At 35.1% G+C, this 72,089-nt stretch overlaps 1 protein-coding gene across 2 annotated transcripts; it reads right to left on the bottom strand.

Moving 5' to 3' along the window:
- Positions 1–2,095: 2,095 nt before the first annotated feature.
- LOC138698346 (glucose dehydrogenase [FAD, quinone]-like) lies at positions 2,096–47,821 on the bottom strand. Of its 2 annotated transcripts, none has more exons than XM_069824202.1 (2): positions 47,711–47,810; positions 2,096–6,016 (listed from the first exon to the last, which is right to left on the bottom strand). In XM_069824202.1, exons 1-2 carry the CDS (start codon positions 47,760–47,762, stop codon positions 4,692–4,694), a joined length of 1,377 nt encoding a protein of 458 aa, XP_069680303.1. In that variant the 5' UTR covers positions 47,763–47,810; the 3' UTR covers positions 2,096–4,691. The 2 variants fall into 2 exon arrangements, 1 of the variants encoding a protein (XP_069680303.1); XR_011331845.1 differs by lacking the exon at positions 2,096–6,016 and adding an exon at positions 37,626–38,001 and having other exon boundaries at positions 47,711–47,821.
- Positions 47,822–72,089: the final 24,268 nt, after the last annotated feature.

Consider the following 72,089-nt stretch of genomic DNA (forward strand, 5'->3'; position numbering starts at 1 on the left):
CAAGTTATATGAAAAGTTAGAACATGTTAAAGATTTAATATGTGAATTGTATTCATTGTATTTGTTTTGTTTAGGAATTTACCAACCCTTGAGTGCTAATAAAATACATTGTAAATGATTATGCATGATTGATTTCATTAGGTTAAACATACTCTATAATTAGAACACAATCTGAAGAAAAGCAATATTCAGTATAATATTTCGTTATCATGAAATGTGATAGACGTTCATTATGTAAATATATTCATAGACAATTAATATAATTGCGCTTTTTATGTACCTATCGCTAAAGAGTTCAGCTTCATTCAATCCATCGTATTTAGATAAGAATCTCTCTAAGAACAGCACGTCGGCCGACCGCGAAGGCGGAGTTGCCAAGTCTAAAGCCTCAGCTTTTACTAGAGATAGCCTTGGTTTAAGCCACTTCTTGCCAGCTGTTGCAGTGTGAGAATGGAGTGTATTTTTTATTCTATTTGTCTCTTGGAAATTATGCACTGTGAGTTTCAGAACCTTCGGGGCAAGAGCCATACCTACATCAACTAATCTGTGGATCCTCTGACTAAGCTATAACTCTTGATCAGCAGATGAAGCAGCTTCACTCCCTGTAATTTTCTGTCGATTACCAGAAATTAAATGATTTTTCGATGTCCTCCTGGGAATACCGAAGATGACCGCAGCATTTAAAACTAACATCTTATGCACTAAAAAGCTGTCCTATGCCTTTGTGAGGTCATCATGCGCCCAAGTTTCCCCTATTACCCATCCCATGGTGCCCTAAGTGGCCATATGAATAGTGATCTGGTTTCTAAGGTGGCCCACCATGGCTAGCTTGGGAACGTAACGAACAGACGCATATTCTGTAAGTGTTATCATATTTTATTTGAAACCTAAAGCACATTCGTAATTTTATTTACACCCATAAGTCAAGTATGAAATATGCTTTAGAAAAATATATAACACGGCACATTATCTTTAAAATTAGATAAGTTAATAATCTATTTCTACTCACCTTGAATTTCTTAACCATGCTCGACTACAACAGAACTTCACAAACAGTGACTCACCAAAATGACTTCTTTCCGTCTACACGGTTGAGTTATCGTTTTCTAAACAAGGTTTTGAAACAATTCAATGTGCTTGCAAAATCGAGCGCCTAATGACAGTGTCAATATCTAAAACTAGCTCCGGGCCACCTTTGGTTCATCTACCTTATTCCTCCGAATTCATTACTTATCAATATCCTAAGATCCACATTAAGAATCTTGTCAACATTGTGAAATCTAATAAACATCCATAATAAAGTGGGACCGGCAGTAAATTTGCGGATCAAAATCACAAACTCAGATTATATATAACTTAATTCATATTTCAAAAAATATACATTTTTCATAAACATATACCAAAGACAAATCGACGGGCCAGTCCGAAAGGGAAACAACTCAAAATTTAAGAATTTGAAAAACCTGCATTTTAAAGCTTCATGTTGCTGGAAAAAATCCAAGGTTCATTGAAATTAGGCCTACTTCAAAATTTGTTAATGATGTTTCGGATACACTACAAGTTTCAAATTAGAGTGTGTTAATTGGATTTTTCAAAGCAACATGAAGCTTTAAAATACAGAGTTCTCAAAACTTTAAATTTTGAATTGTTTTCCTTCTGAATTGGCCCTTTGAAATATTTTAGTCACTTTCCAACAAACAACAACTTTTTATTAATACAGAAGCTTGAATGTACAGCTCTGGAAAAAATATTTTTATTTTCTATAGTCTATATGTTAAAAATGTTACTTTTAACGTTATGGGAAACATAATATTTCTACTCCCATTAGCAAATAATATTAATTTTAATGAAATAATATTTCCTCTAATGGATCCCTCTTTTCTCCTGAAACAAAAATATTAAAATAGTCTTCTGCAACGTAAGGAAAATGTACTGTACATATCAGCTTATGCTATTACGCCACACATACATAAGTTGTAATATATAATAATAATAATAATAATAATAATAATAATAATAATAATAATAATAAAAATAATAAATATTATTATTGTTATTATTATTATTATTATTATTATTATTATTATTATTATTATTATTATACGTATATAGACTCGAATTTTAATGTGACAAATCTTCCGATAGCCCTGTTTCATTCTTCTCTGTTGTTCAGTTGCTCTTCATCGAAATTTGATCTCCTCATCGCTATTTGCATATCATTTCTCCAGGTTGATGCAGACCTTCCTCTCTTGCGTTGCCCTGGTGGTATCCATTCCAGCACATTTTGTGGTATTCTGTTATCGGCACATGTCCACACCATTTCAACTGTTTCGTTATATTGTCCAAAATTGTACTGTTCACTCCCATAATTTCTCTAATTTTTCTATTTCTGGTTTTTTTCTTTTCTTGACATTTGGGCTACTCGACGACAAACACCCATTTCAGTCACCAATAATTTTGATTCAGTTCTTTTCTTGTTTGACCAGATATCTGCATTATAAGTTATTACAATGCTATTGTACTTCTACCCATATATTTTTGTTCTTTTACTTATGGTTTTGTGTCACAGATTTCCGTTGAAAATAGATATATAGGATACTTTCCTTTGTTATTTGTGTGTTTTATTCCTTCCTCAAAGTCCCCTTATTATTTTACTTCTTGGTATTCAAACTCATTGTATATTTTAATAGTCTCTCCTAAAATATCTTGTTCTAGCCTACATGTCCAATAAGTAAATATTTTAGTATTCTTGTGTAAATGTTTAATCTCCATTTTAATATAGTAATAATAATAATAATAATAATAATAATAATAATAATAATAATAATAATAATAATTACAGGTTTCCCACTAAAGAACTTTTCCGTTTCGAACACATGTACGGTAATTTATGTTTAATAAAACTGAGATGCATGAAACTGGTACCAATAGAAAGAGAAACTGAAAAAGGTTTAGTACATTGCCTCAGAGGTGTTCAGTGTAATCCTGGTAATACGGCACACATGAAGCCTGTAGTCGAGCTCATCTCAGCTAAACCCTATCATGATAGATTGATGCGACGTGTCTTGCGATGCGTACTCGTAGATCAAGCATGTTCTATGGAAGAGTAGTATTTAGACTCTATCTTTAACATATCCCCATATGAGAAAACGCGAAAGATATCAGGTCTAGAGAACGTGGAGGCCAAGAAGGAAGTTCACGATCGTTACGACCAACCCAATCCACCTGATAATCGGTTGCTCAGATCTTCTCTGACACAGTCGACTTCGATATTTGGAACTCCCTACTGGCTCTGATTGTAGATTTTTGAGGACCTCTTAAGAAACTTTCACGGATACGCTCAACTGTTTCCTCGGTTACTGATAGGTATCCGGTTGATTTCCTCTTAAAAATGAATCCTCTTGCTTTAAAATCGAAGTATCACTTGCGAATTATAGGCCCATTGGGTTGTTCTGAATCGAACCTTGTTCGGAAATGTCGTTGGACACTAATAACTGACTGCTTAACATGAAACTCAAGGATACAAACAGCTTTTCTATTCTCAATAGTAGCCATTTGGTGTCAACAATGAAGAAATGTTATTACGCAGCAGTCTTACCATATTTATGATATTTTAAAATTAAACTTTCTGAGTTTCTCTTTCTATCGAATTGAATTTTATTTGTGGTCCATTAAACATAAGGTCAAGGCCGGCCTTAGGAATTGCGGGGCCCAGTTCGAAAAATTATTTGGGGAGCCCCAAATTCACAGGCAAGATCTGTAGAATCTATACTGGTAAACATAGTTTATTACAGACATGTATTTATTGTACAAAGAAAAATATATTAAGATATGCATTTAGTAAGTGTATGCGATTTACGCCTAATACAAAGTAAGCGTAAAGAAACAAAATAATTATGTCGATTAGGTCTACCTATAGATTTTTTTTACTAATTTCGGTACTGTAGCCTGATGATTTATTGTACCTAGACTCACAACTCCGCTGAATACACGCACACGCTACAGGACTCCCCTATTTACTGGGTCAGGGTACCCGGGAGCCACTGCAAGACACCACACACACTTGGACAGTGGACAGACAACCAATCCCCGTGGATAGATCCGAATTAAATCCCCCTGACTTCACAACCAGGAATCGAACCCGGGCCACTTTGATCAGGAGTCCAGCACGCTACCTCAAGACCAAGGAGGGGGCTTATCTGTAGACAGTCCGAAGAGCTAGAAAATTGTATATTGTATTGGCTATGCTATTATTTACGTTGCTACCTACTGTAATTGCATGCACCACTTCGTCTATCCGCGGGCTAAATTAAAGTCACCTAGTTGATGTTAGCTACTCTTGGAATAAGAGTTTTAAGAATGATCAAACTGGTGGTGAAATAGCCGCGCGCACTCAACTTCATGGTGAAATAATTTATGTACTACCGGAATTTAAAATTGTTTGTGTTATCTCTAAACAAATATATTATTATATAAGATGTAGATTGCAATAATATCTTAAGTAATTTTGTGTATTTGATAGGATTGAAGTGGATTATCCTAGTGTGGGCCCCCGTTAGAATTAAAGCCTAATGTTTTCGAAACCGGAAAGGTCTTTTTTTGGAAGCTCTGTATAATGAACATCCTACTGTATAATAATGTAGAATAATAAGTGCATATTTTATTTATACTGTCATTTCGACATTATCTTTTTATTTGTATGTTTCTTTAATAAGATCCGAGACTTTCTCCCCTATCATTATACAAGTAGCTGTTGGATTACCGCTAACTATCCTCGGCATAATTGAAGCATCAGCGACCCTCAAACCTCTCACCCCGTGTACTTTCAGTTCCGGACTCACAACGGCAGACGAATCTGTTTCAGGGCCCATTTTATTAGTGCCTACGTGATGATTTGATGTAAACAGAAACTCTTCATCCAACACTCTCCGTGGAGTAAATGTACCATTTTCCATATCTTCCTTTGTAATAATATATGTAGTGTTTATCATGAAACCTGCCTTGCTAAATGCTGTTGTTTCTGCAAGAGTTTTTCCAATGTCATAGCTGTCGATTAATATATCAATATCATCTGTATTTGATAAATAATTGCTATGAATAAGAGGAGAAACAAAGGGATCGGTGGTATTTATAGTCAAGAAGTTCTTAGTTTTCGGTTGGAGAAGAATTGAGTACATTCTAATTGAATCATAGTAACAGACGGGATATGCTTTATGAGTACAGCTTAAGAATGGAAGGAACATAATTAACAAATCCGGGTAATCATTATTTTTGTTTGCATACTCTGACTTAACATTTGCATAAGTCTGGGCCACTCCGAATCCTGACCATGGACTGTTTATTCTATTCTGACAGTATAAAAATCCATCTTCTAATATATTCATATCATGAGGAAGAAATTGAGATTCCTTTTTCAGATTAAAAAATATTCCTGGAAGTAATATATGATCTTGAAGATTGTATCCGACCTCGAGATTCTGAATAGGTTGAATCTTCAAGGCTTTTAAAGTTTCCCTCGGGCCTACGCCAGACAGTAAAAGAAGATGTGGAGAATTGAAAACTCCTGCACTGAGGATGACTTCCTTTTTGGCGAAAACCTCTCCCATAATCGTTCTATTATTCTCTATAGCGTATGCAACTCCGTATGCTAGTTTAGTGTCCGGGTGAATAAGGACTTTAGTGACCCTTACATTGGTAACAACTTTTAGATTTTCTCTTTGTCTTACAGGTGTTATAAAAGCTGCGTTTGTGCTTTGACGCGCACCCTGTGACTGCATAAACTGGCCACGCATCACTCCTGTCACATTTTCTGAGTTTATGTCCACTATAGAATATCCAATCTCTTGAAATGCTTCTAAAATGACGGGGACGTTTTTATCTTGATAAGGAAATCGTTCAACATCAAGGTATCCTCCTCTACTATGATGCCTGGTGTCCTTGTAGATGTCTGGATCTCTGTTGTTTTCAGATTTCTTGAAGTATGGAAGCACATCTTCGTAACTCCACCCCGCGTTACCTGTTTGAAATACATTGATTTGTAGATAATGTTTGTTGGATGAATGTATACTGAGTTTGTCGCATTTTCCTACTCTACTTCTAAAAATGTGACAAACTTGGAATATAAATTTGCAAAAATGCGACAAACACATTTTATTTGAGAAAACTTAAAAAAAAAAATGCAGATGATTACGGAGAATATGAAATCAGAGATGTGTATGAACTATGTAGTTCTGGAAAACTTGTAAATTTAAATGAAATGTTAATGCGATAGCAATGTTCAAGAAGAATATATTAAAACACCAGGTGGTTATGTGTACAAATGTGGAACTCTGAACAAGATTTACTTAATGTTCCAGTGTAACAGACGAAGCAGCAAAGGGCAAAGGTTAAATGAATTTCCACATTTCTTGAAGTATTTTGTCTCTATCTAGTTGATGACATTGACAACTGTTAGTATGCTATTGATAGGAGCATATCGATGGTGTTTGAGTAAAGAGAGGTAAGTCATAAAAATGACTTTTGAAATAAATCAAAATTAAACCGCGAACCCTTACTGCAAATAATTTTCTACACAAATGAAACACATCAAATGCTAGTATTATTTTTTTGTACTTGTATAATTATTTAACTTACGCATTCAAATGTGGAACAAAATGACTTAATCCTCTTTACCAGAACACCATCGAAAAGTTCTGGATATTTTATATAGGACCAATTGAACAGGATCAAATCTCTCACCGCAGATTATGTTAAGGACCAAATATCCAGGACTTTTAGACGGGACCAAATGTCCTGGAATGAGACACACTGCTGGCGTTTTTGAGATAAGAGTAGAACCAAGAAATTGTGCCTTCTATTATAAATTGGAACAACTAATTTGTCAATAAGTCTATGTTTACGAGAGTAAAATGCTTTGTTCAGGTGCAATAGTGTCAGCATTGTAATTTACAGAGTTTTATACTAATGATCAGTTACTGATCTTTTCCTATAGTATAATGCGTATCGGTTTATTTATACACCGTGTTCCGCTTAGACGGATAGAGAAATAAATGCTCACCATTTAAAATCAGATAAAGATATTGTTTTGATTTACATCCGACAAGATGCAGAAACTATCCAAGTTTATGCACTAATGGTTAAAAAATAGTTGCATGTTGATGCGCATGCGCACTAACGTTTATCATGGAAACAAGCCTGGCGCCATTCAGCAGAATATTCTGTCATTGGACCATTCTCCTTTATCGAGACTACAATCAAAGGGAATATGTATCTGGACATGTGCAGAACTTTTGTTGTTGATCAACTCCCCCAGGATCGGTTTTTCAGCAACAAGGAGGACCCTTGCCTGGCCATCTAGGTCACCCGACTTGACGCCCATTGACCTCTTTCTGGGGATTTATGACGAATGTTGTGTACCAACGTGGTACAGTTGACACTCTGGAAAAACTGAGACAACACATTATAAATGGAGCTGCGCTAATCATTCCACAAATATTATGGAACACATGGCAGAAGGTTGAGTATCTCTTGGATGTCTTCAGGGTAGCTCGAGGCGCACACATCGAGTTGCACTGACCATTCTCCGAAACTCGGAGAATTTTTACATCAAGTTATACAAAAAGTTATGTTATAAAACCATTATTTATACTTTAAATTAGCACTTATTTCTCGATCCCTCTAAACGGGACACGGTGTAGCTATATTTGTTGAGTTGCTTATTGATTAATCTATGATGATAGTTTTTATGGACACAGAATTATGTTATGTTTATTAGGTATTTATTTGTTTATTTACTAACTTATTTAAATTTATTAATTAAATAAATATATGTATATTCAGGTATGGACAGTTCAGAAACCATACAGAAATAAGAACAGAATTATTATTTTACTTCAGTAATATCTTCCATAAAACATCGTGCCATTTATATTTTGTGATGTATCATCCACATACATAGGTACATGAATTTTCCATTGAGTATATGAAATGTCATATTTCTGACTTACAGTGATTGGATTTTGTACATACAATATATCAACAAAACATAAGTAAGGTATTGTGTAGTGAAATTAGCAAGAAAATATTTTCAACTTTTATCAACTTGTACTTTTCGAACGTATACGTCACTTGAAGTCAATGTAAGCTATTATTGCTTCAATTCTATACCGAAACTCGTAACTATTTTACTCACCTGTTAGCTATAACGGATCCTGATGCACCAGCTCCAACCACGATGAAGTCGAAGTGTTGTTTATTGATGAGTCTTTGGGTTTGAGACACATCTACATCAACTTTGGTATTGATAATTGCAGTCACTAAACTTAGCAATGTCTGCAGCGAGGTGGAAGCAGGACAGCTATTCTCGATAGCTGCCATTCTGCATAAGAAATATCAAATGCTACGTTAAATAACCTTTTTGTGGATTTACGAAAATATTTGCTTTTTATTTTAGCCGTAATTGGCGTCATAACACACACTGAAGTCTAGTTTGCAATTAACACTTTCGCATAGTCAGTAAATTATGTTACAAAAATATCTGCAATTTAAACCTTTCTTTTTGTCGTTTATTTAGTTTGTGACAATCCTTTCCTTCCTTTCGTACTTTGTTTTTTCCATGTCTGTATTTTCAACTTCCTGTTCCGACTAACTGTTTTTCCTCTCTTTGTCCTTTTTTTAATTTTATGTATTTTTACTTCATATTTGTCTGTCGTTCTATCTTATATCTCTTATATTTTCCCACGTTTATTTCTGCTCATATAAATTCGCTATTTCTTCTTTTTATAGTCCTGTCATTTTTTATCCTTTTTCCTAATTTTTAAATTCCTCCATATGTTTTCCTCATCTGGATATTACTGAAAACTTTTGCTTTTTTTGTTTTTAATCTCATGAATCATTGTCCTCGATGCATTACTGATTTCATCACTAAATATGCAATTCTATCTGAAGGCATATTGTGTTAACGTTTATGAAACAAAACAAGTAAAGACTTATGAATACTACTGACTGGCAAACGTCGTAGCTTTATTTAAGTGAATTTCTTAGGTATTTCATTTTCCCGCTGTGGCTCCAATGATAAATGTAAGTTCTCCTCTTACATGTTGCGTTTTGTGCGTTGTAGCCCCAACGATAACTAAACACAAAATTCACCTATTACGAGTTTTATTTCCACACTGTGACTCCAGTTATAAGCAAACATAAATTCACATCTTACATTTTTCTGCTTTAGTTCGAATGACAAACAAATTATATATATATATATATATATATATATAGACACACACACACACACACGTGAGGTCTCGCCGTCCTCAATGAATAATCAAGACTACCTAAATGTAGTCAACATGTAGATACCTATTATCGGAGAAAAATTCGTTCCGGCAGCGGAAATCGAACCCAATATCTCTCAGCTTTGCGCGCTGAGTGCTCTTTCCAACTGAGCTATGCCGAGACCCGATTTACGGCGCCGGTCGAACCTTCCTCTTTTGTAAATGTAGGTAGCAGGCCATTGATGATACATATTTTAATGTATTATTTGCTTTGGTGTTTTCCGTTTGTTTTCTCTGTATGTAGTATTACAAAAGCTTGAAATGTCCTAACAACAAATTTCTTTGATACCTGTATATATAAACGTTAGCAGGAAGTTAATGTTTGGGGTTCTTCTGATCTTATACTTGTGTCCGTGCCTGTACATAGAACTCTAAATTGTACATATTCTGATAAACGTACGAATGTCAAATGCAAACAGTAAGTGGTTTTTTAAAGTGCATTCACGGAACACTAGATATATTTAGCTGAAACGCCTGTAGGAGTATCGTCGAGCTTTGTCGTGGTTCTGGCTGATGAGGACAGTACACTGCACTGTCATACGTGCTGCTCATAGTCGATGTTGCAGTTAACCTTACGGTTTACGAACTCCAAATGCGCTCTCTAATTACCACTAGAATCCTGCGTTTGGTTACATTGAATACAAGTTAGGTGTACATCGATCATACTAGCTTTACTTGGTACAGGGAACAAGTTACGAGTCAACGGTGCAGTTCAGCAATCTTCCCGCACGCTCCGGTACTGTGTTTACATCTGTTTATTCGTGTACCTGTGTGTATAAGTCGGTGAACAACAGGAATAATATTCGTGTACAAAATACCACTTGGATTTAATAACAACAATAAGAATTTTTTTATTCAAAAGCAGCTTACATGAGCCTATATGCAATAAAATATAATTTTTACTACGGAGAGACAAAATTAAAACAAATTCAGGAGCCAGACTCTTTCGTCTCAGAAGCCAGCACATTTTTTTCCAAACACGTAACGAGAAAACCATTCGAGCTAAGATAAATTTACTTAAATATATTGAACAATATTAAATACCTATTCAATGCAAACATACAGTCTCAAGCTATGTAGGATAATATTTTGAGATGCGCAACAAATTTAACAATATTAATTTAGATACAATTTCGAATTCCTTCCTGCAACCGCTTTTGTTAAGAAATCGAAGATTTAAACAATTTGGAACTCAATAAACAATTCAGGCGCCACATAAAACTTTTTAGTCGCCATGGGTACCTGATGCCCGGAATTTGTCTACCTCTGAGCGTAAATGCATTTAGTACTTTAGATCTAATTAATCTTTGAACTTCGGAAAACGTATTATGTGTTAAATATTATGTTAACAAGGTAACATATAATTTAACACGTGAAAGACACATAATATGTTTTTCGAAGTGATATAGTGTTAAAAGTTGTTAATCAAGATGTATAATGTTTGAAATTAACAAATGAAAAAAGCATTTAATGTCAGCGCATACTTGCAATAAAATAAAATTACGAGTACGAGCTTTACGTGCTACTCACTGCAATAAATGACAGTAAGCAGTTTTAAGTATTTCAAATGAAATATTTTCTTTCTGTCTGATGAAATACACTTTCTTCTTTCCTAATGACGTACTCACTACCAAATTCTTCTATTGGAACACTCATTTCTAACCGCCTAGCTTTGTTTTGTTTTCGTATATTCACTGAACAGCAGTGCTGAAGTAAGTAGCGTTGGATGCTGCCGATCTGTACTCCATACATACCTACACTGTTACAGATTGCATATATACCTACACTGTTACGGGTTGCTTGGAGGCTTTAGGTAATAAAATGAAGGACTCTAGTTTTCACATTTTTCACATGCTGGTTAGTCTAGTATGTTGTGTTTATGTTTCTTGGTTTCTGTAGGCATGGTGTCGTTAATCACCATATACGATGTTCCTAACCATACTCTTGGTATGTACAGAAAATGTAGTTTCCCCCCCCCCCCCACATTCTTGAACAGGGTCGATTTGGGAATTTGTCTTCCATTCATGCTGCTCCGCAATACTTTGCATGTGTTTGCAGAAATGAGCGGAGTATATGGCTTGAAATTCTTTTAAGCCTTTAAAATCATATCAGTATGCTCTTGAAGCACTCCCTTTAGCTGTTTTGAACGTTCCATTGAATATCCACGATGTCTCTATAACCTTCCAGAGACAGCACTATCTGTCGTATCAAAAGAGATCGGCCCTTACTTGCTACATTAAACAGGTTTTGCCCGCCTTCGCGCTTTTTATTGCGAAGCTGAGATCTACTGATCCGATAAACATGACCTGATCAAATAAAGTAACGAGCAGATTTTTGTCACTAATTGTGAAAGCTTTGTAGGCATTGGCAATATGAAAGCTGCATTCCAGATTTTGGATAAGACAAAAATATTAAAATGCAAATCATCCGAAATAAGTTAAGGTAGCCTATATGTACACCCACAAAACGCAAAAAATGATGAAAAATTAGAATTTTCAAAATAGAAAAGTTTCTCCTCTTTAATTTGATATAAGAATTTTCGATTTATGCGCACCGACTTCGTTGGGTTTGGAATGAAATAACAGTTGATTTAGTTGGATTTGGAAAACACCGTCAATTTTGACATTTAAAATCGACATGTCTCAGTTGGATTTGACTTATATTCTGTTATTAGAATTGTGTAACATGTATAGGAGAACACACTAAGCAGCATAGCTAAAAATCACCAAAAATTGACATAGTTGGTTTTGGAATCCATCTCTTCAATAAATTGTGAATCGGCTTTATACTTTATACTTCAGTAATACTGTAGTATCAATGTTATAAATCTATAAATAATGGATATTCTTAATATAATTTTAAAATTGTCAGATTGGTAGCACTTATAACTAATATCTTCATATCATTGCCATCGGAACACAACTATCACACTCCGACCCAATGTGGCAAACTAAGGAACTTCTACGTTACCTAATATCAAAAAGTTGCGTTATTCATTTTAAGTCTTGTATTTACTGATCTGGAAATATGGAAGTATTATCCATCTAGAACCCGCACACTGCACAGAGTGAACCTTAACTAATGTCATTTTTTCTGATGCATGATTCCATTAGTAAAGAGCATAAAAAAGAGTCAGATATCATTTTGCTATATTTTGAATAATTTTCCAGAAAACGTACATTTTAAAAGACATGAATTATGAGATCGTGGAACGTTGTAATAGTACGGAATACACATTAGGTTGTGTTGCTCTGAGCAACACCTTCATCTACTTCTTTTGATTAAGAAAGTGAGGGTGGGGAGTCATTGCCATGTACATTCTTTTAAACTCGTAAGAAAAAATACAGATGATATACTTTTTAATTTTTGTGTTTGAACTGTATTAGAGAACGGAGAATGTATAATGCTCATTTCACGTTAAACTAAATCTTCAGAAAAAAAAGTCGGCTTTGTTGGCGCAGTTGGTATAGCGCTGGTCTTCTATGCCCGAGGTTGCGGGTTCGATCCCGGGCCAGGTCGATGGCATTTAAGTGTGCTCGGCGGTTGCGAGAGTCGTTAAATAAAAGCATAACATAACAATTAAACAAATTAACTCTGCATTTCTACAACCTAATTTTAATTAAATGTTCAGAGAACATAGACAATAAGATACACTTGTTTCATATTAAATTTAAAAGATTTATTTTTTTGTATTTATATGTGCTATCTGTTAGGATGGAAGAGAAGGCCTTATGGCCTTAATTCTATCACATTAAATAAATAAAATAAAATAAATAAATAAATTAATTAATTCTTTTACACTCTTATTCAATTCAATATTCCAGAGAATGTAAACAGTATTGATGCTTATTTAACATTATAAAAACGAAATTTTAAAGCATTTAACTACGGAAAGTCATAGAAATAATATATTCTTCTTTTGCGTTAAACGAACGAAAATAAAAATATTATTTTAATCTCTTCCATTTTATTTTAATTAAATATTCGGTGAACACAGGAAATATAAAGCTTACTTTACGTTATACATACGTACTTAATGATTTTAAAAATTTCCTGAGCCCTCTTTAAAAGCAATTTTGTATGTTAAGTTTACATTTCTAGTTATCTTACCCGTCGTCTCGAACACGCCAACAGTTCAGGATACCTAGCCCTCGTATGTCTGCCTCTATTCAGGTAATAACCTTTATAGGTTGTCAGAGTGCATAACATTTTAAAATTACTTTATAGAACAAAAACTTACATTTGTTTGTATCATTTTTCTGCACATTTGAAGAACAAAAATAAAATTCTTTCAGTCATTAATACTGATTTCTTAAATTGACTAAGCATATTGGGAATTAATTGAATAGCTTTCCTAAAATACGCTATGAAATGTTTCACATAAAATAATTTTTATCTCGAAAAGGGAGTAAAACCGAACAAAATTATATTAAACTTTTAGTTTGAAATGTCTCAAAGACTAACCTCCGGAAATTAACGCCATTACTTACAGTTTACTCTGTTTATTAATTTTGTTTACCTCTTAAATTAATTAAAAATGTAATTCGCAGTTAGAATTCAGTAAGATTAGAACGTAATTATATTTAAATAGGTACTTTTCTTTCATAATATGAAACACTATGTTACCTTGTGTAGACTTCTAGACGACAACTACTGTAATATTACTGCAAGACGTTGTGTAGTATCGGTAGGCTGTGGTCTCAAAGGTACTGATTTCTACATTCCTTCTTATTTATAACATGTCAAGTGAAGTTATGTGACGAACATTTTTGCTACAAAAAATACGGTTTTCAGATATGTCTATACTTCAATCGTATATTATTGTACTGTGATAAACATAATTTATTGTCACTTGTTCTCAGAAAACTTCGTCTTGTTTTGAAGAACTGCTGTTGCATTAGTGAAGCGTGGTGAGTCAGTGAAGTTATGGTTTTACAGTGCAGTGAATAGTTCAGATCAATGATAATTTATAGTGTCAATGAAATGTGTTCTGTAGTGTCAGTGAAATGTGTTATAGAGTGTCAGTGTAATGTGTCCTAAAGTGTCAGTGAAATGCGTCATAGTGCCATTACAGCGAGTGAGATGAGAGTAAAGTGAAAGATTATGTATTTGACACGTTTTATTGAACCTGTGCGTGACATTAAGAGAGTTTAGTAACTCAAACATATTGTCTGTGAAAATTGTAAATGTTTTTAAAAATGTCAGAGAGGGACCGGTTATTGTCGGTTATTATAAAAATATCTTAAGGTTGTGAAGTTGTCAGTTATTATAAGAAATGGGAAACTTCAAACCTGGCGACAATTCCTAGTCAGGTCAGTCATGCTCCCAGCTTCTGACAAAGTGGCAGCAATAAAGTAATAAAATATAATGTTCCGAAAGACCTGGGTATGATACACAAAACATACGGTAAGTGTTACAAAGAAACCGCACCATAGCCGGTGACGCGGTAGAGGTGAGAATACAAAAATTAATACATCAATAAGAAAACAACGATGCAACAACAATGTTGAGTAAGTAAATAAATTGCATTTAATTTCTTTGACGACATACAATTCGCAGTATGTAATAAAGAATAAACAAGTGCCATCTTACTTAAAATAAACAATTTTATTACTTTAATATTAATTTAATTTAATTAATTTTTTACAATAATAGGTAAAAGTTCGCGTCACACCTTTCACCTTGTGGAGGCACACCAATGAGCCGCGTCACGCCTGTTGCGGAACACTGAGTCTTAGGAGATACCATAATGGCATATAGCCTAAGGCCATCTAGAGAAACTACACTTTCCAATGGTGAAAGAATTATTCAAATCGGTGAAGTAGATTCTAAGATTATCTCATACAAACACCCTCTCTTTATATATTAATATTGATTACCCTTTACATAATATGCCTTCATAAAATATCAAAATAGTGTTAAATGAATATCTTCCGTTTGTTATGCAATGCCACCTTAAATAAACGCAGAGTCATTACTTTCCACTCCATTATGTTAGACTGAGGTGACACTGACATACTTGTAAAACGCATTGTTATTTTGAAACTTACATATATCATTACATATCAGTCCTAACAAAATTTTGCATGGAAATAGAACTTGTCGGATACTTTTTAAAACAACTTTTTTTATCGGAATATGTATGATAAGAACTTTCTTGTGTTAAATATTAACGTACCTTGTTAACATGTTTCTACCTATTTTCGGTCATCTTCGGAACTGGTCGTTGTTGGTCTTGGCGCCTCTTGTTTCCTGTGTGGGTGCGTTCGTAGTGTAGAGTCAAAGAGTGTATGTGTTTTGAAATTGAGTTGTGTGTTGAGAATATCGTTGGGGTGTGTTTTCGTGTATCTTCATATATCATATTGTTCTAGTGTGTTGAGTTTCTGGCTTTTTGGTTGGATGTGCAGTATTTCCATGTCTGTGTTGATGTCTCTGTAGGTGTGGTTGGCATTTGTGATGTGTTCTGCATATGTGGAGGTATTTTGTAATTTTTTATGGCTGTGATGTGTTCTTTGTAACGTGTTTGAAATGATCTGCCTGTCTGCCCTATGTAGAAGTTGTTGCAGGTGTTACATTTGAGTTTGTATACGCCTGTGTGGTTGTATTTGTTTGTGTTGTTTGTGTGTTGAGATGTTTTTTGTAGAGTGCTATTTGTTCTGTATGCAATGTTGTAGTTTAATTTCTTGGATGAGGTTGCAATTTTATGTGTGTTTGTGTTGTATTCTTCTGTTTTTTGTGGTTTTGTTTTGTCTTACGTATTATGTTGTCTATTATGTTGGGGTTGTATCCGTTTTCTTGTGCTATGTATTTGATTGTGTTTAGTTCTTCGTTGTAATCTTGTTGGTTCATTGGTATGTTGCGTAGTCTGTGTAGCATTGTTCGGAATGCAGCTTGTTTATGTTGTGTGGAGTGGTTGGATGTGTTGTGTATGTGTGTTGTTGTTGTTGTTGTTGTTGTTGTTGTTGTGGGTTTTTCTGTATACTTTGAATGTGTGTTTTTTTTGTCTACTTTTGTTATTGCGATGTCTAGAAAATTTATGAATTTGTTGTTTTCAATTTCTAATGTGTAGTGTAGCTTTGGGTGTATTTTGTTCACGTGTTGATGTAGGTTTTGGATCTGTCTTTTGTTTCCTTTGTACAGTATTAGTATGTCACCTACGTATCTGTGCCAATATATGATGTTGTCTGCGTGTTTGCTGTTGTCTTTGTTTAGTATGTATGTCTGTTCTATGTGGTGTAAGAATATTTCTGCTAGTATGCTGGAAATGGGTGATCCCATGGGTAGGCCTTCGGTTTATGTGTAATATTTGTTATTGTATGTGAAGTAGTTTTGTTTTGTGATGATGTCTGTGGTGTGGATGATTTCTTTGATTTGTTCTTGTGGTGTGTTGTTGTTTTTGAGCATTTCTTCTAGTATCTGTAGTGTATCTTTTATGGGTATAGATAGATAGATAGATAGATAGATAGATAGATAGATAGATAGATAGATAGATAGATAGATAGATAGATAGATAGGTAGGTAGGTAGGTAGGTAGGTAGGTAGGTAGGTAGGTAGGTAGGTAGGTAGGTAGGTAGGTAGGTAGGTAGGTAGGTAGGTAGGTAGGTAGGTAGGTAGGTAGGTAGGTAGGTAGGTAGGTAGGTAGGTAGGTAGGTAGGTAGGTAGGTAGGTAGGTAGGTAGGTAGGTAGGTAGGTAGGTAGGTAGGTAGGTAGGTGGATGGCTAGATGGATGGTTGGATAGATGGATGGATGGATGGATGGTTGGATAGATGGATGGTTGGATAGATGGATGGATGGATGGATGGATGGATGGATGGATAGATGGATGGATGGATAGATAGACAGACAGACACACAGACAGACAGATAGATAGACAGACAGACAGACAGACAGAGAGAGATAGATAGATAGATAGATAGATAGATAGATAGATAGATAGATAGATAGATAGATAGATAGATAGATAGATAGATAGATAGATAGATAGATAGATAGATAGATAGATAGATAGATAGATAGACAGACAGACAGACAGACAGACAGACAGACAGACAGACAGACAGACAGACAGACAGACAGACAGACAGGTATAGGTAGGTAGGTAGGTAGGTAGGTAGGTAGGTAGATAGGTAGATAGATAGATTTATTTATTCGTTCCATAATATTCTTACATTTGCTTTATAGCATAGACTTAAGAACATGTCCAATTCTTACGTTTAACAATAAAATGCAATACATATAAAATGCAAATATGAAATATGTACAGAATTAATACCTTAATAACAATAATATTTTATACAATGTAATATGTTTACCATTTAATAGTATTATAATATTTACACAGTACTGTGAAATGTCAAGAATTCATCTACAAATAGAAAGTGTGAGATATTAAGTAATTTTTTAGTTTTACCTTAAATAATGCACGGTTTTGGCTATGATTCTTAATGTCTTCAGGGAGACTATTGAACATTTTTATCGCCATGTAACGTACTCCCCTTTGAAATCATGATAAATTTGATGATGGCGTATGAAAATAATTCCTTCTGCGCGTATTTATTCTATGTATGGCTGAGTTAGTTGGAAAATTTTCTTTATTACATTAGAGGAAATTTATTGTAGAGTATATGTATTGATTTGTTAAGGTTAGAATCTCTAATTTTTTTAAAAATAATCTACATGATTCTCTAGCCTTTGCTCCAACTATTATTCTGATGGCTCTTTTTTGTAATAAGAATATATTTTTACTATCTGCAGAATTTCCCCAAAATATTATTCCGTAGGACATAATGGAATGAAAATAGGCAAAATATATTGTTTTGAAGATACTGTTGTTTAGAAATTGTTGTAACGACCTAATTGCGAAGGATGCTGAACTAAGTTTGGGGGTTATTTCTTTGATATGATTTTTCAAATTTATAGTATTATTAAATACCAGCTATAACGGCTGGGGGGATCATCGTGCTAACCACACGATACCTCCATTCTGGTTGGATGATCGTCCACCTCTGCTTCGGCATGTGGGCGTGAGGCCAGCAGCCGGCTGGTCGGTCTAGGCCCTTCACGGGCTGTAGCGCCACGGATTATTATTTATAGTATTATTAATATGCAAAGCAAGAAATTTGGTTATTGATGTTTCTAGTAGAGGTATATTGTTGATAGTTGTGTCCAATGTTTCAGAGATTAAATTTGAAGTGACTTTAAATTGAATTATGTTAGTTTTATTATAGATATAGGTATAGGTATAGGTTAGTTATGTCGAAAGTTGCTAATGTTGTGCTGTGTGGGATATGTTTGTCTTTTATTTTATTTACTATGTCTATGTTGTTTTTTTATTGTTGTTTGTTTTTCTAATTTTATGTTGTTCCTTATGGTTTTGTCCATGTATGTGGCTAGTTTGTGTGTTGGTGCATTTCGATGATTGACTAATGGTCTGATGGGTATGTTTTCTTTATGTATTTTCTGTAGTGCATTTAGTTTTGGTGCTTCTGAAACAACAACTAAAACCAATCAAACCAACTGGACGATTCCTTGTCTCATGTAACTCTTCTACATATTTCGTTCATCTGTTTAGTATTCCATGTTTGTTTGTTATTTCATTTCCGTTGTCCTCTATCAACCACATGGATTTCCTGTTCTTATTTGAAGTCCAAACATTTTACTTCGCGGTACATTAAATCATATTTTCCTTCTCTAGGTCCTCTACTTCTTCACATTTCTCTTTCATCCAGTCTTCTTAAGAAATTATATTTATTTCTGTGATATGAGAGAAAAAAATGATTTTAATACCTCAGTATATAGACTTACTAAGTCATACAATTCCAACAAATGTCTGCAAAGGTTGGAAAATAAATTTCCAATCTACATTTTGTTTAATTTTAGCAAGGCTACTTTCAAATTATAACTCTCTTACTTAATTACTTAAAAATGGCTTTTAAAGAATTCGGAGGTTCATTGCCGCCCTCGTATAAACCCGCCATTGGTCCCTATCCTCAGCAAGATTAATCCAGTCCCTACCACCTCCCTCAAACCAATTTTAGTATTATCCTTCCACCTATGTCTCTCCTCCCCATAGGTTTTTTTCCCTCAGGTTTTCCAACTAACACACTATGCATTTTTGGATTTATCCTTACGTGCTACATGCACTGCCCATCTCAAACGCATGAGTTTAAAGCTTCTAATTATGTCATGTAAAGAATACAATGTGTGCAATTCTGCGTTGTGTAACTTTCTCCATTCTCCTCTAACTTCATCCCTCTTAGTCCTAAATATTTTCCTAAGCACCTTTTTCTCGAATACCCTTAACCTCTGTTCCTCTCTCAAAGTGAGAGTCCAAGTTTCGCAACCATACAGAACAACCGGTAATAAACCTGTTTTATAATTTCTAACGTTCAGTTATTTTGAAAGCAGATTGGATGATAAAATCTTCTCAACCGAATAATAGCAAGTGTTTCCTATATTTATTCTACGTTTAATTTCCTCTCGTGTGTCATTTATATATTTTCTTATCGTTGCTCCAAGATATTTGAATTTTTCCACCTTTTCAAAGGATAAATTTCCAATTGTTATATTACCATTTCATACTATGTTCTGGTCACGAGACATAATCATAAACTTTGTTTTTTCGGAATTTACTTCCAAACCATTACTTTCTTCAAGTTAATTTCTCGTGTTTTCCCTAATAGTTTATGGATTTTCTCCTAACACAGATCGGCAATTGTAGTACATTTAGTACTTGTAGAATGATACTTCTCAACTCCCACCTCTACTCTCTAGTTCACCTGTACATGCAGAATTGGTTGACGTGTAGCATGCGAGGTGAATGAGCTAGGTAGGTTCGCTGCGGTCACTGATCTAGTATATTCACGTAATCCGCATAAAGAAGCAGCTGATGTAACCCGTTCAATTCCAAACCATGTCTGTTTTCCTGGACTTCTCTAATGGCATATTATAGAGAAATGTTAAAAAGTAAAATTGATAGCAGCTCCTAGCTTTAGCCTTCAGTGAATTAAAGGGGTGAGAATGATATAGTCCTAAGCCACATAGGCAACATTTTACAGGAGAGCGTATTCAAGGTTTAGAGTCCAATGATATTAGGTGCTGTATCATAATTTCTTCGGCGTATACTTACGTCATTTGTTGAGTAACTTTGTATATAATATTTTACTAGTAGCTTCCCCATATATGAACTCGCACAAAAGCTTAAACTATCTCATTCTCATCCCTTCAAGTGGAAAAGCATTGGACAGAATCTGGTCTATACGAACTCTGCTGCATGTTTCACTGAGACACGTTTTAATTAATCGAACTAGTTTCTTGAGAATACCAAATTCAATAAGAATATTATATAAAACTTTTCTCTTAACTGAGTCATGTGCCTTTTTAAAATGTATAAATAACTGATACAATGTGCTCTTTTACTCCCATTTTTTCTCCACTACCTGTCAAATACTAACCATCTGATCACTAGTCGGTCTATTTACGCCTAAAACCTCATTGATGATGCCGAATAATTTTAATTATACTGTACATCTGTGGTTGGTTAATTTTACCGTTCTATTTCAAAGATAAGTTTTTAATTGTACAATTCATTTGTAATTTTGTTGGTTATCTTGAGCTTTTATATATTTATGGTTCTTAGATATTCATCATCATCATCATCATCATTATCATCATCATCGACATGCAAAGTATTGGGTCTCATTGGCCCGTTATGGTCTCGTAAACTTTAAATGAAGACAAGCATTTCAAAATGAGTTGTCTCCATCGTAGTTAAAAGATCCGATCTGCTCCGACCAGCATTTCCTTTTTAACATTATATTAAGATGTGAGAAACCTCGGTTTGTTTCTTTATCTTTGCGATTTGAATTCCGCGTTTATTAAATGTAGAAAAAATGCAACATAGTCATTTTTTTAAGGATGGAGAAAACACGTTTTGAAACGAATATCATCATAATGGAAAATATAGCTATTTCCAAATCAAATTTAGAATATTCGTTCTATCACTTAGGCTATATACTTTTTATAAATGAAGCGTTGGGCCGAGTAACGGTCTATGTTACAATTTTAAAAAATCGAATTTTTAATGGAATAATGCTCTGTATAGTCTTACACAGCTGTCATAAAAAATATTTTTTTTAATATATGTATCAGAGGCGGATTTACACGAGTTAATAATCCATGGTCCTACAGCCCCTGAAGGGCCTAGACCGACCAGCCGGCTGCTGGCCTCACGTCCACATGTCGAAGCAGAGGTGTACGATCATCCAACCAGAATGGAGGTATCGTGTGGTTAGCACGATGATCCACCCAGCCGTTATAGCTGGAATTCGCAACCGGATTTCGCTACCTATCATAGCTCCCCAAGTGCATTACGATGCTGGGTGGGCACCGGTCCCATACACTGGCCGAAATTTCATGAGACAATTTCTTCCCCCATGGGGACTCGAACCAGCGCGCATTCCGTAACGCGAGTCCTAGGCAGGATGCCTTAGACCGCGATGCCACGGCGCGGGACATTTACACGAGTTACAACCATGAATTTTTTGGTTGGAACAACGGCCCATGTCACTAGTCACTTCTAGCGTATCCAGTTTTTTTACATCGCATCGGGAGGTACTGCACGGGAGTTTGTTCTCTTTTCGAATACTGGGTAATTGAACTCTGTATGTCAGGTTTCGGTTGATCTATTACGTAAAATGGACGACTGAAAGACAATGACGATTTCTGCGGTCGATATTAGGTATTGACCGGCTTTAAAAAAAAAAAAAAAAAAAAAAAAAAAAAAATCCAGACAAATTAATATAAATAAGTGGAAAGATGTGTCACGGAAGTCGCTGAGGGATAGTGGTCTTGAGTATACAACAAGGAACACGAAGTCGCAAGTTAGCGTGAAAGATCCCCCAAGTAATGGAAGTTCCTGTCTGTTATTTTTGCAGTATTTTATTAGTTGCATTTTAATTTGCACTTTACCTAGTGTTAGTCCATCTATGTTGTATTTTGCCACTATAGTTTAGCTTAGAATTTTATCAAGGTATCTCATTTCAGGAACAGATTTGTGGAAATTCTTGTAAGGAGATGTGCTCACAGCTTGCTCTTGATGCCAGAAAGGAGCTGTTTAGAATGTATTACTTACAGTCAGTATTTAAAAACTGTGATTGTTATTGTCTTCAATATTAATAAAATTTTTATTTAACAGATAAGCCATCTGTTGGGATGGATATTGAGTATTCGGGACAGGGCCAGGGGTTCAAATTTCATCCCCCAACAATTTCTAAAATGTAATATTTAATTTTCTTTATTCATTTGTTATTGTTACAACTTTCATCAATTTAATGGTGTCCCTACATCTCAATACTGCAATTATTTTCTAATAATAGTGTTATTTGGTCAATATTGTTTGTTTATTCATAATATGACATTGAGTGTAACTTCAATCAGGGGCGGCTTTTGGGCCAGTGCCACTGTGCCATGGCACCACCAATGAAAGAAACAAAAAATAATATCCTTAAAAGGAGTTGTAGTTGATTATTTCTACACATTTTATTCGTATGTCATGTGAACGAGCGCGCGCACAGATCGGAACGCACTCTTGCAGCGTTTCTCTCAAGTTGGAGCCAGTTCGGTGTGGCACTGTCTTCGTCCATATAATACTGTACAAAAGGCTACTGATTCTAGTTTATATGCGTTTCTTATGGCAGACTATGAGCCGAATTCAATTTAACTCAGTAGTTAACATTCCGCCAGATGGCAGGGTTGTTTGAGACGTTAGGCAGGGAACCATCAAGCGCAGGCTTTCAGTAAAACACAAGTTAAAGTTCCGCGCCAAATCTTAAATTAATGTTACCAATTCAAAATTAATGCACACAACTTGGGTTTGAATGTGTAAATTATTATCCATTTAAATATATTGAATGCAGACATAGTCAGCCATGGTTCTTTTTAGAAAGATGAATATTTTTTTCATATTATGTAACACTATTTGTTAATTTTGTGCAATATTTATTTTATTCTTTTAGTAGGTTATTTTACGACGCTTTATCAACAGCTTAGGTTATTTAGCGTCTGAATGAGATGAAGGTGATAATGCCGGTGAAATGAGTCCGGGGTCCAGCACCGAAAGTTACCCAGCAATTGCTCATATTGGGTTGAGGGAAAACCCCGGAAAAACCTCAATCAGGTAACTTGCCCCGACCGGGAATCGAACCCGGGCCACCTGGTTTCGCGGCCAGATGCGCTAACCGTTACTCCACAGGTGTGGACTATTTGCTCTATTTTGCGGCAACTAAATATCGCTATATTGTTGCTAGTATTAATTCTTTGTTAACGATACATGAGATCTGTGCAGGACATGAACATGTGTTATTCTGGCTGCTGCCTTGGATTCATCCTCTGTTTAAATAAAGTGCAAACGTGTTCATTTATTATCTATATCATTGTTATTCTCGTGTGTTTTTGCCAGTAATTTTACTAGTTATAAATGTCATTTGTATTTGACTTAACAATACTGAGAAAGTTTTGCATTATCTGTATATTTTGTAAATTTCGTTATTAGTTTCGGAAATGTTATTGTAACTGTTACTAGATGCATTATTAACTGCACACCTGGTAAAAATAGCTGGTTTAATTAATGTGTTTTATGTAACATAATGTAAACGTGAGCTGTGATTGTTACCTTTCACTAGGGTGATTTCCATGCAACTTTTTTTTTTTTTGGACACCACCACCAGAATGCCTCACCGGCCGCCACTGTCTTCAATAAATTACCTGGTGTTAATTCATATTAATATATATCATTTAAAATAAATGTCATAACCATTTTGTTCATAATTTAACCGTTTTATTGATTTTTTCCATATTTGATAATATTTTGATTGTATAAAACAGTTTATTGTCTGTAATTCCCCGGTAGCATTTCTGGGAGATAAAAATGTTGCAAATTTCTACGATGTTTAATATGACTTTCAATAAGATAAATCGTAGATCTATACTTCGCTTAGTGTACAGAATACTGTATATTGATGGAATAACTGTGTATGTTGCCCGTCCGATAGTAATTTATGAGCGGAATTACGATGTAACATTTTTGGTCCTCCTGCACAGTTAGCATATTGTAACATAGACCGTTGTTCGACCCAACGCTTCAAATAAAGTTTCTTTATAACATTAAATATAGGAAAGCTGCAAGCAGTCTTCCATACTTTTTTTTACCTGGAATATAATATGCGGTACCTACGTACGCATGAATATAAATACAGAAAAATCTATACAATAATTATTGCAAATCAAGGATTATACTTTCACGATTAATTTAGTGATAGTAATATATTTATATTTTTCTTTATACACTATCTGGCGTGAAATTTTTTATGGACTTAATATGTATGTTACACAGTGGTGTCTGCTTTACCTTTGTGGCTGGAAATTTCCATACAACGTAAGCTTACGACAACATACTAAAGCTTGTAGATAACCAGCAATTTACTTTTAAGGATAAACATGAAATCAACTTTTACGTAAAAAGATAGACGTGGCTTCCCATTATATTGTATAAAAAACTTAGTTATCTGTTATTTATAGTCACCTAAGGTACGTAACCCTTTTGTGGGGTAACCATACTTCGGTTTCAAAGTTGTTTATTCTTCAGAAGTGAGCAGTGAGAATTATCTGTGGTGTGTCTTCTAGAACTCATTGTAAACCACTTTTCGTTCAACTAGGAATACTTACGTTACCGTCAATGTTTATTCTCGAATGCCTTCTGTATGTTAAGCGTAATGTGTATAATCTTCCTACTTGCTCATCTATTCATAATTATTCAACCCGTTCCAGACTTGATAATTATATATTTAACCAAGTACAAATACAGTACTACAAGCAATTGTTTTATGTCCATATCATATAAACTTTGTAACTCTTTACCCATGAATATAAGAAATAAATTATATTTTATTTTCAGAAGTTTAGTGAGAAAGGCATTGATGGCAAATCCACTCTACAGTGTCAATGAGTTTAATAATATTACATTTCAGATACAATTGTTTTAACCTCATGTAAGTGATGCATTTGTAAATTTTAATCGGATCTTATACCATTTCTTTTAACACTTTTAATCTGTTTTTGTAATTTTCTGGTAATTGTATACTTAATTTGATTGTAATGCATATTATTGTAGGTCATGCATTATATATTTGTATTTTGAAGTTGTCTATGGGCTGTATATTTGCTGAATGACATTAAATTATCTATATCTATCTATCTGTCTGTCTGTCAACGATATCCCCATAAGTGTGAGCGCTTATCCAATGTTAACAGAAAAGTATTAGTAAATTTTTTTTTTTTTTGTTGAGTCAGTAAGTTCTGATAGACCGGAAAATCCCGAATTCATAACATTTATGAAGTAAAGCAAAGTCAAATGGAAGTGACAATCTCACAAATGTATTCATTTTATTTTGTTATTTTACGACGCTGTATCAACATCCAGGTTATTAGGTCTGAATGATATGAAGGTGAAATGAGTTCGGGGTCCAACACCGAAAGTTACCCAGTTGCCTGAAAGAATCTGTAGATGTGAAATACCTGGGAATTATTGTTGATCAGCACTTGAAATGGGATAGACAAATCACCTTTTTATGTAACAGAATACGTAAAACAATTTACAAATTTGTAAACCTTCGCCATTACTTGCCTACTCACGTATTACGTTTGGTTTATTTGGCTCTAGTTGAATCTGTTATCCAATATGGTATAATTGGATGGGGAGGCATTACAAAAACTGCTCTTTTTCCTCTAATTATGTTGCAAAAACGTATAATCAAAATTTGTTTGAAAAGGCGACTGGATTATCCAACAAATTTGATCCATTCTGAATTGAATGTTTTTAGAATTGACCAAATTTATGAATACTCTTTAATGAAATTCTATCATAAAAATAGAACGAAATTTGTAGCTCAGCCACATGCTCATAATACGAGACGAAATGAAATTCTTAAATTAGTTGAACCTAAATATTTCACATCTGCTGCTTTACTACACAGTACAAATTATGGTCCACGGCTATATAATTCGATAATAAAATTTCATCCAGAATTGACTACTTTAAGCAATGAAATTTTCAGATCCAGAATTAAAAAATTTATATGACAGACTTCCCTGTATATATATTATGTACCATGTATTGTAAAACAAGTTTATTTCTATCCTAAGTGTATTTTTCTATTTTATCTTGGTTACTATCTCAACATGACCTGCACTAATTATACTACTAATAATAATTTAATATTAATCCATCAATCTAAACATCGTCTCTTTTTTCACTCAGTTATTATTAGTATTATTATTTACTAATTTTATTACAATCTTTATGTGAGCTTTTTTCTTAAGTATTTTGTCTACAAAGTATGTGTATCTATGTAACGGAACTGTCCCCGAACACGAGCTTTGCTCTTTCGGGGTATTTTAATGTAACGTTTTTATGTATATGTTATTATTAAATAAATAAATAAATAAATAAATAAATAAATTTGCTTGTATTGGGTTGAGGGAAAACCCCGGAAAAAACCTCAACCAGATAACTTGCCCCGACCGGGATTCGAACCCGGGCCACCTGGTTTCGCGGCCAGATGCGTTGACCATTACTCTACAGGAGTGGACCAAACAAATTCATTTAACGTTTCTACTTATAGTTGCTTTTCAGGGACTTCTGAATTATATTATAGAGAAAATAAAATTAATGCAGTTATCTACGGTATTGTCTTAATACATGTGGAAAAACTGATATTATTATGCAAGTAATTAGAAATTTACCGTGTACTTGCAAAAGAGGAAACTGGATTTTAATTCTGTTTCTTTAAGTAATGCACTTCTTAATGTAGACCTAAGAAGAATAATTATGTGAGAATGTGCCGCATTACTTCCCAAGTAATTTTTGTGTGTTATGCTGTACAAACTACAGCTAGATACGTATGTAACAAGGGGATAAATTGATATGTGACTATTATGCTAATGAATGAACTTCCTCATGCGTGCTTGAGTGAGATATTTTGTATTGTATTTCCAATTACCCATCATTATTTGATGCTATAATTTAAGAAAAGCAAATGTATGTTACAATAATCTAGAGTTTAGCGGCTACAAAGAAAAGTTATAGAATTCAACTAAGCGGCATATTATTGTTAAATTCTTCTAAAGTAATTTGTTCGAACTATGTCCTTCTAACTTATATAGTGCGATCCAAAAGTCCCTCCGCAGCTCATTAGTTATAGTAATCCCGTAGAAAGTTGGCACGTAATCCTGTAGAAAGTTGACACTTCCCCATTAATTCCGGTTTGACAACCTCACATTCCCAGTCCATCATATGCTTAGCTGCCAGTGCTGCCACTTGAATTCTCTGCCTAGTGGATTCTTGGCTGCATCGTGCCTACATAAGCACTGCGGAGAGACTTCTCGCTCGCACTGTATAACATAATACAATTAGAATATAAAACCTTTGTAGTAGTCTCAGTTTTCTCCAGTACTGTAGTTTCTAGAAAAAACCTTGAGTTAATTATCACTTGAATTTCTTACCTCAGAATTCAATTTCTAATTGTTAAAATTTCGTTCTTCCTTTAACGAGTTACTCCAACTCTAATATTGTCAAAAGAGGTGTAGGTTGGTTATTTTACATTGCTGGCAATGAAGAAGGAAATCACAGGTTTTCGAAGATTGAGTCTTAGTCTACATGTGATTAACAAATGAGCACGAGAAGGTATTCCTAGTGGTTGGGATCTAAGTAGTATAGCCAGGTTACTGTAACCAACAATTCCTATTGACGTTATAAAATATCCATACTTTACACAAAAAATTCCTGCAAGAACTATTTTTATGTAACATAAGCAATTAACTATGTTTCAAAAAATAAATTGCATTCATAATTCTCTGCACAAGGGCATTTCTCTTACTGTAAACTCAGTATTTTCCAGTCTTCCCTATTTTATAAAATACGTTTTACCTTGTATATTTAAGATTTTCCTTAGGTCCAACTTTATCACTTCAACAAGATCTTTTAAGTGTTAGATCTTTCACAATTTTGCTTTGTGGAAGGGCGTCCTGATTGATTTGTACAAAGTAGTTCTGACTTTTTAATCTGTTCATCATGTTCAGATACATTTGAAAATAGTCTGTCCTTATGCTTCAACCATTACGTTCTCTGTGATAATCTCATGTTGTGTTTAAAACCTTTTGTAATTCATTATGTAGTACATTTTAAATCCATCAATCAATCCATCAATCACTCACTCACTCACTCAATTAGTAAGTTTTCTGCCCAAGAGCAGACCTTTCATAGCAAACTTAGCATTCTTGAATCTTTCTTACTTTGTGCCTTTCTCTTAGTCTTCTCATATGAAGCATGTATCTTAATGTTGTCACATTTTTATATATTTTCAGTTTTTGATTCACTAATAAATATTATTTTTAATAAAACTCTTATTATTATCACTTTTGTCTGCTATAAAAATAATTTGCAAATTCTATGTTAAATACTTCATTTTTTAGACAGAATTTGGTTCATATACACATCAAAAGCAAGGTATGTATTCTTTCTTAAGTCCTCAATTTAATCCAGACCTAAGCAATCTACACATTCTTAAGTTTAATAATAAAGTGAAAATGTTTGTATGATATTTGATAAATTTTTTATTATTATTTTAAATGTTACTAGCATTATATGTTACTAATATTTATTGTATTTATCTCATGCATGTAACCTATAAGATAAAACATTGTAATAAATATATATAGATCATTTTCTTAATTAATAACAGTGTATATCTCCAATAAATGATTTCTTAGCATCTCCACAGATACACTTGATTGTACTTGTTACTATCTCTCTCACTAGAGAGTTATTGAAATTTATATTTTCCCCGCCATTCATAAAATATTTTGATATGATACCTCTTGCACAAAAGGGGAGATCTATAACTGAAACTTGATTAATATATTTCAGTATTATTTGTATTTATCCTGGTAATAATGAACAGTTTGACTCGTAGACATTTTGTTTTTCAGCATTAACTTCCCATGACTGTATGAGAAGATTCGAAGAGAACGGCAGTTACGTAGACCTTCGGCCCCTCCTGCTACCAATAATGCATAGCACAATGTCAATACGGCGGTTGCTGTCGTCTGCAATACATCGAGCTTTTCTGTTGATTTTCGAGTTCGTCATTTTTTTTCTGGTTATTATATGCTTATCTAAATTGTGTTAACTCTCGTTAGTGGTTTTATATTTTATTTTATCCGTCTTAGTATTTATTTTATTATTGTAAATATTTTTGTTTTATTATTATTATTATTATTAATGAATTAATTTGTATTACTATCTTCGTATCATCTCCGTCACGGATATTCTGTTATTATTATTATTATTATTATTATTATTATTATTATTGTTATTATTATTACTATTATTATTATTATTATTATTATTATTATTATTATTGTTACTATTATTTTTAACATCAACTTTATTATTGATCTCTGTAAAATTTATGTAGACTACTGGACTGTACCCGAGCACGAGGATATGCTTATTTCGGGTATATATTCATATGTATCATTTCAAATGTAAATTGTGAATAAATTTGAATTGTGAATTTGGACGTTTCTGTATCACGGACATAATGGTCATCCGATTGTGTTGGCTGTATCCATTATTCGATTGTATCCTAGCAATGTATGCCATTCGCATTTGGTTTAGAATCACTGCTTTCACAACATCCTGACTTATAACAAAAGTAATATAATGAAAATGGCACAAATAATTCACTCCACGAAGAACAAGCCAATGCTTGTATCAAATGAATTCTGTTACCAATTTCACACGTGCAACAAACAGAAAACCCGTCGTAACTGGCTTTGTGAGGACAGGGAAATGTGTACAGCAAGATGTACTACTGGTATGAGTCTTCACAGCATAGAAATATTCGTTGATGGAACAGGGAAACACAGTCATTCTTCGAGAGTGAACATTGGAGAAACTGATAGCGAAGGCGATCACTAATAGACCGCTAACTTGTGCTTATGGCACAAAAATTCTATATATTCATACCCCAAAAGTAAAATGCAGTAAAAAATTTGTCTTTCATTCTGACCGAAGAAATGAGTTACCGATTTCAGTAACCCAAATGTGCTGAGTGACCTAAAAATACTGACTATTATCCAGTGACCGAAATACAACGTTGAGCGAAAAAGTGTGACCCAAGTGTCCGAGACCAATGTATCTGTGACCCATACATACATTGACCGAAAAACATTGAGCAAAGTCGCTGCGAATCTTCAAACTCTACTTGCGGCCTCGTTTGCAACTTTCCAGTGTCGTAGACCTATTGTATTATGATTAACGTTACGATACTCATATGGTAAATAACTATTATTGCTATTTTCTTTTCTGTGTAAATGTACACTATTGCCTTAAGAATTTTCCTTGGGTGTTTCTTAATTCTAGGATTTTAGTTCGTTTTTGCCTATTAAATTACCGAAGGTTTTTTCGAAATCTACACGAATGAATGAATGAATGAATTAATAAATGTATGAATGAATAAATTAATGAATGAATAAATGGTTGAATTAATAAATGAATGCATAAATGAAAGAATGATGAATAAATGAATGAATAAATAAATGAACGAATGAATAAATGAATAAATGAGTGAATGAATTAATCAATTTTATTACTGAATGAATAAATGAATTAATAAATAAATGAATAAATTAATGAATAAAACGAATGACTGAATGAATGAATGAATGAATAAATTAATGAATGGATAAATAAATAAATAAATAAATAAATAAATAAATAAATAAGTGATTGAATTAGTAAATGAATGAATGGATAGGTAAATGACTGCATAAATAAGTAAATAAATAATCGGTAATAAAAATAAGTAAATAAGTGTACTTCTAGGTCATAATCTCTCCTTGTTCTCTATTCATAACTTTAGAGTGAACGTTGCGTTAGCACCTTGTACACTTATAAAAATAAATTAAACTAATCCGGATGCTCAGCACTCCAGTCGGTATAATTTAGTATGATATTTTCAACATAATGATGTTGTAATATCCTGGCATCATTATTAAGAATTCTAGATCCCAGGAAAAGAAAATGTATCTTCTTAAAGAATATGATCGATCTTTATTCCTCGGCCCAACGTCACATAAGAAAAACTCTGGGAAGAACTGTTAAATTCTCCAGCGCTAGAGATTACTTTCTTTTGGCTAAAATCTTTCCCGTAATCATTGGATTTGTCTCTGCAAGTTACACAAATTAACATTAGAATTTGGTATCCTGATGAATAAGTATTATACAAGTCAATTGATCAATTAAAATGCATGTTACAGTACCAAATTGTTTCCAAAATCTTTCACAGAATAGAAAGAATTCCCCGTATCAAGGAGTACGAAAACATTATTCCGTGAAAATTCCGGAATTCATATTTTGCAACATGACAATACATTCTCTTTATACGAACTTACCTTATTAATGACCATATGTTATCTTTAGATTTAGAATTTATACAATTCCTCCGAATTCATTACTTATCAATATCCGAATACCCTTGTTAAAAATCATGTCAATTTTGTGAAATCTACTAAACATACATCAAACAGTGAGACCGGTAGTATATTTGTAGATCAAAATCACATATATATTTTTTCATATCTAAAGAAATATACATTTTTCATAAAAAGATACCAAAGACAAATCGATGGGACATTCCGAGAGGGAAACAATTCAGAATTTAAAGTTTTGAGAAACCTGCATTTTCAGGCTTCATCTTGTTGTGAAAATCTAAGGATCATTGAAATAACTCCACATTCTGTTAATGATATTTCACATATACTACAAGTTTCAAATTTGAATGTGTTAATTGGATTTTTCACAGCAACATGAAACTTTAAAATGCAGTGTTCTCAAAACTTTAAATTCTGGCAAAAGTATTTTATTGTCTAGACATGTTAAAAATGTTAACCTTGTGGGAAAGTAAGGTATATCTACTCCTATTAACAGCCAACACTAATACGCAGTGGCGGCTCGTGAACTTGTGGATTGGGAGAGCTACAGTAGATTTCGGTACTTACAAATTTCACTTCTTGAGACCATTACTAATAAGTATAGGACAAAAATAAATGCACTACATATCGAAAAACCAAAACTTCCTGACTTAGTTGGGAGATGTCTGTGGAACCATTTGCTAATCCCTAAGAAAAACTAATACCATCAATTTCAGTCTGAATTTCAGATCGGCAGACACTCAACTTACAATCTACCAGTTCATTCTGAATTGTCTTGGAATAACCTTAAACAGTGGCATGTTCCAAATGATTTTTGAGAGGCTCGTTTAGATTATTCACGAACTGTACCAACCCACGAAACACATCAGGGTTCTTCGAATCGTTTTTTCATCATGTCCCCTAAGGGGAAGTTCATATTGGCCACAAAATTTGATACAATCAATATTTTTTTAAAATAATTTCACGATTTTTTCTCACTTCTTGATTATGTTTGAGAATGTTTGTTCTGTTCGTTTCACTTAACATGAGTTGCGTAACCTAGCCAATGAAACAACATTTTTCAGGTGAGACTGCGAAGATTCGTTCATTTTGCTTTTTAGGGGCAAATGTTCTAAATATGTCACACCACTCCTAGTCAATGCCGCATCACCACCGAAGAGGAGGCAAGGAAAACAAAATACAGATTTTTTTGTTCACATCCACGTAACCACAAATGCTTAGCGTAAATTTCATTGTTATACTTCCTTACATATGTGCACTATTTCGGCTGGATGAAGCTTAAGTAAGATTTAAGTCGGGTAACGGACGGCACTTTAATTTCACTTCATTACATCAATATTCTCCGCAAGGGAAAGTTGAGAAAAATAAAATTAATATTCTGTAATTCACACACACTCATGATTGCAAATTTGCACTGGTTAAGTTACGGTATTAAGACGCCACACCAAAGCAACACTCAAATATACTGATGGTCAACAATTTTCTAAAACTGGAAAAGAAGTCTCTTTCGTATTTTACGTGTTATATCAAAAGGATTCTACTCGTGCAATCATTTTGAGTTAAGGCAAATATTAGGTTTTGCTGGAGCTAGATATATACGTAATAATAAGGCAAAAGAGAATATTAATTTCGTTATATTAACTCGATAAGATTCTACAACAATAAGTATGTGAAAAGAAAATAAAAATTTTGTCATTAAGTTTCAAGGGAATAGAGAATCCATTTGACGCAGCATTACAATAGCGGTGTGGGAGGAGAGGAAAGATCCCTTACGTTTTAATATATTATGGATCATATAAATTCTTACATACCTGATCAGTAGGTGTAATTATTTTATTCCTAACAATAGCAACAGCTTTTATAGACTATGTTCTCCCATGAGGACAAATGTCATTTTGAGGAGCAACTGTAATTACAAATCTTTTATCAGCAATCCCATATTTAGGTATCGATTTAGTACAATGCTGGCTCTGCAAGCCACTGCAGCGAGATATGGGTTTTAAACAGCGGCAGTTTCCCTCTGCTTCCCTTCACCTTTCTACCCCCTGACCATGCAAGACACATTCTCTATGAGCTGACCACCCTGCAGATCCCAGGACGACTTTGAATGCAGTGTCAATTCCAATACAGTCGACGCGCAAAAAGATTATGCCTAAGATAATAGTACATATTCCCGGCCAGATGAAATATAAAGCAATTTACCAATAAAAGCTGTAACAATTACAAATTAAAATAAATATTATTTTTATTTTCCTGTCAAAGCAGGGAGTGCTGCAGCTCCGCAGCTCTTATGGGCGAGCCGCCCCTCCTAATACGAAAGAAATAAAATTTCCTCTACTGGATCCCTGACTTTTCCAGAAAGAAAAACATTTAAAACTACTCTCCTGTAAAGTAAGGATAATGTACATATCAACTTATGCCATAACAGCACAAATATATGTTTTAATATACAGGGTGAGTCGTAATTATGTACTATGATTTGTTGCAGAGTATTCTATACACTAAAACAAACGTATTTTGTCATATAAACGTACAGCCGATACTGCATTGATATCCCCAGTCCTGCATTCCTGCCTTAGGGGAACCGGTCGCTTTGCACCTGTGATGAACAATGCCGGTAGACCGCGAAGTCGCAGGACTGCTGCTGCTAAAGAAAATATTCAACGTTCCGTAGCTCAGGTATAAGTATTCCGTAGATCAGGTATAGTTTAGCTGCACGTCATCACATGTCTCAGAAGTCAGTGTGGAGAATTGTACATGAGGCATTACTCTACCGATACCATCTAAACCTGTGCAAGAATTGCAAGGATAGGTTGATTTTGAAACATCACCATAACTACAAGACATGTCCAACTATGAGTGCATTTCTTTTTAACCACAAAAGAACACTGACTTTTAGTTCCAATTTTAGCCACGGGTAATTGGTAGACTAGCCTTGAAATAAAGCAATGTTGCCATATCTTATTAACAATGCAGTATCGGCTATACGTTTATATGACAATATGTTTGTTTTAGTGTATAGAATATTCTGCAAAACTTTACAGTACATAATTATGACTAACTCTGCGGAGTAATAATAATAATAATAATAATAATAATAATAATAATAATAATAATAATAATAATAATAATAATATATACGTATATATGGACTCGATTTTTTTAAATGTGTGGCACATCTTCCGATAGCCCTCTTCCGTTCTTCTCTGTTGTTCCATTGTTGTTCATCGAAATTTGATCTCCTTAAAACTATTTGCATATTATTGTTCCAGGTTGTTGTAGACCATCCTCTCTTGCGTTTCCCTGGTGGTATCCATTCCAGCACATTTTTTGCTGTTCTATTATCGTCATCCTTCGCACATATCCATTCCATTTCAATCGTTTCTTTGTTATATCGTCCAAAATTGTAGTGTTCACTCTCATAAATTTCTTTAATTTTCCCATTTCTGGTTTTGTCTTTTCTTGATATTTGAGCTGCTCGACGATATAAGTCCATATAAGTCACTAATAATGTTGATTGACTTCTTTTCTTGAGTGAACAAATATCTGGATTATAAGTTATGCTTTTACAATGCTATTGTAGATTTCTATTTTTGTTTTTTTACTTATGGTTTTGTGCCACATTATTCCATTCAATGTAGATATAACATAATTTCCTTTATTATTTCTGTATTTTATGTCTTCCTCATTACTTTTTACTCCTTGGCTTTCAACCTCATTGTAATCTTAATGGTCTCTCCTTCTATTACTAAATCTTGTTCTACGTAACCAATAACAAAATGTTTTGATATTCTCGTGTTAATCTTTAATCGCCATTATAAATATAATAATAATAATAATAATAATAATAATAATTACTATTGGGCTCCCATTAAAGACCTTTCCGGTTTCGAACACATGTAATTTATGTTTAATGAAAGTCAGATGCATAAACTAGTACCAATAAAAAGAGAAACTGAAAAATATTTCGTACCTTACCTTAGAGATGTTCAATGTAACCCTGGTAACACGACACACATCGAGCCTGTAGTCGAGCTCATCTCATCTACGTTCAATCATATCACGATCGATTGTGCGATGGCTCCTGGAATGCGCGCTTATAGATCAAGCACGGCCTGTGGAAGAGTAGCACCTAGACTCTATCCTCATATGAAAAAATAATCAATGGATATCAGGCCTGGAGAACGTGGAGGCCAAGAGAGAAGTTCACGATGATATCAGTCCACCTGGTAGTCGGTCGTTCAGATCTCTGACACAGTCGACTTCAGTTTTTTTAACTCCCAGTTGGCTCTGAAGATAAATTTTTGCGGACTGCGTATGAAACTTTCACGGACACGCTCAACTGTTTCCTCGTTTACTGACGGGCGTCCGGTTGATTTCCTCTTAAAAATGCATCCTCTTATTTTAAATCGGAGTACTACTTATTATAGGCCCACTGAGTGGTTTTGAACCGAACCTTGTTCGGAAATATCGTTGGACACTAACAACTGACTGCTTACCATGAAAATCAAGGATGCAAAAAGCTTTCCTGTCCTCCATAGTAGCCATTTCGTCTCAACATTGAACAAATGTTATTACGCAGTAGTCATACCATAGTAATGTTAAAACTAAACGTTCTGATTTCTCTTTCTATCGATACTATTCTCATGTATCTATGTTCTCTTAAATGTAAGATAATTACATGTGTTCAAAAATCGGAAATGTCTTTTGCAGGAGCTCTGTATAATGAAAATTCTGTAATAATCCCCAATAATAATGTTATATTTTATTTACGTTGTCATTCCCACAATATATTTTTATTTGTATGTTTCTTTAATAAGATCCGAGACTTTCTCTCCTATCATTATACAAGTAGCTGTTGGATTACCGCTAACTATCCTTGGCATAATTGAAGCATCAGCGACCCTCAAACCTCTCACCCCGTGTACTTTGAGTTCGGGACTCACAACGGCAGAGGAATCTGTTTCAGGACCAATTTTATTAGTGCCTACGTGATGATTGGCTGTAAACAGAAGGTCTCTATCAAACACTCTAAATGGAGTAAAGTTACCTTTTTCCATGTCTTCCTTTGTAATAATATAAGGGGTGTTTATCGTGAAACCCGCTTTGCTAAATGCTGTTGTTTCTGCAAGAGTTATTCCAGTGCTATAGCTGTCGATTAGAATATCAATATCATCTTTATTTGAGAAATAATTAGTATAAATAAGAGGGTTAACAAAGGGATCGGTGGTATTTATAGTCAAGAAATGCCTAACTTTCGGTCGGAGAAGAACTGAATACATTCTAATTGAATCATAGTAACAGAAGGGATATGCTTTCTGAGTACAGCTTAAGAATGGAAGGAATGTAATGAACAAATCCGGATAATCAGTATTTTTGTTTGCATACTTTGACTTAACATTTGCATAAGTCTGGACCAATCCGTTTCCTGACCGTGGACTGTTTATTCTATCGTGACAGTATAAAAATTCATCTTCCAATATATTCATATCATCAGGAAGAATTTGAGATTCCTTTTTCACATTAAAAACTATTCCTGAAAGCATTATATGGTCCTGAAGATTGTATCCGACCTCGAGATTCTGAATAGGTTGAATCTTCAATGTTTGTAAAGTTTCCCTCGGTCCTAGGCCAGACAGTAAAAGAAGATGTGGAGAATTGAAAACTCCTGCACTGAGGATGACTTCCTTTTTGGCGAAAACCTCTACCATAATCGTTCTATTACTCTCTCTAGCGTATGCAACTCCGTATGCTAGTTTAGTGTCCGGGTGAATAAGGACTTTAGTGACCCTTACATTGGTAACAACTTTTAGATTTTCTCTTTGTCTTACAGGTGTTATAAAAGCTGCGTTTGTGCTTTGACGCGCACCCTGTGACTGCATACACTGGAGACACATCCCTCCTGTCACATTTTCTGAGTTTATGTCCACAATAGGATATCCAATTTCTTGAAATGCTTCTAAAATGACGGGGACGTTTTTATCTTGATAAGGAAATCTTTCAACATTTAGGTATCCTCCTCTACTATGATGCCTGGTGTCCTTGTAGATGTCTGGATCTCTGTTGTTTTCAGATTTCTTGAAGTATGGAAGAACATCTTCGTAACTCCAACCCGCGTTACCTGTTTGAAATACACTGATTTGTAGAAAATATTATCTGGAGCAATCTACACAGAGCTTAAGATATTGTCAGGTTCGTCGCATTTTGCTTCTCGACTTCTAAAAATGCGACAAACTTGCAATATAAATGTGCAAAAATGAAACAAGCCCATTGTACTTGACATAACTTAACAAATGGAGATGATTACGGAGAACATGAAATCAGAGATGTGCATGAACTAAGTACTTCTGGAGAACCTGTAAATTTAAATGAAATGTTAATGTGATACCAATGTTCAGGAATATATGAAGACAGCAGATGGGCATATGTGCAAATATGGAACCTTGAAGAAAGAGTTAATGTTCCAGTGTAACAGGCAAAGCAGCAAAGATATAAACTATTAGGAAACTCCTTAAATTATTATTATTATTATTATTATTATTATTATTATTATTATTACATTACCTCATAATTAAGTTATTACTTTTCCTTATAGACTTTATCTTAATTTAAATTAATACTTACTAGTCGTTAAAAGATAACTGAAGAATATTGCACTATTGTATTGATTTAGGCTCGTTGAGTGGAAGAGAAGGTCTTAAAGCTGCCAGCGAAAATAAAACATTTATCATTCTGTATTGTAAAACAAATTATTCTGGAACAAAATGCAAATTATTTCTTAATCGTTGTTGTACATTTGTTTTTCAGTGTTTTATTCATATCATATTTATATATTTTATGTAATTCCCTGTTAAGTTGAATATAATTTACTTGAGTATTACTTTATAACCCTTATATGACACTTGGCGCAATAGGATTCTTTTTCTTGCTGGAAGAATAAAAATAGTAATATCAAGGGCAGCCAGTTTGAATTCCTTTACTAGGGATTTTTAAACATTAGCAATTCTAGGGTGAAGCACTGAAGTATAAAGCGAAACTTTTTTTATATCCCAGTCAATTAATGGAGTTTCTTATTGGAAGTGACTCTCTGATTTCGAAAATGGCTATAAAATGCTATATGATACTTATATTTCCTAATTATTAAAAATTTACTAAATTACATTAGAGCCACCAACACAGTACGCTAGCCCTGGACACTAATACCTCAATTGAATCATTGCCGACTACCTCTTAGTTTGTCTCCGCGGTGGCTGAGTGGCCAGAATTTATTTTCATTGAAAAATCCATAGTGGCACTTGTGGCGGACAAGGTCCCAGTTGAGATTTTTCTCGGGGGTGTCCTGTTTCCTCATACTAGGTATCTAGGCCTAAATAATTCCGTCACCATTTCTCCATTTCGTTGTCATTCCATAGCATTCCTCGAACGCCGGCGGGTGACGCACGGAGGTGGCCGCCCTAGGGACAAGTGGGGTTGTCTGCTCGAAACATGGAAATGCGCCTAGCTTGAGGATTAGCGCAATAGATTTCGAAAGACCGCAGTGCTGGGTTGTAGTAGGACTTCCTCTCTACAGAAATTCATTTCCATTCCATTCCACCCCTTAGCTCCAGACTCTGCCTTCCCCGGTAGATATAGTAATGCTTTGTAGACAATAAGGGCCCGTTCAGGCGGTGCGAGAATTTCTCTAAACGGACATTTATTCGAATCGGTTTCTTGCGGACAGTAGTGTACAGATACGGACATAAAATTTGGAGCTTTCTTATTGTATAAGTTTTTTTTATAAGACACTGCGCATGCACAGTCTCCTAAGCGGTAGTCCACACGAATTGACATCCACTTACATGGACTCGCTCAAGAGTCTTGCTGGGGGGGGAAGAGGTGTTTGAACAGTACCCTCTATGAGTAAGCATTCGCCCGCACACACAGAACCCCCTACTCCGAAGCCTCAGAAAGAAGCTCGCGCATGTTGGTGCCACAAATTTGCGATCGGGCTCTACTTTCTCAACTAGGAGATTAACCGTGAAAGGAATGTGCTTATTATTGCGTCATCTATTGGAGCGAAGTAGATAGATAATATTACCGTTATAACGTTAGTTTAAAAAACATGCGCTCTCCTGCATATGTTTTTTACTGTATGGAGGGATTAAAAGAGCAGGAGATTAACCGTGATATAATTTTGTAACTAGGGTAGTATAAATATGTGTGTATCAGTGTTATCGTTTGTGCTTTGAGAGTCAGCCAATGGAGATGTGTGCACACACGTGTGTGACTTATGACATCAACATTCATTCACAACATTAGGGGAAGTCCGTGTAACTTGGACCAGTGTGTAACTTGATCCACCGATGCAATCACTATTTCCAGGATAGTTTGCAAGGTACTTTATACAGCGCTTTGAACCTTCTACATGGTAGGCAACTGTCCATAAATCTCATTATGAAGGGTTGGCTTGACATGGTCATAACGGTGTCGAACATTCTGTCCCCAAATTCTTCAAATCTTTTCACAATAGTTTGACAGCGTGTTGTGCGAAGACGTTTAGAAATACAAGACTGCCTTATACATAGGAAGAAATACCAGTGTTTGAGGTAAGTTGAGTGAAATTTATATCAATGTTTGTAAAGTAGTTTTTACGTAAATAACTTTTAAGTGTTTCTTTTACAGTGCGTGTAAATTGAACCATCACAAAGCGTGTAACTTGAGCCAATGCTAAAATGTACCAACCCTTACAATATAACAAATTTAGAGGATAAAATTGTCCATTATGTCTTCACTAGTGTGAATTTCCAAAAATCAGAGGTCAGTGGATGAAAATTTTGTAAGGACATATAATTATAATATTATTTATATAATATTATATAAATAATAATATTATAAAACATTACTTTAGTTTATTTCAATGTTAATAATATTTTATTTCTTAAATTATGTAATAAGACTTCGTTTCATTTGGTGGGTCGACAATTACAACTTTTTAGCGAATTCTGCTTTCGCCATTTCTTTACAGATGACTACAAGACAGGCAAGAAAAGCGAAGGGAGTGTATGGGAAGTGGAAAGAAGAAAATCTGCAACTCGGAAGGGGTTGGCGTCAATGAGGCTGCACGAAGGTATAATATACCTAGTGCCACCCTTGAAAGATACAACAAAAGGAAGGATGCTAAAATTAGACAGCCCGGTCACCCACTTGACTTGTCACAAGAGGTGGAAAATGATCTTGTGACACATCTTCTGCAGCTAGAAAAAATGTTCTATGGGTAAATACATTACAGCAAAATGTATATTAGGGCCTACATTAGGCCTACAACTTAATTCAATCAAACTTAATATAGGCCTAATACTTAATCTGCTTATTCTTTAATTTCAGACTGACACAGAGAAGTGTTAAGCAATTAGCATACGAGATTGCAGAGAAGAATAAACTTGCCACTCGGTTTAACAAGGAAACGAAGTCTGCCGGCAAAGAATGGTTTTCCGGCTTTATGAAGCGCCATCCCGAACTTCGCCTTAGGCAGCCAGAAGCCACATCACTTGCCAGGGCTTCAGGATTCAACAGGGTTGTAGTCGGCAAGTTCTTTGACACATTGGAACAACTTGTCGACCAACACAAATTAACTGCTGCCAGAATATTCAACATGGACGAGACATCCCACACTGTCGTTCAACGCCAAGAGAAGATTCTGGCACAGAGGGGAAAACATCAGGTTGGAGCCATTTCTTCGTGTGAGCGAGGTCAGAATGTTACAGGAGTGTATGCCATGAGTGCGAGTGGCTTCTTTGTACCTCCTATGCTGATTTACGCTAGGAAAAAAATGATGGAGTCTCTCACATTTGGAGCACCTCCTAACACCATCTTCCGCTGTCAGGATAAGGGATGGATGGATTCTGACACATTCTGTGAATGGATTAGGCACTTCATTAGAACTGTCAAACCCAGCCCTCAGGAGAAAGTATTGTTGATTTTAGATGGTCACAGTAGCCATACGCAGTCGCTGAAAGCGATTGAGATCTGCCGTCAGTACGGTGTGATTATGTTATCTCTACCGTCGCACTGCACGCACCGTCTCCAACAGCTGCACGTGTCGTTCTTCAAACCTCTGAACACATTCATGTCAGCTGCCATATCAACGAAGATGAGGGCACTTCCAGGACAGCGGCTGAATGTCCAGCACATTGCCTCACTGGTAGGAGTGGCATTCCACAGAGCAGCAAATATGCAGATTGCAATGAATGGCTTCAGGCACACTGGTCTTTGGCTGTCGACCGAAATGTGTTTTCAGAGGCTGATTTCGCGCCTTCTTTGGTGACCGATCGGCCTTTGAATGGTGAGCCATCACCATGAGCATCTCGGGCAGCAGAAGAAGTGGAAGGAGCAACAACAGCAGCATCAGCAGAGAAAAAGATGGGAGACAATGTGGAGCTACTGTCTGGTCTCACAGAATATGTGTCAGTGAAGGAAATAAGCCCTTTGCCTTCGTCTTCAAAATCTGGACAGAGAAAATCCGGAACGAGATACAATGCATCTGGCGTGGTGCTGACCGCTACGCCACACAAGAATGCTCTGCAGCAACAATCAGATGGGAAGGCCGCAAAGAAGAGAAAATTATTTGATTCGAAAGTTAAGGTGACATCCAAAACACGCTGTGTTATTTGTGGTGAAAGTGAGAACAAAGACTGGATTCAGTGCAATCGGTGTGGAAAATAGGCCCACGAAGAATGTGCAACAATTACAGATGAACTATTTTATTACTGTTGTATGGGAAATCATTGCTTGACACAAATTTTTGTTTGAATAAACAACATTATAGGAGTTAAATGTGTTTAATATGCCTGGTCCAAGTTACATGATCCTCTGGTTCATATTACACGACCCTGGCTCAAGTTACACGGCTTCAAAATTTTGATTAAATTTTATTTTTGAAGTACTAGAATTAAAATTAGTGAAGTCTTATTCTACTTAAGGACTTATTATGGCAATCTACCATCATAAAAAATTCAGGGACATTTTTCTCAATATGATAAGTGAGTTACGGCCATTCAAACTTAGGTAGTCCAATATACACGGTCTTCCCCTACTCTGCTGCGTCTCATTCCCCTGAGACTTTCTCCTGGTTGGCGTACAGTACTGCATTTCTTTACCGACCGCTCGCCCTTATCTCTACTCCGAAGCTCTCCCCACTACTCCATTTACTTCCCCTCTTTCGAGTCGCCGAGCTGTCAGGATTAAATAATCTGTCTGTAAACATCATCAAGAGTAGCTCGAAATTTTATTTCCGTATTTGTACATACGATTCGATTTTTTCCCGTATATATAACTTAAATTTCATTATGCACGAGGAAAATCGAATCGTGTATAAGAAATCAATTCCAATAAATACCCGTCTCGAGAAATTACCGCACCGTTTGAACCATTGGTCAATTGCATAAGGCAAGCTCATCATGGAGAGTCGATCGTGCTAACCTTTCCACAAGTCATAAGAACTAGAATAACTTTTGCGTTCAGGAAGGACATTATAGCGTCAGATATCTGACATACAAATCTATAACTAAACCTATATCAAATTTAGATATAAAGGGACCCACAGACATCCTGCCTGGGAAGGAAACTTTTTTTTTGTTCCTTATTCAAATTTATTCCCAATACTTTTCAATTGCTGGTAAAATTAATGTTCTGGGAATAATAAGTTAATTAAGTATTAAAATATCGCTGCAATCGAACCACGAAAGTCTTAGTTACCAGTCTATCGGCTCTGGAGTGAACGAGGCTCTGTAATCAGCTACAAGGGTCTGTCCGTTTTTTTTTTTTTTTTTTTTTTTTGCCACTACTGTAGGCCTACATTATTAAGTGTTAGGAGTGCGCACTCCACTCACTCCCCGATTTGACCACAGACGATTCAGTTATAATTTGCGTGTATACTATGTCAACATTAAATGGAATTACTTTGTTTACATTTTGTTCTTGTAACATTTCTCAATATTAACGGCATTCTCGTTTCGTACGTTTTCTCATTGAAAGAGTAGAAATTAATAAAAACGTTTGCTATGAAAGATGTTGGTTTTGAAGAGCTCTATCAAATGGTACCCTGTTTGACTGCGTTCCCCATTTGAAACTTTAAAGTGATACGCCACTGACCCTACTTTGCGTTAGGGCTGATTGATGAAATGAAGTTCAAGTGAAAGTGCACTTGTGCTTTAGTGTCAAATATTTTAGTCTCGAAAATTTTAATGCACTAGTTTCCGAAATGAATGACTGTTACTGGTGGTCTGATTCACTCTGTATTATTATGTTTAATATGTATCTTGTTAATTTGTGATACCGGTACTTCATTTTATTTAATTTTATTCTCAGTTTACCCTATTTCGTCATAAAATAAACCTACAAAACTTTCATTTTGCCTTCTTACTAGTTAATAGGCTATTATTGAATTGAATTGAATTGCATTTAAGAGGGGAAGGTCTATAGCAGCTCTAGCATTGCGACTGAAAGATCTATTACGCATTCCCGACATAATATCCTGTAAGTCCAATAGTTTGAGTCAGTTCATTAACAACATCAAACTACGGAGTGGAAATGTTGATAGCTCATCAAGCTTTGGAAAATGTTTTCCAAAGATGAGAGCTCTTCGACGGGCGAGTGCATTGCAGTCGCACAATAGATGAAGTACAGACTCATCTCCCTGTGAACAACGAGCACAGGCTGGGCTGATATTATGTCCCATTCTGTACAGGTACATCTTGAAGGACACAATGTCCTGTAAGGAATCCGACTGCTCAGCAGAGCTGTTTCTTACTCAATTTTAACAGGTCACTGTCTTGATCTGCTTTTATTAAAATCTCTTAGAGTGTCTGCAGCCCTCACTTAAATTCTAGATTATTAAATTATTACTACATAGAATACTTCACTTATTTTCATTTTAAGTATAATATTATATTCATTTCTTGGTAACGAGTTTTCCTCATACGGGGGTTAAGTTTATATTAAATTAGTGCTGTTGATCGATCAAAATATTACATTGGTTAACTATTTGAATTTAATCGAGTAATCGATAGGTTAAGTTTTGATCGATTCGAAAAATGTTTTGATATACTGTAATACACAATTATTGTTAAATTTAACTTGTGTTCGGTGATAAGCATAAGCATTAAATGTTGTATATCTGTATATATTGTATCGTTATATTACAAAACAACTATTTTAATTACTTACTAATATATTTATTATGAGGCTTATAATTTATTGTGTAAATTTCTCTGGGAATTTTTTAGACAAACATAAATAGCAAAAAGTATGAAGACTCACTTACTTAATACTGCTTTATCCATGATTTTAAACATCTCGGTGCATTCACATGCTCCGAATTAAGTGCCGCTCTGCGTTTAATAACAATGTTTCCTGCATCACTAAACACGAATTTTTTTCTATCAAGCACTTCTCCACAAAAGTTTAATTTAAATGCAAACGTTTCACCGAGTTTACCTCTCAAATTCTCATATGACATAATGGAGTTTACACTTTTTACAAACTACGAAAAAACTGATTTTTTTTTCTTTATCAGACTAAACACACAACCTTCATATACAAACTCAGTACAGAAACTGCAACTGCAAAAGTACAGCGGTCGAAACAGAAGACTGGCCCCTATTGTAATCGAATTACCAGATTTTAGAAAGAGAAGAAGGTAGTTACGCTCTCACTTGCACACAGTGTAGACATGGCTATTTTGTAAGGAATGAGGGGGACGAATCCCAAAAAAGTATGTATTTCATATGCTAGGAAGCTAGGAAGGTGAGCTGACAACAAGGTGGAAGTTTTCATGGAAAACCATGAAACTTAATAAGTAGACAGTGGATGCGGGATGACTTATCGTTGAATGTAGGTGCACATTTACTATATGTTACATTTTTTTCATCGAGACCATGGTTCAAAAGGTTTTAAACGTAAACAGACGACGTCAACATGATACTGTATCTCCGTACAGTCAGAAGGAAAAGAAAAATAACGTACTGTAGTACTGTAGCACATACGTTGCAAGTTCAGTACTCGTCATCATTGATTCAATTACCAGCGTTGCAGTAAACGACGATATATTTTCGTAAGTTGTCGAAGCTGAATCGTCTTCGCCTATCGCTTCAACAGTTTTTGTATCGAGAGAATTTCTGAAGAAAAACTCTAAAATGGGGATCACTCAATATCTTTAGAGGAATATTTGCGCTGAGCATCATGTTGCACTTGTCGTTTAGGCACGCACAACTAAATGATGATGATGCTGATGATGGTTCCTCAGATTTCATTTCAACGCATTTCCTGTGCGATGTACTATTGCAATGTTTCTCTATAGCCTGAGTTGTTCTGGTTTTTATTTCAATTTTACATACATTAAACACGATATTGCCTTCGTTAATACATAAAATGTTACTCTCATACTTCTTAATTGCATTTCGTATCTCTAAGCGAATTTAACGTTTTGACTTCGACATTATGAATGGATCAGCAATACACTATTCAACTCGTACTAAATACTTGAGAAGGATAACACAACTGCACACATTGCGTTGCAATGTGGACCGGGGTTCCTTCCTTATGTACGCTGCTGTACTCGCCAGGTACACAAAAGACGAACGACGCGGCACGTGCCATATACTCCGATACGAAACAACTTCACTTTTCCTTAAGTCATCCCGCATACACTCTATGTTAATAAGGGTTTCGCATTGTGTTTTAACTTTCAATAGATGTAGACTAGGCCACTGTCCTCATATCTCCATCTCTTTCTGAAGTGTCTGTGCAAAGATTTTCCTTACGCTACCTGGTTTACAGTTAGAAAATAACAGTACTATTGTGCTTTTAAGTAAGCAATTTCCGAGAGAGAAATAATGTCGGAATTTTTAGTATGAGTTTGTATTAACGAAATAATAAGTAATATCAACTACAACCAAGTAATTTTAATCGACTCGAGTATTCGATTAAATATTTTTGATCGATTAATCTTACAACAAATTGATCGATTAATCGATTAAATCCCACAACATTATATTAAATAGAACATATTGTTTTCTAAATGTTTTATCTCAATATTGTTTCTTTTATAGTAACCCAATTAGTTTCAGACAAGCCTATTTCTGTGACCGAGGTTTTATAAATACTGTGTTTATGTCGTTTCTTTTCCTTATTTTGTAATTATGTAGGCCTACAGATACAAATGGTATGTGTTCTGATATTATAATAATTAAGTATTATTATTATTATTGTTACAAAGAACATTTGTAAATAGTATTGCTCTGTATAACTGTTTATAGGCCTAAGAATAATATTATGTTCCTACAACCTAGAGACATATGTTGTTAAATAGTCGTAAAATAACCTACAAAAAAAAAACCTAGAGACGATAATGCGATATATTCCAACTAACGTAATATTTACGTTTGTCCTTCAGGCGAACATTTAGTTTTTTCTTTACTTGGCCTATATTGTTCCATTCAATTAAAATGATGTGTATGAGGGGGAGGGGCTACCTTGCCAGCTGCTTTGTATTATTCTGTGTATAGGCCTACTTAATTTCAGAGTAAATGTGTCTCAACTTTGAACTCTAGTGATCACATTGACACCAGATATATGAAATGTACGGAAAACATGTCCATATCTATTAGAAAAAATATTACAATAAAATTTGCATCAATTGGTCTCAAAATTAACATTTTTCTTTAGCGTGTCTTGTTGTCCCTAAATGATCCTGTATCTGTAGCGAATGAATGATATATTCAGGAATTAAATTATGGTTGAATAATTTACTTTATGATTTTTATTGTGAGGTATGATTATACAAAAACGCTCACCTAATTCGGCCCAGTGATCAAAATCTCGTCGGTTGCCCCTGTTATACATCATTCCGTTTATCGCAGTTGTGCCTCCCAACACTTTCCCTCTTGAAAAGGTACACGGATTATTTCCACAGGAGTTCGGAATTGCACTCTTGAAGTTCCAGTCAATGTCTGTGCCTAAAGTATACCAATGGAATGCTGGTATGGTGGTGGCTTTTGGTTCTTCTCCTCCGGCTTCCAGAAGCAAGACTGACCACTCCGGCACTTCTGACAATCTGAAGTGTGAAATTTTAAAATCAATGAAAGAGTGTGGTTAAACAAATTCATAATTTTCTAAGAAAACATTTTTGGGTGCATTCTTTTTCTTGATTTAAATCATACAGAAGTGAACTTTTTTTTGTATGAAATATCGGCACCTGAAACTATTTGTAAAGTAAAGAAATTTATTAATGTTGGAGTTTATAAAACAGATTACAGATTGTTCTGTATGGTTGTAAAACTTAAACTCTCACTTTGAGAGAGGAACAGAGCTTAAGGATGTTGGAGAGTAAGTTGCTTAGGAAAATATTTGGGGCTAAGATGGATGAAGTTACAGGAGAAAGGAGAAAGTTACACTGAAACGCTATCTACGTTTCAAAGCATATTGGTTTACGTGTACATCGTCACATGTTAAAGGTGAGTGAGGATTTGATCAACGATGTGGAAACGATAAAAGAAACCAAGGCTGGATATAAGTTAATAAATAATGAAATATAGTAATAGATCGACTATTGATCAGATTTTTTGTATCCGACAGATATTGGAGAAGAATTCGGAAGGTTACAGTGCTTCAGTTAGTCATAGATTTCAAAAAGGCATAGACCTATGACTCGGTTAAGAGAGAAGTTTTATATGATATTGTTATTGAATTTGGTATTTACAAGAAACTAGTTCGATTAATTAAAATGTGTCTCATTGAAACTTACAGCAGAGTCCGTATTGGCCAGTTTCTATCTGATGATTTTCCAATTCACTGTGGGTAAAGCAAGGAGGTAAACTATCACCTTTACTTTTTAACTTCGCTCTAGAATATGTCATTAGAAAAGTTCAGGATAACAGACGGGGTTTAGAATTGAACTGATGACATCAGATTCTTGTCTATGCGGATGACGTGAATATGTTGGGAGAAAATTCACAAACGATTAGGAAAAACACAGGAATTTTATTTGAAGCAAGTAATGCGATAGGTTTGGAAGTAATCCCGAAAAGACAAAGTAGCTATATGATTATGTCTCGTGACCAGAATATTGTACGAAATGGAAATATAAAAATTGGAGCTTTATCCTTCGAAGAGATGAAAAAATTCAAATGTCTTGGAGCAACAGTAACAAATATAAATGACACTCGGGAGGAAATTAAACACAGAATAAATATGGGAAATGCCTATTATTATTCGGTTGAGAAGCTTCTGTCATCTAGTCTGCTGTCAAAAAAATCTGAAAGTTAGAATTTATAAGACAGTTATATTAAGGGTTGTTCTGTATGGTTGTGAAACTTGGACTTTGACTTTGAGAGAGGAACAGAGAATAAGAGTGTTTGAGACCAAGGTTCTTAGAGAAATATTTGGGGTTAAGAGGGATGAAATTACAGGAGAATGGAGAAAGTTACACAACACAGAACTGCACGCATTGTATTCTTCACCTGACATAATTAGGCACATTAAATCTAGACGTTTGAGACGGGCAAGGCATGTAGCACGTATGGGCGAATCCAGAAATGCATATAGAGTGTTAGTTGGGGGACCGAAGGGAAAGAGACTTTTGGAGAGGCCGAGGCGTAGATGGGAGAATAATATTAAAATGGATTTGAAGGAGGTGATAAAGACTGGATTAATCTTGCACAGGATGGGGACCGATAGCGAGCTTATGTGAGGGCGACAATGAACCTGCGGGTTCCTTAAAAACTATTTGTAAGTAAGTAAATAAGTTGAATGAAGAATAAAAAGATAAAAAAATAAAATGTATAATAAGTAAGTGAAAAATAAATATGTAAAAATGATCAGAACTGACAAAGACTGTAATGATAACCGATTCCGCGCAAACCTTCCGGAATATGCACACATCTGTTCTCAAGTACAGAAACTTGAAATTGTAATACCGGCTTCTAAGTATCATAAAATTTAATTTTATACAGTACTTTAGAATTACTCCTGATACCAGACCAATAAACGGGAGGAGAGGCCTTTCCACTAAGTTACAATATGTTTCCATATTTTACTTCTGAACGAGTCCCAAGCTACCAAACCAAATAGATATGTTCCCACTTCGGAACATCGGAGCTAACCAGCACCCCCTGGCTCCCCTTACTAGGTGACCTTCCTAATATAGAGCGTATTCCGAATCTCACCGGTGAGCAATCCGATGGCTTCACGGTGTTCCGAATTCCACCGATGACGTCATTGATGCTCCACCGGTGTCGCACCGGTTCCATCAACTTGCAGAGGTGGTGGCAGTCTCCAACAGCCGCCATCAGTGAATCTGATTGGTTCTTGTATAGGGCGGGAATTAGCAGACGAATAACATCGTGCACTGTTGTGTCATGGTGGTGTGTTCTGCTTTAGTTCTGCTGTATTGTTTGTAATGAGCACAACGTAAAAACAATATGTTAATGGCTTATGAGCGAACATGTCAACGGACCAGTTATTACTACTGGTTCAAGAAATAAATTGTTTATGCTATCTTTTCTTTGAACGAGATGGGAGTACGAAAATTTCGCAAAATTTTGCTAGCGTAGCACAGAAAACAACTTGTACAGTCGCCATGACAGCATCGATCCTTCCAGCAGTTTTGTTCCTTATTTCGCTGCAACGTGACGTCATTGATGCCACCGGACCGGTGAGATTCGGAATACGCTGATAAGTCTAGCTCGCGTAAATATTTCTTAGAATTCGCCCACCCAGCAAGTCTCGGTTCCCCTCTCCTCGCTTACCAGTGGACAATGCTGCTATGACGTAGCGGAAGGATAGGACATGCCCGTAACTATGCGCATGATGGGGCGCTGATGAGTCTGAGCCGGCTTCACGTAACATAGAAACATTAAATCCAGACGTTTGAGATGGACAGGACATATAACACGTATGGGTGAATCCAGAAATGCATATAGAGTGTTGGGGAAGAAACACCTTTGGGCAGACAGAGACGTAAATGATAGGATAATATTAAAATATCTCTGCTTGAGTTTCTGGCTGAATAACTGGGTGTGTGGGAAAAGTGCGCCAACTCCATAAAGGTTTTTTTTTTTTCGAGAAAAATAACTTTTAAAGTTTAAATAGTTCCTCAAAATCATAATTTGCGTATTTTTACTTCATGATCCTATTATAGTGTGTGCTAGAGTATTGTTAAACTGTCTTAAAAATATCTTGAAGTGCATTTTAATTAAAATAATTTCAATATGTTTAAATGTAGGAGGATGTTGTGAAAAATTGGACTTAACGCACTTTACCCACCCATCCGCCTATCATGCAGTATATCTCACTTGACGATGTGTGTCAGAGGAAAAACAATAAAATTGTTTGTTTCCATCTGAAGTCTGATTAATGTAATATTTAACTAGTCAGCGATATATAGAGTGTTTCCGAGGTGATGTTACAAACTTTCACGGATGATGGCGAAGGGCACATGTATCAATTTGAGATAGGAACCCTGGTCCGGAAATGACCGAGTCGAAAGTTACAAGCAAAAATAGTTGTATGGAAATGAAATAATTTTATTCCTCTGTACATCTTATTTATGTGTACCCTATTTATCTGTACATCTTACACATACTATATTCATCTGACGTTGCTTACGTTGTCTACTTACAGTATTCCATTCAGTGCGCTGTCTGAGGGATGGGGACAGGAAACTACACTAAAGCAATGCAGATAGCGTAATGTGTAACGGACATGGTCGGTCCTATTATGCACGTCTGTAGACAGCAGTGTATGTGTACAAGTTGCAGTGTCCAGTCGATCAGTCCTATTGAAATGGAGGAGTACACGAGAGCGGAATAAGCAGACTTGATTTTCGAATACGGATGAGCCAATGGAAACAGTAGACAAACTCACAGATTGTATCGGGCCAAATAGCCACGAAGGGACATCCGGCCCATACCATTTTTCCACGACTGTTCCAAAAGTTAAGGGAAGGAGGGCACGTGGTGCCAAATTACAATTCCATTTCCACACAACTATTTTTGCTTTTAACTTTCGACTCAGTCATTTCCCGACCATGGTTCCTTATCTCAAATTGTTACATGTGCCCTTCGCCATCATCCCTGAAAGTTTGTAACACCACCTCGGAAACACCCTGTATGCAATGGAAGGGTAAAAGAACTTGCCACCCTACTCCTTTATCTCCTGACTTAGTTTCCTCATGAGTTATGTCTTATTGGTGTCATTTGTGAGGTTCCATCCTATCTTCGGACAGTTTACTATACAACAATAGCGGTATTAAAATGGATTTGAGGGAGGTGAGATATGATGATAGGTACTGGATTAATCTTGCTCAGGATAGGGACCGATGGTGGGATTAGGGACTGAAGGCGGACTTATATGAGGGCGGCAATGAACCTCCTACATTTTTTAAAGTACGTATCGTATAAAAGTAGTAACAAAACATGTTTCTTTCGACTAGTATCTAAACTGGTATTTATTTCTCCGTACTTACACATCTGAACAAGAACTTTATTCACAGCAGTGAGTTAAAAATTTTTAAATTTCTTTCTCCATGACAACCAACATATTACATACTTAATTGGCTTTTAAGGAACCCGGAGGTTCATTGCCGCCCTCACATAAGTCTGCCATCGGTCCCTATCCTGAGCAAGATTAATCCAGTTCCTAGCATCATATCTCACCTCCCTTTATTCCATTTTAATATTATCCTCCCGTCTACATCTCGGCATCCCCAAAGGTTTTTTTCTCTCATGTCTTCCAACTAACACACTATATGCATTTCTGGATTCACCCACGTGTGCTACATGCCCTACGCATCTCAAGCGTCTGGGTTTAATGTTCCTAATTATGTCAGGTGAACAAGCAGAAATAAAATGCATACATTAATTAATTTATAACTTCTTCACAAACAATACATTACGAAGAGAAGGCCTACAGTTCAAAATTAAATTTATATGCCAGTAATGGATAGAATACCGCATAGCACACGAGAGTAATGATGATTTATAATATTATAAGAGAGTAAAATCTGTTTAGTTTCGTGTGTTATACATTATTTTATCCATTACTCTACTGGTTCTATATATAAATTTAATTTTAGATTGTACTGCTTTTCTTTGTAATGAGTTGTTTGTGAAGAAGTTATAAATTAATGAATATATGAATTTTGTTGTTGCTGATGTGTTGGTTGTCAAGAAAAAAATTTGAATCTGCCATTGTGAATTTTATTAAAAACTTTCAATGCATTGCTCTAAATCAGGCATGCCAGAAATCAGACTCTAAATGTGTTGGTCTGTGCAGACTGCATCATTCGAGCGTTGCTCTTTGCCTTTCTTAGCTGGAGGGGTGTACAATAATCTATTCTGCGCTTCTATGGTTGGATTAAATAGGTATTTGGACATTATAAACACACTTAGCAGAAGGAAAAGCACGGATATTATCAGTGTCTATACTTGACAATTGTAATACAAGAAACTTTAGGCTTACTCAGTTATACTTCACAAAGTAGTGGTTTGTAAACCATAATTTATTAATATGATTTTTATATAGTATTTGAAGAAAAAAATATTGCAGTAATTTCGAAACAACAAAAGACGAAGAAGTATTTCATTTTACGTAGTAGGTACTAATTATTTTAAAGTAATAGACCCTACTCTTTTATTGGTCGTCGAGCATTATTATTTATTGGAAACATTGGTACAAATGTTGAAGAAAATATTATACTCCCAATTAATTACATGCAGTAGGACATTGTGAAGTTTTTACACTGAAATAATTTCCTTGCTGTATGTCAATATAAATTAACATCAGTGGCGTTTACTGGTTTAAGGGCCTGGGCTACCACTGACCCTATTATTACACAAAATATAGTTTAAAGTCCCTATAATAAAATTCCTTACCTATTTATATATGAATTTCAGACGTCTTGATTGGGACGAAAATACTTTGATGACTTCGTCATTGGAATTACAGTTGGGCCGCTTGCGAAGTTTCTGTAGAAATGACTTTTCAATGGACATCAGTGCCAAGCCGGATAAACGTTCTTGTGTATGAGTTGATCTACAGTAGGATTTTATTCTCTTCAACGCAGAAAATGTTCTTTCTACTGATGCTGACGTAGCTGGTATTGTCATAATTAATGTTGCCAATTTAAGGACTTCAGGAATAACTTGGTTCAGCTGGTTTTCATATATGGCAGATAATATTTCATGGATAGGTTTGTTCGAAAAATCAAAGACTTCTGCTGAATATATTACACTTAATTCATTTTTCAAACGTACTTGATCAAAGTGACTGTTATAGGACTGAAATAATTTGTTTAGTGCCTCATTCGGGAAGTTTTCTCTATAAGCAGAACATTTTTGAGAATCTAGAAGATATGTGAACTGAAGCTTTCCATAATCAGAAAATCTGTCAGTAATTTCCATGTGCATACGATCTAGTATGCTGTAGTACAGCTGCCTGTATTTCAATTCATCATCTCCTTTTCTTCGCTTTAATGGTGGTTCCATTGTATTGGCTGAAGAATTTTCATTTTCCATATTACTCCATATGGACGGAAACCCACTACGTCTGAACTCGAATATAGTATTTTTTAACTTTGATACCTCTTGCAAGCAGTATGCTATGTGTAGACTTTTTGTCTGAAGAATATTGTAGAGTACATCTGTATGTGCGAACACTCTAGCATAGACTTCAAGAAGAAATATATTCTGAAACTGTGTGAAAAAATACAAATATCCTTGAGCCTGCACAATTACATCATCAACCCAGTTTTCTTCAGAGTCATTACAAATGATATTTTCAAAGAAAGCAGTCAGTTGTTCTCTGTATTACTTTACTGTATTTACAAGCCGAGATGTAAAATTGCATCTAGTTGGTGCTACTTTTGGGATTTTCTTTTTCATAAATTCTTGAGTTTTTCTGATCTTTTAGGAGATGATGAGAAAAATGCAGCTAAACCCGACAGTGTTTTGAAAAAAAAAATGCTGCATTCTGGAATGGATGAAGTAGTTTGTTGCAAAACTAAATTGAGAACATGGCTGTAACAATGGACAAATAGTGCTTGAGGATACTTTCCTTGAACTTTTGTTTTTAAGCCATTAATATTTCCCGCCATAACTAAAGCACCATCGTATGTCTGTGCAATTAACTTATTGCCGACATTGTATTCTGCTATAACACCTTCCACATGCTGAAACCAAGCAGCAGCAGTTTTGCCCGAACTGACATTTGTGAATCATATAAACCGTTCTTGAACATTGGCAGTACTATCGACGTATTTTGAAACAGTGGACAATTGACTCTGATTAGAGCAGTCACTTGTTTCATCAACAACAATGGCCGCAAAAGGTGCTTCTTCTATTTCAGATTTTATGTTCTTTATCATAACCCCACTTATAGCAAATATTAAGTCATTATGAATTGCGGGAGAAGTACCACGAAATACTGTTGAACTCTCAAAATGATTGGCTAGTAAATGGTCAAATTCACTTAAGGAACTTAAATATTCAATATAATTTCCTCTATTGTCTGATTCCACACTCTCATTATGATCCCTAAAAGCCAATTCTTGTTTTCCTAGAAAGCAGACTGCGTTAATAAGATGCAGTAAAATCTCCCGATTTTTTTTCCACAGAAGCATTGTGTTGGTTGATATGTAGAGCTTTTTGCTTATCTAGCTGTAAATCAATTCCTGTCTTCCCAAAGTTTGCAAAGTTCTTGCTACTACAAATATGAGCTTTTGATTTGTCGTGTTTTAGGACTGCCGTTCGAAGGGAGTTGATATTAAAAAACCCTCTTTTTACCACACATTAGTTTCGCGGCTAAATAACAAACATGGCCAGCAAAATAGTTTAGACAGTTTAGAAGTACCACACAACCAATTCCACTTACCATATGATGTTGAAGTGAAATGGCGTGTGTACTCACGCTGTTTTTCTTTTACGTCCATGGACAAATTTAACTCAGGAGTTGGTCTTTCCATTTTCACAATTTCAACTTCCTCGTTGTATGTACGACGGTTAAAAGGCACTTTTAATAAACCTTCTATTACACAGTCATTTTCAACACAAACCTCTCCAGAAACTTGTTCTGCCATATTTTTCACAATATCACTTAATTGGGAAATTAAAAACTTAATAATTCACAATTAATATAACTCTTAGACACTCGAACAAATCACAAATTTAAAATACTGCACTCCAAGAACACAATTACATTCATGAGCTAGCGTGCTAAGCGTACTGTTGCTTCGCGCCTGCGAAGAAACCGATCACGAGAGCGGCAACTCATCCGGCCTTACATTGCACGTTGGAAACAGAAGAGAGCGGGGGGTTGGGCAGTTGTGCGAGGGACAGCGTGAGCGCAACGGTCACAGGCTATCTCACGTAGCAAGCGGTTTCTCCAGTGATGCCGCCTTGACAACTTGTTTCTTTTCGAGAGCAGAGAGCGCATATAAATCTAACAATTACTTTAATTTTAATTACTGTGGTAAAACTAATAATACAAAATTATTACATTAGTTATATTATAAACTTTTTCTTTTGTAATTCCCTTGGGCTACCGCCGGTAGCCCCGGTAGTCCGCAGAATACGCCCCTGATTAACATTAATATTAATAAATGATATAAATTAAGCTTAGAATTTAAATTCACATATAGTTTATTTGGAAAATGTTGAGAGCAAGTATCGACAAGTTGGAAGCGTTACTGAAAGAAATTAAAAGCGTAGTTCACAATCTTTGATTATGAATTTCGATTTTGAGGGCTCAGCGGCTACTAAAAATTGAGTCACACAGTACACACGAAAAGATAATTCACGATGATAATTGGTTCTCAAAAACTGTTTAGCGAGTTTAGCTGCTTCTTCCTAAGGAAATGCAATTGAATCTCCGACAAGTTCTGTGTCATTTCTTGTGGAAAATCTGTAGCAAAACGGGGGGGCGGGGGTGTATCGACCATTCTTTCATCTACTGAATATTTATTAATTATACATTGACATAAAAAACTTTTCCCTTACATTTTTATTGTACCTTGTTTCATGATTATACCACAGTCTAATATATTCAGTCACGAAGCTTGAGTTGATGAGGGTACTAGGAACAATAGACTGTGCAGGTACTATTTCACACTGTATGTGATGAGGCGATAGTAGCGATCCTAATGGTTAGCAACTATCTATAGATGCATATTTCCTACGTATTGAGCTTCGTGACTTTATATACTAGATTGTGATAATGCCATACAGGTTTTGCTTAATCGTAAGTTTTAGTTGCCATGGTAATATTTTACACTGCATAGGTACAATCAGGACATACCTAGTTAAAAATGCAAGGAAAAAGTTTTTGATGTCACTTTATATGTGTATTCATAAATGGACAGTTCAGAAACCGTTCAGAAATAAGAATAGAATTATTATTTACTTCAGTAATATCTTGCATAAAACATCGGGTCATTTATATTTTGTATGACTTATCATCAGACATCGGATTCTAGGGCAAATGCCTATTTTGTTTCTTTAGGAGAAAAGTAAAAATAATTATTAATATTTGTGTTTCATGGAAATTGAAAGGTATTCAAAGAGTTTTATAGTGCCCTAAAATGCTCTAAAACGGTTATTAGAGCCTAATTTGTTAATATTCGCCTAAAAATGCCTAACTCACTGTAAAGTTTCGCATTTTACTCTTACTTTTTATAATTTATACATGCATTCACTGCGAAATTTAAGGAATTTAAAAAGTGGAAAGTTTGCTTCACACCGGCCATGAAACCATTGATGAAGGAAACAAAATGTTTTGAATCTCACGACACTCGCAATAGATTTCACCGAATTTAACATGTTTGGAGGCATAAATGCCGACAAAGAACCAACCGTAGTTTTGAAGCAGGCAACAATCACAACATGTGCTGCTACCGATTCAGAGATATACTATACTATAAAAATGACTTTTCGGTCTGAAACCGATTAGCTGTACTGCCCTTCAGAGTGTCATAAAATCACAATTTTTGGAGAAAGTGTTTTTGAAATATTTATGAAAAGTCGTAACACTGCGAATTAGCAGGTTAAACCGTTACAAAATATTTAAAAGAATGGCCCTCCTAGTGTTAACACTACCAGGAAATGCAACAATAAGTGGAACTTTGTATATTTGTCCAATTGAATCTCAATAACAACGGTTCATTTGAATGCTCGTTAACAGTTGCTCTTTCCCTCACCTTATTTTTGTTAAAAAGTTTTGAGCGGTAGGACGTTTTCCTGTGAAGTTTAACGCGATAATGCCGAAAAATATAAGGGCAAAATCTACATTGATCCGGCAATGGCTAACAGAATATTCGGAATTCACTTATGATGGAAAAATAATATTCTGCAAGATTTGTAGCAAACAGGTATGTAACAATAGTTGAAATATATAAATTCTATTAATTTTAATGAGTAGGCCTATAATATTTATACATTGACTGAGCTATCCTGAGGTATAATTCTTTTTAAGACCACTACACTTTAACCTTTTAAATTCCGATAGTTAAAGTATTTGCAGGTCATTAAAATTTTGATTGTTCGAACCCACTAACTTTGTGATAGAAATAACGGCAATACAACAATTAGGATTTTATTTTAATTCAGTTTACTTTACATTTTTAGATTTCGCAAGAAAAGAAGTGCCACCTAAAGCAGCATGTGCAAGGAGCGGCTCATAAGGCTAAAGCTCAGCAGAAAAATCAACTGCAACAAACTTTACTAACACAGCCTACTTCATCCAATCTCAGCAGCAATTTCTATGCTGATTTAACCAGAGCGTTTGTTGCTGCTAACATTCCCTGGAATGCAATTGAAAATCCGGTTTTAAGACAGTTTTTACAAAAATACTGCAAACAAAATATCCCATCTGAGTCGACCCTAAGAAAAAGTTACTTAGACAGAATATACAATGAAACTTTAGCTTCCATTCGGGAGGATATAGGTGACTCTTACATATGGGTCTCTGTGGATGAAACCTCAGATCCTATGAATAGGTATATAGCAAATATGGTAGTAGGAAAACTTAGTCCTGATGGACCTTCGATTCCACACCTCGTATGTGTTAAGGAACTTTCTAAAGTGAATAGCCAAGCCATTGCTTATTTTGTAAATAAAGGCCTACAGTCTTTATACTCAGGTAATATAGACGATTCTAAAGTTCTGTTGTTTTGTACTGATGCTGCCTCATACATGGTTGCTGCAGCTCCACTTCTTAAAACATTTTATCCTAACCTCACGCATGTAACCTGTCTAGCACATGGCCTTCACAGGGTTTCTGAAACAATCCGGAATGAATTTCCTCTAGTCAATTCGTTTATTTCTAACACAAAAAAATGTTTTTGTAAAGCCCCATCCAGGATTTCAATATTCAGAGAGAACTTTCCAGATATCCCACTCCCACCTCAGCCGGTTGTTACACGATGGGGAACCTGGATTCAGTCAGTGGTGTATTATTCTAAGTATTTTAAAGAAGTGGTCACAGTTATTGATAAATTACCTGAAACTGATAGTGCAGTGTGTGTGAAAGCAGTGAAAGATTGTCTGAATGACTCACGAGTGAAAAACGATATTGCCTACATAACATCAAACTTTTCTTTCATACCTGCTAGCATTGAACAATTAGAACGTGAAAAACAATCTCTTTGTAGCCAAATAGCAATAGTAAAGGAAGCTCAAGTGAACATACATTCTGCTTTGGGCGAAACTGGGAAAAAAGTTAAAAATAAGTAGGACAACGTATTAAATAAGAATGTAGGATTTTCATTGTTGGAAAAAGTATCAAGAGTGATATCGGGGGAAAGTGTAAATGTTCCAGTAAGTATTGATGTTTCTATTGTACCTAATTAAAAATTTGCGCCTCTCACATCAGTTTCGGTTGAAAGAAGTTTTTCTGCTTTCAAAATGATTCTCAGTGACAAAAGGCAAAGGTTAACTGTGGAGAATTTAGAAAAAATTCTGGTGGTGTACTGTGCAGATAATTATAATAAAGTCTGAGCATGGAACTGAATTTCAGTAATTTAAAATGAGTAATCTTGATATCAATACTTAATCATTATTTCATTAGTTTCAATATATTAAATTTGTGCAGCTCTGTTTATAAATATAATATAGTATTCTTTTTTAATGTTTAAACATACTTTTTTGTGCGTATTTTAGTGTATAACTAAAAATTTCAGTGAAAGAAATAAGTATGATACCTTGATGTGCCTAAAATGCCTATTTTCATTAAAATAGAGCCTAATTTTACAAATTTTGAGCTTATTTTAGGCGCCTAAAACTGCAATTTTTAGTGCCTAAAAATCCTATGTCTGCTTATCATGCACATTCATAATAAATGAATTTTCCATTGCGTATATGACATGTATTTATACTGATTGACTCAACCAAACAAACATAAGTAAGGTATTAATTATGTAGTGAAATTAGCAAGATAACATTTTCAACTTTAAACAACTTGTATCTTTCGAATGTATACGTCACTTGAAGTCAATGTAAGCAATTATTGCTTCAATTCTATACCGAAACTTGTAACTATCTTACTCGCCTGTTGGCTATAACGGATCCTGATGCACCAGCTCCAACCACGATGAAGTCGAAGTGTTGTTTATTAATGAGTCTTTGGGATTGAGACACATCTACATCAACTTTGGTGTTGAGAATTGCAGTCACTAAACTTAGCAATGTGTTCAGCGAGTTGGAGGCAAGACAATTGTTCTCGATAGCTGTCATTCTGCGTAGGAAATATGAAATACTGCGTTAAATTACATTCTTTTCTGGATTTACGAAAATATTTCCCTTTTTATTTTAGCTGTAATTAGCATCATAAAACACACTGAAGTCTAGTTTGCAATAGACGCTTTCGCATAGTCGACAAAAACAGTATTATGTGAAAAAATGTCTCTAATTTAACTCTTTTCTTTCTCGTTAATTTAGTTTGTGACAATACTTTCTTTTTTCTGTGTTTGTATTCTTCATCTTCACCTTCCGTCTATCTGTTTTTCCTCTCCTTGTGCTTTTTTATGCATTTTTCCTTCATATTTTTTTCTCTCGTTCTATCTTATAATCACTTATATGCCGCGAAAAATAGAGAGGGGAGAAGTGGTAAGGATGCATGGAGAAAGTCTGTAGTGACGTCACCACAAGGTCACGGTAGGAGTGAAGTGTGTCAAGAAAGTGAGAGCGATAACGGCGACGTTGTGGTGTCAGCGAGAGAAATAAATGGAACGTGAGTCAACAGCTGGTAGAGCACGATCGCAAACCTGTGGCACCAACCTGCGCGAGCTTCTTTTTGAGGCTTCTGCTGCAGGTGGAGTGGAGGGTTCTGTGTGTGTGTGTGTGCGCGTGCGTGTGCGTGTGTGTGTGCGTGTGTGCGCGCGCGCGCTTCCATGCGACTGCTTACTCATCGAGCGTACTCTTCAAGCACACCCTCAGCAAAACTCTTGGGTGAATCCATATAGGCACCGTGCATGGGTCTCAAAATCATACTGGTGGCGCCGCGCAGTGTCTCAATTCCTAATTAACTACAGGCTCGCAGTAATTCACTAGTCATGTGTGATATAGAAATTACATACGGCTTTCTGCCGATAAAAAGTTGTAATATTAGTAAGAATGGGTTTATTGATTCATAGTGTTCTGCCCAATGGCAGGTCTTTCACTGCAAAAGGGCGAACAGTCATATTACGAAAACATTGATATACTTATATTTGATGTCATGGCGTACGTAATATTTGTGTGTATAATGTCTCTATAAATTACGTATTTTAATGCGATTTAATTCTAAAAGTAGTCTTAATTACACTTCCTGAATAATGGGCGACTACAAATTCTCTAAAACACAACACATAATGAACAATATCATCAACATACTACCTTTGATTTAGGTTCTGGCTGATATGTATATCTGTTATCAGGCTGTACATCTCACTTGACGATATGTGTCAGTTTGTATGCATATGAAGTCTGACTAGTGTAATGTGTAGCTAGTCGGCGATATATGCAATGGAAGGGAAAAGGAACTGGCCACTCTACCCCATGATATTCTGGCCTAGTTTCCTCATAAGTGGTGCCTTGTTGGTATACTTATGAGGTTCAGACTTCTCTTTGGACAGTTGAATAAACAACACGATCAACATGCGGAAGCAGTTCAATTGATAGTTTGTGTAAAATGTTATACTGTATATTTTAATTCGCTGAATGCACCTTTCAACATTAATTCGAACGCTGGCAACGCTGTAAGTAGTTTAGACTTCTTCAGCTCTTAATTTACCATCGTGCAGATACGGTGGAGTAACAACAATGATCCCTTTATCGGAGAGGTTTGTTATTATTCCGGGAAAACCTGACTTCATCACCACCTTCTAATAAAGTCAATAATCCGCAATCAGTTGTTATGAATGTGTCACTCGATCTGCCTCGGTAGCATTTAGATTTGAAGGCCACCATCTGACCCACATTGGGTGGCTGTTCCACTTCTGAACAATTAATTGTCATTCTACATTTTTCACTATTGCAGGCATTGTTTCCTGAATAATTTCTCTGCTAGGCCTAAACCCAAAATTAGAGTAACCATTGTGGATGTCAACAACATTAAAGTGGCGGTAAAATACATCATAATTATAATTGTACGATTAATTCCGAACATCATCCTCATAGCAGAATACGACAATCCAGTTATCCTTTTAATTGCAAAATATGAGTAGTTGATTTTCTTTACTAATCTTACTCTTGGACAGAATTTTTCGAAAGTTTTCGATGTGAAATTCACTAATAAAAATGGCAAAAATAATATGTGTGGTCTAGATCTTGGGGCGTTTCGACTAGCTATGGTAGCTATTTTTGGGTTAAATGATAGAATTGGAAATATTTCTTATTATGATTCTACGGGTATGATTCTGTTTCAATTGGCAGCAATTTTAACAATATATTCGAAACCACAAATGTCACTCCCATTAAGTCTGGTAGTTCTGTCTCATATTTTATTGCAGAATAATCTCGGAAACCTTGCATTTCATTAAACATATCATCTGTTCCTGAACGCTTGTCATAACATTTCTTATGTGACTTCAGTTCGGCATGTTATGGAATAGACACTTGAGTAGACAATTCACACAATTCAATTGTGAAAGAAAATACAAAATCACTAAGAATGGTTTCATTTACTTCTGCCTGTATGGCTACTTCATTTTTCGAAATAACACTTGTTGAGCATTCGCCTTCCATAAAACTTAAATTTTCATCTTTTCTTCTTCTTTATGCGTCTCTTTCGTACCTTTCCGGAGCTAGTTGAGATGAGGCAGTCTTTTTCTTGTAATCTTTTATAAAAATACTGGAAACGGTATGCTAGTTTTGGGGGTGTTCTGATCTCGTTCCCAATAAAATGAATACCGCAAATTCTTGCTGCGGGTGTTGGTTTCCAAGGTGAACCATCAGCACTTGAAATCAAGAATTAAATATCGATATGAATACATTTAAAAATAAGTATTATTATTATTTATTGTTGCTAATATTATACATAATATATGTAAAGAACTCAGTAATTATGTACTTTTTAAAATTTAAATGATAAATTCCTGTCGTTGTTAACTTAATGGTTATTTATAAACATAATACTATATATATATTCTATTTTTTATATCAGGCCTAGTATGTAATAATACTATGATTACAAGCAGTGTAGCCTTATTTACTTACGTCTGCGTACTGCATGGATCCACAATTAGCGTCGTTGCGCCTGAGTTTTCTGTTTTGGGAATGAATAAAAACAATAACGGTTGGTGTGTTCCTATAAGCATTACTACACTGAAGAACACAGCAATTTGCATTACCTTTCCGCTTTTTAGGATCATCCATATTTCTAATCATTTAACCTAAGATGTTAAGTATATTCATACGCTTCAAGCACAACTCTATCGCGGCTGTCCCGCAGTTAATAACAACAATCGCCACCAGAGGAGCTTGCACGGTGCCAATAATATACACTGCACAGGAAAGACGATGGGGGGGGGGGAGGAAAGGAGGGTTAGGTGTAAGAAGACGAAGTACAGATAAGGTATATACACCAGATAGTGAAAATCGAGCGGGGAGTAGCAAGGATAAACAATCTTATAATCTAACAAAAAGACGTGTTAATGGAATGAAGAATTATTTAAGTGTGCAGTGAAATATGGATGAATAGTATTAGAAGTAGGTCATGATGGTCTTGTACGCATTTAAATCCGCTGATCCCAATTGGGAACACGTAATAAATCATGTTCTCTACGATTAATGGAAGATATAGCTGAAAAATTCTTTAATGTATATTGTTGCCTTGGTACTACTGCTTATTTTGAAATAAATGTAGGGGAGAGTCGGGTAGTATCGGACATCGGGTAGTATCGGACAGAGCGTTTCTTTCATCTACCACCATATGGTAGTACCTGAATGACATGGTTACGTTTCTCTATGCGACATCACAGAAACGTAACCATGTCAATCAGGTACTATCATCGTGTGGTAGATGAAAGAAACTCACTGTCCGATATTACCCAATGTCCGATACTACCCGACTCTCCCCTATATCTCCATTTTTCAATTGTTGTTGCAATTACAGTTGTCTTAATTTGTTTCCTGACGCAACGTAACAAATGGTAAGTTACAATTATTAAGTACTTTCTTCTGTAACTTAGTCAATTATACATAGTATTATTCTAAATACATCATTTCAAATGCCTATATACATTTAGTTTCGAAATTGTTCAAAACGTTTTGCTGCAGTGAGTTAAAATTTCAATGTTGCCATTTGGGAACAGTGGGATCGAATGCTATGGTGTAAATTTCTGTACAATATTTTATTTCAGATTGAATGAGAGTCAAATAGTTGATATTGTTATCTCTGAAAACAACGTTTTGGAGAGTAAAATCGTTCTTCTACCAGAGGCTTCCCACATTTCATACGAGGACAGCAGTGATGAAGATAACAATGTGGAACGACTTTCTGGTAATCAGCTACTCGCTCAAGTGGAAGCATTAGTGCGCAAAGTAGGTCTAATTGACGGGGAAATAGTAGTACAATCTGTAAGTGCAGATCGGTTATTACTAAAAGAATGATCAAATCTCCGACGTGGTAATTCTAATGACCAGCAGTATCTTCAAAGCAGTGAATCTAAAACCTCCACAATTTCTGCCCTTCAGCAAACGACTGTTTGCAAAACATCATCCAAAAAAAATTATTACTGAGTAAAACTAGACATTGTTTCAAGTCAGAAGGAAAAGTACAAATTGCTGGAATGTTTTCATGAAAGTGATGGAGATCTGGTGAAGCTGTTCGAAGTTTCTATTACACTGAAGCGATGCAAAGTAATGATTTGTGATTTCACAAATTTTCACGCCTTCCAAAATGGCGAACCAAACCTAAACTTGAAACCTGAGGAAGTTCGAGTCTTTTTTTCTTTTGTTGACTAGCGATTATTGCAAAGTTCCGCAGTACACAAAGTCCTGGCAGCCATAATACAGCTATTGGTGGAGTCATGCCTATAATTAGATTCTCTCAGTTTATGAGGTATTTCCATGTTTGTAACAATAACGAGCTCAACAAATATGATCGTTTTATTAAATTTGCCTCTTTATGAGACCATTGAATGAAAGATGGCGACGATCTATGCATGCTGTGAAATCTGTAGACAAGTGAGTCACAGATTTCGTCAGATGTAATGGAGTCAGTTATTTTTTCACAAGTAATGATAAACAGTCACGTTATGGACAATGCAAGAAAAATGCAAGGATGATGTGAAGCAAGTGCAAAATAGCATTGCATACTCATTGTTTCGCTAGCTTTCATTTGAAGTGAAGATGAAGAAATAGGTGATCCTTTTAGTTCAATTTCTGTAAATCTCTTTTATTTCTTATGGCTAATTTGTTATGCAACAATATTGTAAATTACGGTAAATTAAAAATAGTATTTTTCTTGTAAAAATTCAATAAAATATTAGTAACTACAGCTAATATCAATTCTGCAGTATTTTTATTCTAATTATTGAAAATTAAATTTTATCATCCCTTTTAATCCCACTGTTCCCAAATGGGAACATGCATTATTTACGACATAAATGATTTGAGAGGGCCAATAATGATCTTATTTTTGTTTCTTATATGTCAATAAGTATAAATATATAATAAACACAACATTTTTAATAAATAAATAATTTGGGCATAAATGGGTATACGTAGTTGGCAAAGAATAGTACATACTGTATAGATGGTAAGAGGAGATGACCTAAATGTAAGGATTGGCCTAGATATGTATCAGTAGGAATGATATAGACAGATGTAAAGTCAACAATAGAGTGTAACTAAGATTATTATGTATTATATACAGTAGTATACTAACAGGATTGTAATGTAACTGTATAATAAATAGGGACTATAGGAATACAGAATAGTAAAGGAAATTAGTATGTTTTGCTATGAAGAGGAAATAGTAGAAGATAGGATTAGAAGGTAAGAAAGGTTAGATAATAAACGTAGAAACAAGTGTAGTGAATGAACAATGAAATGATGAATATGCGTCGGTCCTAAACGTCTGGTAGTGTAAAAGTTGTAAATAGTGTAAGAACGGGACTGCTGGCACGAATACAGAAATGTGAAGGGACAGCTGGATCAGAGAGTAGATATGAGTAAACAAGGCTCTTGGCTCGGCTCCCAGCTCTCCTCTGCCTAAGCAAAAACTCGAGCCTTGCCGAGCTGTCTTCAGCGGCCCGGCTCTTCTCGAGCTTTATGTTTAGCAGATTGCCTTGCGGTAGGCGTTATCTTCGAGAGTGACTTCCGGTACACAAACTAACCTAGCCTGGCAGGGAAAAAAGAAACATAAATTACAACCTTAAATTGAATATTAGCTTTATTTCTGCATATAGAAAAAAAAGTGTTGCTTCTCTTACATATATCACTAAATAAAATAATCACTAAATAAAATAATCTGATATAATATAATATATGTACAGTAATCAAATCCTTCCAGAATGACAAACATCTGAAAGAAAATAACTTACTTTTCACATAATAACGCACTCAAAGTTTCATTTTTCTCAAAGAAACTTAATTGAACACATTTGTGGAAATGTCTTCAACATAAAAATTTCATTCAATAAATAATATTTATCATTTTCCCAAATGCAACGAAAATTCAAACTGTTATAACAAAATGTTGACTCTCTTACTAAACGTAAATAAAAGCCTACTACAATCTTAATTATAATTATTGCAAAGAATAATTTCATTATATCTGTAGCAATGAATAACAGAACCTTGCTAATACAGGAACCACGTGGTCGATTTCTAAGGAATAGAAAGATTGTTATGAAGGAAATTGATATCATTCACATTACCAGGGTGCAAACTTTAACGTCTCTCATTGAGTACAAGTCCTGCTATACTGGAAGCGCGTTCGCTAGGTGCGCTTGTGGCTGGCACACAAAGAATTTTCTTAGCCACACGCGCTAGGTTGGGAAATGCCTTTTCGTGACTCTTCAAAAACGTATCCAAATTGCGGCTACCGAACAGTAAACATTAATGTCTCTGTCGATTATGAAGGACGTTTGTTTACTCTTTTTATAAGAATTTAGATGTCAATAAACATGAACAGCAATTGAGAGCCATGCAATGCAGGTAGAGCTGCGAGCCTGCAAGTTAAACCCCGGCCCTTCGGCCCCTGTAAAGCTCGTGATCCTAGTTCCACCTGGTGGGGAATGAAGAACTGAATTTTGTATTGCCGGTTACCTAGTAAGCGAGAAAGAGCCAAGCAAAGCTCGAGGATTTCTCATCTCTACCAGAGAGATTAGTGTGAGAATATATTATATCATATCATATATCATATCATATCATATCATATCATATCATATCATATCATATCATATCATATCATATCATATCATATACCATATATCATATCATATCATATTATATACCATATATCATATCATATTATATACCATATATCATATCATATCATATCATATCATATCATATCATATCATATCATATCATATCATATCATATCATATCATATCATATCATAGTCTAGATACTACCTGAAAACTTTTCCATTTTCTTAAATCTCATGTTATGATCCTAGATGCGTTACTGATTTCATTATTAAATATGCATTTCTATCATAAGGCAGATTGTGTTAGCTATTATGAAACAAAATAACAGATAAAGACTTATGTGTACTAACTACTGACTGGCAACCGTCGTAGCATTTTTTAAAATGCATTTATAAAGTCTCAAAGAATCTCTGCTGATAACATCCAACAACTCGGAACCCAAGCTTAAAAGGAAAAATCTTTTCAAAAAAGAAGGAACAGCCGCTTGTCATACAATGACCAAGGACCAAGAAACCTGCATCATATGCGGGAAGTCACAAGAGGAGGACTGGATCCAGTGCAACAAATGCAAAGGATGGACTCACGAAGAATGTGCCTATGTTAATGATGAGGTGTATTACTTCTGTGAAGTGTTCGTAGGGTAGCTGTGAAGATGACGATGTAACAAATTGGTAGAGTTTATGAGAGAACTGGGTGACGATTACTTTCGTTATCTTTCTGAAATATGAAAAGCTAATGAGGAAAAACAGTAATATTAAAAAGGATAACTAATTTGTTTACCAGTATCTTTAATATGCTTAGAAAATTATTTCAATCGCTAAATAAAAGCATTAAAACGTAGGGATTCGATTTATATTAAATTTATATGAGCAGTCCAATTTACACAACATGCTAAACCAAATTACACGACACCGGTCCAAATTACACGTCTTTGAAAAAATTACAAATTTGATTTTGTACAATTAAATAATAGTAATTAAAGATTAATTACATATATTATGAAACATGATTACTTTTATTGTTACTATGAAGTAATTTGTTACTTCTCACAAGTGTTCCCCACAATTTTATGGACATCCAAAGTTAAGTGGCCCAAATGACACGGACTTCCCCTATTTCCCCGCTGTGGCTCCAATGATAAATGTAACTTCTCCTCTTACGTAATGCGTTTCTGCGTTGTAGTCCCAACGATAACTAAACACAAAGTTCACCTCTTACGTGTTGTATTTCCCCGCTGTGGCTCCAGTTATAAAAAACATAAGTTCACCTGTTGCATTTCTCTGCTTTACTTCCAATGACAAACAAATTTAAATTCGATTATTAGACTACATATTTATGTCTCCGCTGTTGCTCCAGTTATAAGTATACATAAGCACACGTATTACCATGCTATATTTCTTCGCTTTAGTCCCAATGATAAATATAACTGGCTTGTTTCGAATAGGAAAGTGGAGATTCATTGCCATGTGCATTCTTTTAAACTCGTACAAAACAATACAGATGATGATATAGGCCTACTGTTTAATTTTTGTGTTTAAACTGTATTAGAGGACTGAGAATGAACAATGCTCATTTCACATTAAGCAAAATATTCAGAAATTTAAAAAATGAACTCTGTATTTCTACAACCTAATTTTAATTAAATGTTGAGAGAACATAGACAATAAGATACACTTATTTCAAATTAGATTTAAAGGATTAACAAATTCTTCTACACTCCCTTTGAATTTGAATATTCCAGAGAACGTAAACAATGTTGATACTTATTTCACATTATGAAAACAAAATTGTAAATCATTCTTGAACGTTAAAGGAACGAAAATAATAATATTATTTTAATTTCTTCGATTTAATTTTAATTAAATTCGATGAACACAGGGAATAAAAAGTTTATTTTACGTTATACATAACTACTAAATGATTTTAAAAATTTCCCGAGCCTTCTTTGAAACCAAAGTGTGTGTTACGTTTACATTTATCGTTTTCTTACAGCGTATTCCGAATCTCACCGGACCGGTGGACGACAATGACGTCACGCTACAGCGAAATAGGAACAAAACTGCTGGAAGGTTCGATGGTTATCATGGCGGCTGTACAAGTTGTTGTCTGTTCTACGTTAGTAAGGTTTTGCGAAATTTCCGTATTGTCATCTCGTTCAAAGAAAAGAGAACATAAACAATTTAATTCCTGAACCAGTAGTAATAACTGGTCCGTTGACATGTTCGCTCATAACCCATTAACATATTGTTTTTACGTTGTGCTCATTACAAACAATACAACAGAACACACCGCCATGACACAACATTGCACGATGTCATTCGTCTGCTAATTCCCGTCCTATACAAGAACCAATCAGATTCATTGATGGAGACTGTCACCACCTCTGCAAGCTGATGGAACCGGCGCGACACCTGTGGAGCATCAGTGACGTCATCGTTGAAATTAAGAACACCGTGATGTCATCAGATTGCTCAGCGCTGAGATTCGGAATACACTCTTAACTGTCGTCTCGAACACTCCAGCTGTTCAGGGTACCTAGCCTACGTATATCTGTCACTCTGCTGGTAATAACCTTCACACCTTGTCAGAATGCATAACGTTTTAAAATTCCCTTGCAGAACGAAAACGTACATTTGTTCGGATTAAATTTCTACACATTTGGAGGACAAAACAAAATTATTTCAATAATTTGAGAGGCGGCACTTCACATTATTAGTCTTTCAATAATTTATTATCATAATACAGCACACTGCTGGCCTCTTAAATGGAGTGAGCATATTGGGAATTAAAAGAATGTATGAATACCTCGAACTTGCAAAAATATAAGATCTTAAATTTTTTATAACGTATGCAACTTCGTATGTATTAATCAAAATAAGCTGCTGGTCTATGATTGCTATCGAATACAGAGTCCATATTTGAGAAGTTAATTTCTGAGAAACATGCACATTTGTCGTATTAATAAAACTATATTTCAATGTAGTCGAATGTAGATATAACTACTCAAACGGTTTTGTTATTATGTTAAATGTTGTTGGTGTTTCCAAACACACAATAAGTGTATGTTAATAAGGCGGTTTTTTGTTTTATTTTGTAAATCATCTCGCAACCCCCTATGCTCTTTACACGATCACCCTGGGTTCGCGATCTCCAGTTGGGGAACCACTCGTCTAGACAGAGCAAAATGTGTTTGGAAAGGGGCGCTCAGTAAGGTAAGTCAAGGAGAAGTATTACTGAATGGAAACTACCTGCATACTTTCTCAGACGGTTTGTCATACATAAATCCTTGTATGTGTTACGTGACAAAAGAAATATGGAACAGTGAAGTGAAACACGTCGAAAATAAAATAATACAGTATTTCATCGAAGGAGTAAAGGCCATCCATGAAAAATGCAAGAATTCATTATCAATCACTCCGACAACAGCGACTCAGAAGATAATGCAGTAGAAGTAGAGGAGGTCACTACACCTTAAGACAATTAGGCTTTCATTGTTATTATTATTATTATTATTATTATTATTATTATTATTATTATTATTATTATTATTATTATTATTATTATTTCAGCTGTTTCCATTATTTCTCATGGTTTCTTATTAATCTCCTTTTTCCTTTTGTTCTCTTTTTATTAACTTAGTTCCCCTCATCTTTTCTATGTTTTCCTTGTCTTCGTCTTCCTTTTATTTTCATCCCCTTTTTCTCCCTGTCTCCTCTTGTTCTTATCTTACCCCTGTTCTGCTTGTATTCCTTGTTCTTCTTCTGTTCCCTTCGTTCTCCTTGTATTCCCCTTGTTCTCTTTGTATTCTCTTCTTTTCAATGTATTCCTCATGTTCTCCTTGTATTCTTGTTCTCATTGTTGTCCCTTTTTCCCCTATTGTATTCCATTTAATGTCTTTGTATTCTCCTTGTCTCTTTTTATGTCCCTGTTCTCTGCTTGTATTCCCCTTTACTCCTTTTCTTCTCCTTGTTCACCTTGTATCGTCCGTGTAATCCTCTTCTTTTTACCTTACAATTTCCTTGTTTTCCTTGTATTCGTCTTGTTATCCTAGCATTCCTTTATTTCTCCTTGTATTCTCCTTATCTCCTTGCATTCTTCTTGTTACCCTTGTATTCTATTTGTTCTCTTGTTTTATTCTCCTTCATCTTCTTGTTGGTCATATAACTTCTCCTTCATCTAAAAATGTAAAAAAAAAAAAAAAAAAACTCACCTTTTCTAGTTAATATTATAAAACAGGTTTTTGTTCATTCATGCTCACCCTGAAGAAGAAGTCATTAAGCGTATAGCTAATTATTTTAACCATTACATATACCATTCTTTGCTGG

This window comes from Periplaneta americana, chromosome 1, assembly GCF_040183065.1.
Source record: "Periplaneta americana isolate PAMFEO1 chromosome 1, P.americana_PAMFEO1_priV1, whole genome shotgun sequence".
Classification (NCBI taxonomy): domain Eukaryota; kingdom Metazoa; phylum Arthropoda; class Insecta; order Blattodea; family Blattidae; genus Periplaneta; species Periplaneta americana.

What these genes read in the sequence shown, in the direction of transcription:
- LOC138698346 (XM_069824202.1), bottom strand. Translation starts at nt 47,762, where the DNA reads ATGATGTATAACAGGGGCAACCGACGAGATTTTGATCACTGGGCCGAA. An exon ending in TGATCACTGGGCCGAATTAG is followed by an intron (nt 6,017 to 47,710) that starts GTGAGCGTTTTT and finishes TATTTCAAACAG; the next exon opens with GTAACGCGGGGTGGAGTTAC.